The sequence below is a fragment of the Bubalus kerabau genome, chromosome 3 (assembly GCF_029407905.1).
Source record: "Bubalus kerabau isolate K-KA32 ecotype Philippines breed swamp buffalo chromosome 3, PCC_UOA_SB_1v2, whole genome shotgun sequence".
In the NCBI taxonomy this organism is placed as follows: Eukaryota; Metazoa; Chordata; class Mammalia; order Artiodactyla; family Bovidae; genus Bubalus; species Bubalus kerabau.
The window spans coordinates 124,009,643-124,081,731 of record NC_073626.1 but is presented as its reverse complement, the minus strand read 5'-3'; positions in this window follow the sequence as shown (position 1 = coordinate 124,081,731).

Here is a 72,089-nt window from a genome sequence, read left to right as displayed (position 1 = left end):
GAAGTCTCCAAGATGATTCTGAAGTGGTGCCCACCTGCCTCCTTTTTCTTTTTCTTCTCTCCTTCTTTCTTCCTACCACATTTTCTTAAACCTCCATGCATATCTCAGTTCCTCGGGTTCTCTTTCTAACCAGGTCCACCTAAAATAGTTGAAGTTCAAGACCACTCATCAATAGAAGCTCCTATTCTCTTCCAACTTATTGGTCTACTCAGAAGCATCTGCATATAAATGAAAACACCAGGGAAAATGCCTTATCCTATTCCTCAGTTAATTTCTAATGGCGATTTTAGCTGGTACAGAGTACTCCATGCCATATGAGATAAGGGGCCTTTCACCTACTGGTTTGCCTGATCTTTTTTCTAAATTGTTTCTTAAACAGTGTTCTGTTGTTTTTTTAAATGTCTCCTTAGATTTGTTCTTGATGCAAGAAATTCCAACAGAGGGTCATAACCAATGAGGCCATCTGAACAGTCCTACAGTTAAAAGAAAATATAAAACCTTACTGTTTTACTCAGCATTTTTCTAGATTGTTAGCAGAATCTCTTTCCTAGAGTATAATTAAAACCATAGTTTTAAAAAACCTATTTAGTTTAGGGGGCTTCCCAGGTGGTGCAGAGATAAAGAATCTACATTCATGCATGCATTTAGTTTAGGATTGATGCATATACACTACTATATTTAAATAGATAACCAATAAGGACCTACTGATAGCACAGGGAACTCTGCTCAGTATTCTGTAATAACCTAAAAGGGAGAAGAATTTGAAAAACAATAGATACATTTGTATGTTTAATTGAATCATTTGGCTGAGCACCTGAAACTAATACAACATTGTTAATCAACTCTGCAGTATAAAACTATAAAATACAAATGAAATATTTCATATTTTAACTATAGAACAAATTTTAAAAATAAATAATGAAAAACCTATTTAACAGATAAGAAATGCACTTCTAGAGCTTTTCCTTAGTTTCATATCTTGAGATCATGCCTATGTGCTGAAAGCAATGCATGCCCAGTGAAATCATGAGGCAAGCATGCTGAAGTCCTTTTCCCCTCGCCTCTATAACAGCGCTGAGCATTTATAGGATTTTCCCTGTCAGATATTTTACATCTTGATTAGTATTTTCAGGATGAGTGAAGAAGTCATAACATTACCTAGGCCAGAAAAGTCTTTTAAAAGTTGCTTTATACCCAAGAATATAGCAACACAGGCACCTCTATTTTTTAGAACAATGCTTCATTCAACAGCATCATCATTGGTCATTCTTAATTGAGACCTTAGTATTATACCTTGTATGACTCTCATTCACCATGTTTTACCTAACATGTTTCCTCAAACAGTAGCTGTGGGTTTGTGACTGCAGAGCTGTTGGAGAGGAGAGTTCAGCAGTGCTTTCTCTTCCCTCCTCGACTTTCTTGCTGTTCCCTGGGAGAGGGGTTCACACTTCATTTTACTTATTCATCCTCCCCTACGCTGATTTCACAGGACTAAAAGGCAAAGGGTCTGTGCACAGCAGACGTCTGCTCCCATCATCTGAACCCATCCTTCTCTCTTTTTCTTCTTTCTTACTTTCCTCCCCCTTTGCCTGAGCATCAGCACCAGCACTGAATTGCCCAGCAGAAAACATAAGCACGCTCAGAGATCAGCAAAGCCAGGACACCAAAAAAATGAGGAAAATACCATTAAAAGTAGAATTTTATTTTTTAAAAGTTTGGAAGGGAATTATGGGGGAAATCAGGTGTTTTGTTTTGTTTTGTTTTGTTTCCTCTTATTTTGAGAGCTACTACAATTTTTTTCTTTATTACTTCTGTGGGCACCATACCCTTTTAAAGTTTTGGTCCCTGAATGATTTGCCCTGGCAGGAATGGTTCAGGAAAAGGAGAGAGAAAAGGGACAAGCATTACCTGGAAAAGAATCCTGAGAGGACACACATTTGACCATGGCCTTGAGCCATAGGATGGGGTTAGAGCCAGAGGAAGCAAATTTTGGTTGGTCTATTTTCCAATCACTTTGCTTTCCTCTGCTCTAAATACAGTGGGAGCAAAATGGGAGGAGTCCCACCCCTTGGCCTTGATCTTCTGACAGCATTACTGCTATTGCCCATGTCATTGCTTTAGAACACTGAGAAACATATGGTCCCTCTGAATTCACATTCAGAAGAATTCCTCAGCTGATGACAAAACCATCATGAAGAGCAGATACTCTGAAGTTAGTGCACTGGTTGCTTCAAATCATTAATAATAATGACAATGCTAATAATGTCGGTGTAGGAAAAAAAGGGAGGCAAAGAATGGCCATGTGTATGCAGTGCAGCCTGTAAGGTGATTACAAAGATGCCCAAAGGCATCAACCTACAGGATATGTCCCAAATTGTCTCAACCCCCATAATATTACATTCACTCCCTTTTATACACCACATATAAGGCAGAAGTCCTTTAGATCTAATATATGTCTTCCTTCACCTGAAAACCCTTGAGAGCAGATCCTGTAGAGAATAAGGAAACAGCGGCAAAAAAAGGCAAATAAGTTGCCCAAGTGGCTTACTTAGCTATCTATTGCATAGCAGCTTAAAACTAATGCTTTAAAACAAGTTGGTGCCTTAAAACTTTAACTTATTGTCTCTACAGTCTCTATGGGTCAGGAATCCTACTGGGAACAGTAGAAAAAAAATTTTTTTTTTTTCCCTGCTCTATGTCTGGAACCTCACATGGAAGACTTGAAAGCTGGGGACTAGATTCATCTATGGGCCAGCTCACTCAAATCTCTGGAAGTTGATTTTGGTAATTTATTGGGGCTGTTGTTTGGGACACTTAATGTGTGGCCTCTTTATGTGGCCTGGGCTTCCTTACAACACGGAACCTAGATTCCAAGAGCAAATGTCCAGAGAAAAGTGAAAGTGTTAGTCCCTCAGTCATGTCCAACTCTGCAACCCCATGGTCTGTCCATGGGATTCTCCAGGCAAGAATATTGGAGTGGCTTGCCATTCCCTTCTCCAGGGGACCTTCCCAACCCTGGGGTTGAACCCGGGTCACCTGCATTGCAGGCAGATTCTTTACCATCTGAACCACCTAGAGGCTATGCCCTTTATGTCCTTACCTCAGAGGCCATGTAAAACAACACCTACCATATTCTATTCATTAAAACAACTCTAAATGTTCATCCAGGTTCACGGGAAGAAAACATAGACTACTACTTCTCAAAGATCAATGTCAGTGTCACATTAGAGAAGAGCACTTGGAACGGAGTATATATTGAACATCTTACAAAAACAATCTCCCACAGTGACCAACTGTCAAAAGGCTGATTGGACACCTCTCCCAGATCGGCTGCACAAAAACCCCTGCGTTTTTACAACAATACCAGCTTCCCCACTGGAGGGAGACACATTTGTTCTATGGATGTCTGTGTACCCAGAGGCATAATCTCTCAGCTGGAGTTGGATGGAGAAGATGGTATTGCCTGAGCCTTGTCTTCCTTTGACTTGCTGGTTATCTGAGCTCCCAGCCATTGCTTTCAGAGAAATATGCATGACAGAACTCTGAGCGATGAGGCTCAGAAGAATGAGCACCAGCATAATCACCTAAATAAGTTTGCCTTCCTTACCTTAGTGTTTTGCAGAGGGGACATCCTTAATCTTGTTTCCAGCTGTTTCTGCATTTCTATGCTGCCTATCACCTTTTAGACCCAGATGCGATATGAATTATTCATTTGATTGGGGGCAGGTGCACCCATTTCCTCCCAGGACCCCAGGGGCAAGCATAGGAAATTAATTCACAACGTCTGTAGCTGAAGTCACTTGCAATTTCCACACCAAGGCAAAAATAAACTGAAGATATGGGACTTGAGAAAGCTCAAAGGTGTTGAGAATAGTCATTAGCAATTCTTCATTGCTCTAGAGAGACAAAAAATGGATACTGATTTCTGCATGATAGGTTCATGTTAGCTATCAAGAAAGGACTTCTCCATCCCAGAGGTGACAAGAGAGAGTGACTGAAAAGTGTCACAGAAGCTCATCCCTGGAAACCATGAGACAATGGTACAGAACTGTCTGGACACAGGGGGATGGACTGGTTGACTTCTAAGGTTCTCCCTACCCTGACTCTTCTGTTATTCACTGAGTACCACTCCAGGTAATGAATTGGAGCTCAGATCCTGAAGAACAGAGTAGGGGTCTCTTTCCCCTGGGCATTTTATGAGACTGATAGGCACACATTATTGACTGCAACCCTGACTGTAGCCAGCTCTCACTGCTCTGGGTTTCCCAAGAGCTATTTGGTTATGATGTGCTATCATCAGAAATGTCATTCATACTGCCATATTTATCATTTTAGAGCTGGCTTCCTCTTATTATAAACTTTAAAATATTCTCTAGCAGTCCTGACCCTTTAAACATGTCCTTATCCATGGGAAATTTGTGGGTAGGGAAGATTATTCTTGAGTATTAGAGATAAATAACTGTAGACAATTAGATCTTGGTGAGGAGAGAAAGTACCTTTCAGATGGTCTCCACTGAGTTCTGAAAGTCCCTCTGAGTTTCCATAGGTCCCTCAGGTGCAGGAAAGGGCAGAAAGTGGATGGGCCTCAGCATGAATTAAAGTGATTTCTGTTTCTCAGTTTTACACTCTGAATGAGGAGATCCTCATTAAAAAGAGCTCAACAAACACAAACCTAACTCCCTTGACAGAAGGCAAAGTGAAGGCTGAAAGAGAGCCATTTCTTACCCATAAAATATTAAATGGGTTTTACGTTAAGGGAATTATCTAGGAACTTCAAAACCCTAACTCTATCACATTTCCTTCTAGAAAAGTCACCTTCACATTGAATGTTTCGACTGTAACTCATGCAATTTTTCCGTGAGTCAAAAGCCATTGTTTGTTGGGGAGCTATGGAAACAGAAGGTTTACAAGGTGCTAAATTGCCTTTCCAGAATTACCTTGGTAAGAAGACTCTTTTTTACATTTTTTCTCTTTGCATCCATTTTTGTTATTTCCATAATTGCTTTACGTAGACTCTTGGGGCAGTTAGGGACCTGGCTGAATTGATTCTTTTCACACTTCAATTTGAAAGGAGTCATGCCATAAAATACATCTACCTGGATTCTCTTCTTCACTTCCATTTTATTTGGTAACTATTTGGCCTTAGCAACCCCTACTGATTAATAAGTGTGAGAGCTACAAGAAAGCCATGTAACTATAATTCTAAATCGATATGGTTATTTATGGCATGAAATTTAACAAATGCATCTGCTACTAGGAATATTTGACTTGTAAAATTTCTAGGAAAAAAATGTCCTCTTAATACTTAGGGTTGGTTTTTTTTTTTTAAGATTCTTTTGTGGTCATCTTTTGGATGATAACTGATATGATGATTAATTATTGCTGTCATTCTGATTAACAGACTGTTGTGGTGATGGTGCACTCAACATCATTTAACTTTTCAGGTAAAAATAATAAAGAGCCTTCACCAGTAAATTTCTATTATATGCCAAGCATCATATTTACATATTTTATGATTTAATCCTCATGATCAAACCCTTTATTTAATAGATGAAGAAACTGAGACCACGTGTCCAATGGCTCACAGCTGGTAATGAAAGGCTTGGATTTGGACCTGTCTTTGGTCCATGTTCTTTGTGACTCTACGGGACTAAGTGCCCCTCTAGATGCCATTGGAGGTAACTGTGGTTAGAAATCTGCACCCTTTTCTTTTAAAAGTAGATTCAGAGGATTCTTTAAGCTTTTCTTGGTAATTCTGAACTATTGTTGAGGATTCCAAGTTGTATAAAGATTCAAAAGTGAATACTTAAGGACTATTAGAATTTGTGAGAAAGTTATCTCTGCATCAGTTAACACTGTGTTGTGCTTAGTCGTTTAGTCATGTCTGACTCTTTGCAACCCCATGGACTGTAGCCCACCAGGCTGCTCTGTCCATGGGGATTCTCCAGGCAAGAATACTGGAGTGCGTTGCCATGCCCTCCTCCAGGGAATCTTCCCAACCCAGGTATCAAACCCAGGTCTCCCACACTGCAGGTGGATTTTTTATCGTCTGAGCCACCAGGGAAGCCCTAAGTTAGATATTTTCAGTGTGTATGACTCTTTATTTTAAGTGACTTTTCTGCCCTCTCTCTCACTAGGAACTCTCACTTCTAGTTTGGGGAGATAAAATCACCACATATGTTATGATTAGGTGCAAAGTGATCAATGCAAAGAAATAGAGGAAAACAACAGAATGGGAAAGACTAGAGATCTCTTCAATAAAATTAGAGATACCAAGGGAATATTTCATGCAAAGATGGGCTCGATAAAGGACAGAAATGGTATGGACCTAACAGAAGCAGAAGATATTAAGAAGAGATGGCAAGAATACACAGAAGAACTGTACAAAAAAGATCTTCACGACCCAGATAATTACAATGGTGTGATCACTGACCTAGAGCCAGACATCCTGGAATGTGAAGTCAAGTGGGCCTTAGAGAGCATCACTATGAACAAAGCTAGTGAAAGTGATGGAATTCCAGTTGAGCTATTTCAAATCCTGAAAGATGATGCTGTGAAAGTGCTGCATTCAATATGCCAGCAAATTTGGAAGACTCAGCAGTGGCCACAGGACTGGAAAAGGTCAGTTTTGATTTCAATGCCAAAGAAAGGCAATGCCAAAGAATGCTCAAACTACCACACCATTGCACTCATCTCACATGCTAGTAAAGTAATGCTCAAAATTCTCCAAGCCAGGCTTCAGCAATACATGAACCGTGAACTTCCAGATGTTCAAGCTGGTTTTAGAAAAGGCAGAGGAACCAGAGATCAAATTGCCAATATCCACTGGATCATGGAAAAAGCAAGAGAGTTCCAGAAAGACATCTATTTCTGCTTTATTGACTATGCCAAAGCCTTTGACTGTGTGGTCACAATAAACTGTGGGAAATTCTGAAAGAGATGGGAATACCAGACCACCTGACCTGCCTCTTGAGAAATCTGTATGCAGGTCAGGAAGCAACAGTTAGAACTGGACATGGAACAACAGACTGGTTCCAAATAGGAAAAGGAGTACCTCAAGGCTGTATATTGACACCCTGCTTATTTAACTTATATGCAGAGTACATCATGAGAAATGCTGGACTGGAAGAAACACAAGCTGGAATCAAGATTGCTGGGAGAAATGTCAATAACCTCAGATATGCAGATGACACCACCCTTATGGCAGAAAGTGAAGAGGAACAAAACAGCCTCTTGATGACAGTGAAAGAGGAGAGTGAAAAAGTTGGCTTAAAGCTCAACATTCAGAAAAAGAAGATCATGGCATCCGGTCCCATCACTTCATGGGAAATAGATGGGGAAACAGTGGAAACAATGTCAGACTTTATTTTTCTGGGCTCCAAAATCACTGCGGATGGTGACTGCAGCCAGGAAATTAAAAGATGCTTACTCCTTGGAAGAAAAGTTATGACCAACCTAGATAGCATATTCAAAAGCAGAGACATTACTTTGCCAACAAAGGTTCATCTAGTCAAGGCTATGGTTTTTCCTGTGGTCATGTATGGATGTGAGAGTTGGGCTGTGAAGAAGGCTGAGTGCTGAAGAATTGATGCTTTTGAACTGTGGTGTTGGAGAAGACTCTTGAGAGTCCCTTGGACTGCAAGGAGATCCAACCAGTCCATTCTGAAGGAGATCAGCCCTGGGATTTATTTGGAAGGAATGATGCTAAAGCTGAAACTCCAGTAATTTGGCCACCTCATGCGAAGAGTTGTCTCATTGGAAAAGACTCTGATGTTGGGAGGGATTGGGGGCAGGATGAAAAGGGTACGACAGAGGATAAGATGTCTGGATGGCATCACTGACTTGATGGACGTGAGTCTCAGTGAACTCCGGAAGTTGGTGATGGACAGGGAGGCCTGGCGTGCTGCAATTCATGGGGTCACAAAGAGTTGGACACGACTGAGTGACTGAACTGAACTGAACTGAAGAGCAAATAGCTTCCAAGTGAGGACAACTGAGCACTAACATATGAGCACTAGGACACCTATATTAGCCACTCAGCCCTCAGTACTTTAGTTTTCTTTTGGATCCTCAACTGCATTTCAGATCACTGGTTGCAAGGAAAGTGACTTTAAATTAAGAGTATTTCACCATAACTGCTATGATTGCTGCTATTACAACTACAAGAACCCTTCTTATATGTTGTTAAATTTTGAGATGCTGCCTAACAGCCTTTAAAGTAATGTTGGCTTGAAAAAATCAAAAGGCCTTTGTTACTTGGTACATTCATTTATACAGTGCTCCATTGCAAGAATACCTAAAATAGCAATAGGATTCCATGGTTTGTGTTAAATTATATTAATTTTTATTGGTATTATGCAATGATTAAGTCATTGATCTATCAGATATTAATTGAAGACCTACTCAGTGCCAGGTACTATTTCCCTTATGGCTCAGAGGGTAAAAAATCTGCCTGCAATGCAGGAGACCCATGTTAGATCCCTGGGATGGGAAAATCCCCTGAAGAAGGGAATGGCTATACACTTCAATATTCTTGCCTGGAGAATCCCATGGACAGAGGAGCCTGGAGGGCTACATGCAGTCCAAGGAGTCCCAAAGAGTCAGACAGGACTGAACGACTAACACTTGCACTTCCATTTCAGTGCCGGGTACTGTTTTAGAGACTGAAAATATTGTAATGAATAAAAGAAAGTACCAGTCTTCACAGAACTTATCTTCTCTATGAGTTTTCTCTTTGAATGGCCATCTTAAAATGTGATCGTATCCATCATCACATGCGACCTTTGGAAAAACTCTCAGGACTCAGCAGGGCAGGTATAAATCATCCCATTTCACAGATGAAGAGAATTCCCTGAATGTTTCCCTTTCTGGACCCAGGAAGGACTGGACTTGGTGAACTTTGTAAGGAGAAAGGAAGTAAATGGGGCTGAGTGTGTGAGAGAGCGAGCACAGCATGTGAACACCTGGGGGACTTTATAGTTGTGAAGCCCGTGGTCCCTGAGCTGGGTTGGATATGGTTTTTAACCTGCTTTGGAGTGTCCCTGTTCTTGTTCCCCTGTCGTGTTCTCTCTGGCTTCTCATCACTGCAGGAACATGTAGTGAATAGCAAGGAAGGTTCTGCTGGGCCCGGTGGGGCCCTTCCTCCCCCGGCTATAACCTGTGGCATGTGGGGTAGACCCATGGGCACATCCTAGTGGGAGCATCTGTCCCCATGCACAAGGGCATCCCATGAGAGCAGAGCAGCGACACATCCGCCTACAAGAAAGGACGTGTTCATCACAAACAGGACATTACAACCCTGCAGAGACTCGCCGGAAAAGCATTTACTGCAGGACGCAACTTACACAGGTTCCTCACCCAGCAGCAGTTCTTAGGTGCTAAGATGCCTATTAATTCCCCAGCAGGGGAGGTGCGCAGTCAGGAGCGTGGAGGAGCATCAGACTGCTGCAGTTCCTTACCCTTCGGCTCTCACAACCTCTATTCTTGAGGAATCCAGGAGGGACTCTCCCTAGCAGAGATAGACTGCAGAGTCATTGCCTTCAGATAATTTCTAGGGGCAGAAACGTGCAGAGAAGCTAAAGAAATCCCGGGGAAATTCCCCCATGCGTCCTCCATCCCCACAGAAGCCAGCAATGTTTCACCTGCGTAGGCCCACAAAGCTTTGATTCCCGCCGCCCACCCTCACCCAGGGCATATCATTTTCTCCAGGGAATGTTCCAAAATATCCATCCACTGAAATAAATCATACTTTATTTTTATGGCTCCTCATTATCTCAAATAGGAGTGACTCTGCTATAAAACTTTCCTGTTAGAAAAATTAAAACTGAAATTGGGGATATTACAGATGAAGTCAGATCTTTGATTTTATCCACAGATCACATGGAGTGAAGATGAGACAAATTCATAGAGCACATTAAACATCTGAAAGGACAGTCATCCCCATTATTTAATTAGATTGTTGTTTTTCAGTTGTGAAGTCGTGTCTAACTCTTTGTGACCCCATGGACTGCAGCACACAAGGCTTTTCTGTCCTTCACTATCTCCCAGAGTCTGCTCAAACTCACATCCATTGAATCAGTGAGGATATCCAACCATCTCATACTCTGTCACCCTCTTCTCCTCTTGCCCTCAATCTGTCCCAGCATCAGGGTCTTTTCCAATGAGTCAGCTAGTCTTTAATGATAGAGGATATTCCTTTATAATCATTTCTTTATAATGATTATAAATGACTGGGCACCTCACCATTCAAACATTTATCTGAAACACTCAATCATGTGTTAATACAAAAGCACTACACTCAGTCTTTCCTTTAGCAATCCAGAGCAAGGAGTCATGACATTATGGCCACCTGTAGATTAAGAGCCTGAGGGCCAAAGATGGTTGATGATACCCACAGGGACACAGGCTGACTGGTCTCAAGATGTCCTGTGTCCTGGCCTGCAGTCTAGTGGATACTCCACTTACCTGCTCCCCTTCACCACCAGCTGCTGCCTAGATCTCTGCTGCCTAGGAATTCCCTTAGGCACAAAGCCAACAAAAACAAAACATAAATTAATTTAACCTAAAGTCCTTTCTTTTACCCATAAGAAATGTCATAAAGGTGGCCAGCTCAGGAATTTTGGGTGTAATGAGAGCAGCAACCTGTGGAAGGCTTGGTCCTTGCTGACTGGAAGCATGGTGACAAACTTCTACCAAACGGAAGGGCCCTTAGACACCATTTACATCAACCCTGTGACGCAGACTCTGAGAAAGGGTGTTCAGGAAAGAAGCCTAACCAGTTCAAGGGTGAACAGAAAAGGGAAGGATGAATAGAGGAATTTTACATTTGAAACACTTTTGAATTTGCTCTTTAGATCGAGAAATCAAGGCTAGCTAATGCTATTCCTATTTTAATAAAAGCCAAGTCTTCAAAAGTGGGGTCTCTGGGGACAGCTCCAGGAAGTGGCAGGACTAGAGACAGAGGGACTGAAAGTCTGTATTACTGCAAACCACCTCAAAAACATATTTTTCCTCTATCATGCCGACCTCATTGGTTCTAATTCCTTGAAAAGTGGGAGGGGAAGGAACACCCCCAAACCATCTGCTTCATTCTTTTGTGGGAAAATATACGCACTTAAAGGGGAAACGTTATTTGCCCAGTCTGATGCTTTCGGTGCTCCCCCACAACTATTTGACCTGAATATATTAAATATTGTAATGTTTTGTTACATGTCCCAGGGCAAAAAAGAAATCAGGCTATCACTTATTAGCTTTCTGTTCCTGGATCCTTCCACAGTTGATTCGACCGTGCAGAAGATAGTGGGGAAATCCAAAGGTAAAGGTTAAACTCTGTTTTATTATGTTTACAGGATTTAAAGGGTAAGTCAGGAAGTGCTTACATAACAGCAAGTGAAAGTGGTGGATTAGTAACCAGAGCGGGACTTGAAAGCGGCCTTAATCCTCCGAATCTCCAGGGGTGAAAGGTCAACCTCTAACACCAGGTTGTGTAAAGAAAGGAGAAGGCACAAGCTTCTGTTTCATCGTGGCCCTGCTAATCCACTGAGGAAATGAGCAGCTGGGGGTCTGGCGGAGAGGTACCGCCTCCTCCCAGGGAAGCCACCTGTGAATTCCGCTGAGAGGGTGTAATTAAAGTCAGCAGGGCCTGTGCAGGGGGCAGGCCGGACAGACAGACGTGTGGCCCGGCCGCAGCAGTGGAAGGTGGGGGGTGGGGGGGGCTTCCTCAAGCTCGGAGGAGTCTACTGTGCTGGGCCCCCTGCCAAAAGCTGTGATGGGATCCAGCTTTTCCCTGACAGCCTCTCATCAACCTGAAAAGTGGGCTGATAGACCAATGACAATTGCACACACATACAGACACACACACACACATATGAGCGTGCATGCACGCCCTCTGCCTATTGGTAACTCCGTGAGGGTTTACTGGACGTACTAAAAGAGCCAGCTGCTGAACATGGGCCTCAAAGAAATATTAATAAATCAATTCTTCCTCACCTTCTCTCTTGCTCACTTGCTCTCCTCTGTTGCTCATCCAAAATAGGGAGAAAAAACTTTTCTTACTCATGAATATAAGATTTAAATAGATACTCTAAAATTATAGTCAGGCTTCTCCCCTAGGATTTTAAACACTTTGGGAAATAATTGCCTGTAATAGACTGAAGTATGTTTATCTAGCTCTCCATCCTTCTGACTGTCTACCTATATATCCATCTAACTGCCTCCTGCTTATCAATTGAGTGTGTGCTTAACATATCTTAAGCCACAAAAATAACCCAGAAGGCAAGTATGACATCATATGGACATAAGCACTTATTATGAGAAGCTTAAGATTAGGGACAGCAAAATCCCCAGGTGCAGATTCCTTTTCTCCTCTGTCTGTTTTGGTAGCCATTTCAGCTCAAGAAAAGTCAAGTCAACTTTCTAATCCCCGGCCCCTCACTTTGCCCAGAAAAACATCTTTCCCTAAATTTCCCCTTAAGCCACAGCAAGTTACATGGAATGTTTAAAGTCCACAACTTAGTCTATGTCTTTCTTCCATGCATGGACAAATCGGAACTTTGGATACAATCAATTTACGGAAGAAAGTTCCAATGCATTTCAGCACAAAGCTAAAAAAGCTTTCAGAGTAGCCGTTCCATATTTATTCTGAGCTGGCCTTTATTAAATCACTGGTGAAAAATACGGAGATTCGTCTCAGCCGTAGTTTCATCATCTTAAAACAGCAGAGGCATTTATCTTATGAAATTGCAGGAGTCGGGTGCTCTGCAGACTGATGGCTCAGAGGTGTTCTTGGCATTAGTATCTGATTGTCTCGCCTAAGGTGTTTATGACGCGTACAGCTGCTAATAGGTTAGGCTGTTCATTTTTTATAGAACTTGTGGTTTAAGCATTATGCTTAGAATATCTAAAATATTTCTTCCCTTCTTTTAAAAAATGGTATCAAACTGTTTAATGTGAAATGTGAAAAGTGCTTAGTTGCATATATTTCATTCTCTGCCACCTTGTTTTTTTTTTTTTTTCTTCAGAACCCTCAACATTTTGCTTGGTGTTTCAGAGCCTGGCTCATTCCCACCAACTATTCTCTTTATTAAACCAAAATTAATAAGCTAAGCACATTTGGAAAATGAAGGGGAAGTTTGAGTATTTGCTGCCCTTGGGATATGGGTTTAGAAAATAGACGGAACATGGGATTTAGGTACAGTTCACGAGGATGGAGGGTCTTCCCTGATGGCTCAGTGGTAAAGAATCTGCCTGCCAAGGCAGGAGACGCAGGTTCAGTCTCTGGGTCTGAAAGATCCCATGGAGTAGGAAATGGCAACCTGTTCCAGTATTCTTGCCTGGAAAATCTCATGGACAGAGGAGCCTGGCGGGCTACAGTCCATAGTGTTGCAAAGAGTCAGACACGACTGAGTAACTGAGCATGTGAAGATAGAGCCCCAGACTGGAAAAAAAAAAAAAATTATGATTTGTTACACTGATTTGGTTTTTCAAAAGGCCAAATCATGCCTCTTGACACAACCCTTTGGATAGTCAAATTTAAGGCTAAAATTAATCCCCAACAAAACTCTCAATGCTTGTCACTGCTATACAGCATTACTTTTGTGGGGGAAAGTAGGAAGAGTGGAGGCCTTTAAAAACTTGAAGTAAAATCAACTGGAAATTCCAGTCACAAGGGAACTTGTTTGGGAGGAAACTCAGTTGAGGAAAGGAACTGGTTATGATAAATAGGTACAGAGTCAAAAGACTCGAAGGTTTATTTAAGTGAAAAAAAAGGAAGTCCTAGTTATGGCCCCAAACTAACTCTTAGAGAGAGTAAGGTGCTCCAAAAAGAAGCAGCGTCCAGTGCATTCATGGACAGAAGTCATGGAAGGTTTCAGGACACTGGCTGGTAAACCCAAATAGGATGCCAGCGATCATGGCCTGTTGAAGAGGACCAGCCAGGACTTACATGCACATGGAGGATCAGAGGAGGGGTTGCTGCTGCTGCTGCTGCTGCTGCTAAGTTGCTTCAGTTGTGTCTGACTCTGTGCGACCCCATAGACGGCGGCCTTCTTCCTGACTGTCTGCTTTTCAAATGTCCTTCCTCATCTCCAGATTTGGAGTCTAATATTAAAAACAAGTGAAACCTGAAGGAAGAGAATTTGCCCATTTTCATTTTGCCAAAAGAGAATCAAGTAGATTTGAAGTAAAATTGGTTTTGTCCTATTTAGTTCCCAATTTAAAGCAAACTCTGGGAAAGCGCAAGCAGGAAAACAATGTCTTAGACCTAAAAACTTTCTGCTTACGTTTTAAGGCTTCCACAAATGCAAGGAACATGTCAGACAGATTGATATCTAGGTGCAAGAAAAAAAGACCAACTGTAGTCCCTCACCTCACAGATGAGCCAGACATTGCCATTCAGGAAGATGTTTACATGCACAGGTTCCAGGCACTAGGACAGCCCATTTTCTAGGGGCAAAGGCCACATGTAATTTTTCTCTCTTACATAGGAGGAAAAGGGAGAAATTAGGGGTCAACCCTGTTGTCCTGAGTGATGCCAGGATGGGGGGCTCAAGCCGAGGGCCAGCTCTGCCCCTTGCTGGCTGTGTGAACCTGGCTGAGCACTGCACCTTGCTGAGCTCTGTCTGGGAAATGAGGGTGATGGTGGCCTCTCTTGAAGGATTGCTGGGGGAATTGAAAGGGATACTGTGTAGAAGCACTTAACACTGTCTCAAGCACAAAGTAAATCCTCCAGAAGGACACCATTTATTAGCAACTAGTCTGGCAGGCCAGCCATGGTGTGCCGGTTACTTTCTCTGTAAGGATCAGCTCTAATGACCCAGCAGAAGTCTTTAAGCAGCAGAATCCTGCATTTAAGGAAGGATCATGCCACCTGCCCACAGAGGTCAACCGCAAACACAGGTTTAAGCTCCCCACAGATGTCAAGTTCATGTTCCTGAAGCTGCCTGTCCCTTTCTGAACAGTTGTGCTTGCCTGGAGTTGGGCATGGGTATCTTTGTGGCATAATCTGTACAGGGTGGAGGTGGGTGGAGCTAATTTCTGGCCTTTGGGGATCAGAGTGGGAGCACAGGAGAGTTGACAACTCCTTAGAAATTTAGCAAGCCTAGGTGCTAGCATGATGTGTATCTTTCAGAAAAAGTGTCTTGAAAAAGACAACACAGACACAATTCCCATTTCCATAAAGCAGTTTTCTTCTTTCAGAACAGCAAATTGTATAAAACCATACAATATTCATGGGGCTTCCCTGGTGGCTCAAACGGTAAAGAATCTGCCTGCAATGCAGGAGACCCGGGTTCAATCCCTAAGTCAGAAAGATCCCTTGGAGGAGGAAATGGCAACTCACTCCAGTATTCTTGCTTGGAGAATTTCATGGACAGAGGAGCCTGTTGGGCTACATACAGTCCATGGTGTTGCAGAGTCATACATGATCAGCTAACACTTTCAGTTCATTTTTCAAACAACATACATAGGAAATAAAGGTGCATCCTGTATCCTTTTTAATAAAGACACAATGCACAGAGGTTCTACTTTACTCAGGATACTGAGGGTTGTTGGGTAAGTATAAACAATATCCAGTTTCTCCAGGAAAAAATAAAGAAAGAAAGATTCTCTCTTAATTAAACTAAGTCCTAACACAGGGAATAAGTGCTTTCTTATAATATGTGTGACCACAACACCAATCCTCCCTGTATTAACCCAGTTTCTTTCTCTTTACAAAGAGATTCAGAATAAAACTAAAGTATCTTTGAAGCAAACAGCTCTAACTCCAAAGCCTCACTTTCAAACTGACAACAGTGACCGTCTGAAGAAAGCCTGAATGACTTGAATTCCTCTTACAGGAATTATTATACATGGTGAGAGATGATTCTGGTATCTGCATCTTTGCATTGCTGGTCAGTGCTAAACACCTTTGACTGCATCATACATTCTTCTGGTTGAGCACGTAACAACAAGAAGAGTGAACAAGAAGGCACTGTTTGAAACACTTTGCATGGATGGGCTCACTTCACTCTTGCACAACCTGTGGGGCAGATACCACCACTCTGTTCATCTGGAAAAGGGCTCTGGCATCCTTTGGGGTCGTCCTTTGGAGGAGCAACTGGCTGGGGCTCCTGTCCAGAGTCCTGGGTCACTAACAGTGGGTGATCCTGGCAAGTTATCTGAGCCCATTAACTTTAATTTCTTCATCAGATATAAAAAAGACAGAGAGCATATGACTTCTACTGTCCTTTTGAACTATGAATAGTCACTGCTTTCATAGAACCCCAAAGCCAAGAGCCTATAAAGAGCCAGTGTTTATTTCTCCAGTGCAGTCATGTCTTGAATGTCAGGCCTGGGTATCTTATCTCTTGAAGATGTGTTGCTCCAATGAGTTGGGGGTCCTCAAAAACTAGTTGCATCAGAGAGAAAGCAAAAAAGCAAGGAAAAAAAAAAAAAAGCCTGGACGGACAGGGTTGCTTGCCAAATCCAATTTCACCACATGTGGCTCCAGTTACCTCAAGGAGTGTCAAGAAAATTTTAAAGTAAAATTAATTCATTCTCATTTTAAAGTATGAGGGGGAAATGTCATTTTTCTTTCTAAAATGGGATGAAAAAAATAAATATCTGATCCTCGTTTATCAAAGTGGTATCTGCATGGTTGTTAAAGTCTTTTATTTTTACTCTTTCGACATGTTGTTCACTTAAACTGTTAAAAAAAAATAAGGCTGTTATGTTTATAATGGCCTAGAAAGAAAATTATATCCAAGAAGCTTTATAGCTCTTAAAGTATGTCATCCTCTCCTATACCACACCCTAACAGTGAGGACAATAATTTACTCATAAAAATTGATAGCTGGCATTTGTATGCAAGTTATTCAGCTATTGCATGAGAATTAAAATAAAATTATCTTCTCACCAAAAGAGTTAGTAATCACCCGAGGCTAAGGCTGAGGTTGAGTTCAGAGGAATCTGGGTTCTGAGGATCTTTATTTTCTATGAAATTAGTAACTTCCTTGCACATTAAATAAATTACACACAACCTTAAATACCTATTTTGAACACATAGACCCGCCCCAGAGGTCTAAAAATAGATCTTTCTTCTCAAAAATCAGTTCATTTTGACCACTTTGGCTTTTGTCATTGTCAGAAATGTTTTTCCAAAGACCTGATTGCCTCTTTTCCAGCCGGCACACTGCCCAGAGACGGTGTTCTTGTAGCTGCAGCCCCTGGGGCTGGACAACTCATACATCAGTCAGAGAGGAAGAGATGAGAGGGAGGAGGAGGAGAGGGTGGCATGGGGGAGCAGGGGGCGGAGAGAGGGAGGGAGAGAGAGAGAAAAAAAAAGGAACCTACAAATAGTCTCTGTTGTCCCGTTTGTCTCTCAGACTCTAAGCCTGTTTCAGAAGAGAATGGGTTTTGATAGAATGTCTTGCCTCTCTGAGTCTGTAACACATCTTTGACTTTGCCAGCACACACTAGGGATCTATCCTATTCTACTACCCACCAGTCTAGTCATCTGTCCTCCTTTCCCCAACCCAACTACCTTCTGATTCTGTGTGTGTGTGTATCAATCTATACCACATGCATGTGCACATATGTGATGAATAATACTGCAGTTAAAAGTTATAGAGATTCATGCATACACCAAAATACTCTGTAAGCACAACTTGTTCAAATATCTTCTGAATTCTCAAAATCAGGAAGAGGAAGTTGCATATTGCACTAGAGGTCATAAATATAAACTCCAGAAGTTATTGCTTATTTCTGGAAAATACTTTAATCAGTGCAGATCTATTGTACAACTTAAATTTACACTTGCATGGTTTTCCCATGATAAAAATTGTTTACGATCATAGACGTTTTTTTTTAATTCAGGAAAAGACAATAAAGAGAGGAGAAAAAAATATTCCTCAACAGAGAATTTAAAGAAAGTCACTACTAACAGTTTGGTGTGTTTGCTCCTAGTCTTCACACATAGCTTTAATAGTTACAATCTTAGGTTCTACACAATTTTCTGTCATTGTATTTTTCACTAAAAATAAAATGAAACAACTGTTACACGGTCTTTGAAAACCTTGTCTTGAATGCCTGTAAATAATGACATTGAATGGAATATCATAATTTACATATCCCGTTTCTCATTGTTGTGTGTATCACAGAGCAGTGAGTCTCATCCATCTGCTTAGTGTTTGTGAGACCCTGAGGCCAGTTATTTAACTTCCTTGCACTTGAGTCTTCTCATCTATGAAATGGCCACGATAGAGGCACCGTCCACATGGTGATGTTGAAAAGAGAATGAGTGAAGTGTGTGCTCTAGTGACTGTGATGATCCTTTCTGTTCATGGGGACTCAGCTGTCTCTCCATCCACCACATCTTCTGTTCCATGAAGTGGTTCCTTTCCTGACTGTAATACAGTATGGCCATCTCTTTCTTTCCCTGTGCAGACAACTGCCCTCCCTGCAAGGGTCCAATGCTTAGAGTTTTCAAACTCTATTGTTTGTTCTCTTGACTTATTCTTGGTTGTACCTTTTCTCCCTTCAACTATTTTGAGCTCTTGGAAAGCAGTGGAAAGTCAATAATTTTCCTTATACACCAAAACATACTACCACTCCAGCTCAATAATGCACAGGTTGAAAAAAAAATAATACACAGGTACCAGGTACAAATTCATACCTATTGATGAATATCAATTTCCCAGAGTTTTGGCATAGATTGATGTCAGAGGATTGCCTGAAAGAGGAGGTGGAACATTCCTTTCATCATTTTTTAGGTCTCAAGGGTTCAGATGGTCCTTGGATGGGTTAGTCAATGGGAACCGGGCTGAGACAATGACTATTCCAAGACCAGTTAGGGAAGATAAGAGGAGGTCCGAGTCAGAGCTCCAGGGTAAGATGGTGCCAACATCAAGGCTCTTCTCAGAGGCCCACAGAGAGACAGGTGATGACAAAGCCAGCTCCCACTTCAGGCCGCACAGCTGGCACCAGGCGGCTGAGTCCCAGGCTGGGAGAGGTGGAAACGGCCCCAGGCAGACTGCATGTCTCTGAAGTGGGCCTTCTGCCAAAAAAGAACTCCATCAACTCCTGACTGTGCAGGACCCTCCTCCAGCTGCAGGCATTTCCAGCCTCAGTTTGGAGGAAATTCATGCTCATTGTTGATTATTTTATTTATATGTCTTTTATCCCTTAATGTTCATTAAAGCCTTGAATTTTAAGTATTTGCGTGGATGTTTATTTCATTTCAATTTATTTATCAGTTTTCTTTTTCTGATTTAACAATTTGAAGTCTGACTTCATCTCATTGCCTTCTACCTGCTTTCACTGAGGGTAGTTGTGTGCAGGTTTGTTCAGGGTTTTTTTGCTTTTTTAAAATTTTACTACTTTGGACTCCTTCAGTTGGTTCTTTGTCATTGCTGAGTTGCTAAGTCATCTCCGACTCTTTGCAACCCCATGGACTGTAGCTTTCCAGTCTTCTCTGTCCATGGGGTTCTCCAGACAAGAATATTGGAGTGGGTTGCCATTTCTTTCTCCATTTTTGTCATTAATAATACTTTAAAAATACATTATTTTTATAGTACCTTTATATGCTGCACTTTAAATAGCACCTTGCTCCTTGCACCTACTAGCTGATTGAATTCTCACAGCAACTATATGATGTAGAAACCTTTGCTATTCCTATTTCCCAGGTGGGTAGATTGGGTTAAGTAATTTGATAACGTCATGCAACCAGCAAATGGCAAAATACTGATCCGAACTCCAGATCTTTCTTTGGAATTCACCCTTAAATCACTCCCTATGGTGCTAACCTGTAAGAGTAATGGCCAACACCACTTTCAGGCTTACTGTGTGCCTGGCCTGTGTGAGGTGCTTTGCATGTGTTGCCTAATTTAAGCCTGGAGTAGAGAATGTTGTCCCAGTTTCCTGATGAGAACACTAATGCTGGAAATATTTAAATCCTGCCTCTGCTTTGCAGCAGCAGACCTGGGATCTGAATCCATGCGTGTGGACTCCAGAGGGTGCTTCCATAATCATCTTGCAGATCATCTTCATTTTTTTCATGACTTTTTAAAATAACACAGGCATTAAAACTATGGGTTTATTTGACTCATCTTGAAGGAGAATTGTAAAATTCTAAAGGAAAAACAATAAAAGCTAAATTCTCTATAATGTCAATAGTACAATAGGATCTTGGCACACAATCCTGGTAAAAGGATCAAAGCAAGGACCGGAGCCTGTCTGCACCTCCACAAGTTTGGGGCTGGCAGTGCACCCCAATAGAAAGCTTAGGTTTCCAGACTCTTGGCTCATGCAGACTTGGAACTTTACCCACAAGCTTTGAGCTTTGATTGAACTTTAATGGTTCTTTTCTGTTTGGATGCCGGCACCCAGAGACCTCCAGATCATAGGCATAAAGTCTTGTAAGTCAAATGATGAAGAAATAAGAATTAACAAACATCAGGTGCTCCCCAGGAGAGCTTCCAGGAGCCCATCAGCTCCCTAGTTCAAGTACCTTGTCATGACGGGAAGGGTTAATGAATAAACTGACTGGACCTGGAGGATGTATGGCTTTAAGGCTCTTATGGCTAAGTCATGTCATAACTCTAAGTATCTTTGGGAAGTGATACAGCAATAGCTTCCTTTCCCTGTTCCCCCAATCATTAGGAAGGAGAAATAAATTTGTAAAGGGAAATAAAAAGCAAAAGGAAAGTGAAGAAGTAACAGACAAAGATCATATGATATCACTTATGTTTAGAATCTTTTAAAAAAAGATACAAATGAACTTATTAATAAGATACAAACAGATTCACTGACTTAGAGAATGAGTTTATGGTTAGCAGGGGGGAAAGGTCAGGGAGAGGGATAGATTGGGAGTTTGGGATTGACACTTACACACTGCTATATTGAAAATAAAATGCTTTTCTATGGGAGTGAAAAAAAAAAAAACAAAGGAAAGCTAGCTTTTCTTGATCACTGAGTGAGGATGTACATTATTTCATTGAATATCTGCTGCAGAGTAAAAAGGGAAATGTTATTATTCCAATTTCACAGTTGAAGGTATTGAGACTTGGAGAAGTGAAGCAGGATCATCAGCCAACAAGAGGTAGCACCTACATAAAATCTTACTTCCATCCAAGTCAGGCTAAATCGCTATGCAGACTTCCTGGGAAGACAGGTGACATGTGGCCCCATTCCTCAGACCAAGAGCAGGCCAGTACAACACAGCAAGCATAAGAGATTCTAGTCTTGCACTGGTGGCCAAAGAAAGGGCACCCAGGAGCCTGGCAGATGCAACAGATTGAAGCTGTGAGTGGGTCTAGTTAAAACAATGCAGTGATTTTCCATGTGTGCTGGGACCTGAGTTAGAGGCTAGGGAGATGGAAGGTAGAACAGAAGTGAGGAAGGAAGCCTAAGAAATTGAGACCCTGGGCTGTACCGCCAGGAGCTGGAGAAGAGGCAAGGGAATGACTATCATGAACTTGGTTGCACGTAGTGTTACAGAACCTGGACAGCCACTCTGAGATTGCGTGTACTGCTCGTGTCACATTTTGTCTTAAGTAAAACAAGCCTGACTTTGAAAAACAGAGATAATTTTAAAAAGAAAGAAAGAAACAAACAAAAATAATCTTTAACCTTGTAGCCCCAAATAGCACCAGTTGACATAGGGGAAAAATGAAATTGCTACATGTGCATGCTTAGGATATTCAAAGTGTGAGAGAGGCAGGAAATTAAAGGTCATCTGCCTCCTTCTGACTCTCAGCTCTCAACCATCACACAATTAACAATGTTTGTTCTTACCTAAATGTATGCATTTATCAGTATCCAAACATCAGAGATCTCTCTATATTTTTACATATTTTGCATAATATATTTATATAGTACATGTATGTAATTCTTTTTCACAAGAAACTGTAATACAGCACTCATCTCCACTTGATGTTTACACTCTAATTACACTTTTTTTGTAGATCTTTCCACATAAGCATGCACCTGGAATCTCACATACTTTCATTGGTTACTAATGTGTTCATCATTTGAATGTGACAGTTTTAACCAGTTCCTTATTGATGGTCACTTTGCTTCCACTATTCCCCCCAGATTACAAACAATCCCATAGTGAATAACCTTGTATCTCTTCTTTGGTGAATGTTTCAGTTCAGTTCAGCTGGGTTCAGTCGCTCAGTCCTGTCCGACTCTTTGTGACCCCATTAATTACAGCACTCCAGGCCTCCCTGTCCATCACCAACTCCGGGAGCTCACTGAGACTCACATCCATCGAGTTGGTGATGCCATCCAGCCATCTCATCCTCTGTCGTCCCTTCTCCTCCTGCCCCCAATCCCTCCCAGCATCAGAGTCTTTTCCAATGAGTCAGCTCTTCGCATGAGGTGGCCAAAGTACTGGAGTTTCAGCTTTAGTATCATTCCCTCCAAAGAAATCCCAGGGCTGATCTCCTTCAGAATGGACTGGTTGGATCTCCTTGCAGTCCAAGGGACTTACATATGGTCAAAAGATAAATTCCTGTAAGTGATCTCCATCAAAGGGAGCAAGTTCTGGCAGGTTGCAACCAAACTGTCTTCTAGAAAGGTTATCCCAACATAAATGCCCATCAATGGTGTATATAAAGCCAACTTCCTCATGCATCATCAAATCCTTTAATAATTAGCCATCTAAGTTACCAAAATTACTGTTGCTTTTATTAAATTATAACAGAAATTATTCCTTCTTTACTGGCAGCTTATTCATAAGCCTCACACATTTTTTTGATTGAATTGTTACTTACTGATTTTTATGTTCTTTGTTAATTAAAAAATATGAGACTTTTGTGATATGTGTAACAAATATTTTTCCTTAGGTTTTTTTCCTGTCTTTTTGCTTTCTGTATATAATTTTGCTTGCAGATATTTTAAATTTTTAAATCATCAGCATTGCCAGTCTATGCTTTTATGGTTTCTAAATAATGTATCTGCTCTGTAAATGCTTATTGCACTTCTTGTCTTCCAAAACTTAATGTAACTTTGTGTTTTCATATAATTAAGTCTTTTGTCTAATTGTAACATCTTTTCTAAAATGGGTAATCCAGCTTATCTTTTTCCATGCAATTGTCCTAAAACTACTAAAAATATAATCTCTCTTTTTCCTGATTTTAAGTGTTGCTTTATCTTCTATATAAGAGCCCACATATATTTGTGTCTATTTCTGTTCTCTCCATTTTACTCCATTAACTTTTCTTCCTGAAATTATTTTCTTCAGGTCTCCAAAGTACATTATTTGCTGTGACTGCATATTTTAATATTTAGTAAACCTAGCAATGGCACCCCACTCCAGTACTCTTGCCTGGAAAATCCCATGGATGGAGGAGTCTGGTAGGCTGCAGTCGATGAGGTTGCTGAGAGTTGGACACGACTGAGTAACTTCACTTTCATGCATTGGAGAAGGAAATGGCAACCCACTCCAGTGTTCTTGCCTGGAGAATCCCAGGGACGGGGGAGCCTGGTGGGCTGCCATCTATGGGGTCGCACAGAGTCAGACACGACTGAAGTGACTTAGCAGTAGCAGCAGCAGTCTTCTCTCATTTTTCTGTTTTTCCAGAAGTTTTGATATTTATTTTTCCAGCTAAATGTCACATAATATATTTTAATTAAGATTGCAGTTTAGAGACTAATTTTAAAAAAATGATAGCTTTTTATCAAAGAATTCGTTGTATCTTTTTTCAGAGTATAACTGTTTTTAAGACTCTTAAACTCTTCTGTTTAGGAATTGCATATATGTTAAATTAACTTTAGTTATAGATATTATATCTTTAGTTGCCATTATTAGTGGGATTTTTATTCTGCTATGTTTTCTGATTTTTGCTTCTCCACAGAAAAATGTGTTGATTTTCGTGCACTCATTTATTAACTAACACCCTATAGGATTGTTTCTTCCACATTGAATTTTTTTCTAAGCTTTAAAGTATATATATTTTCTTTTTTTTCACTTATGCATTTTTTTAAATTTTATTTTTTATTGAAGGATAATTGCTTTACAGAATTTTGTTGTTTTCTGTCAAACCTCAACATGAATCAGCCATAGGTGTACATATATCCCCTCCCTTATAAACCTCCCTCCCTTCTCCCACCCCATCCCTTCCCTCTAAGTTGATACAGAGCCCCTGTTTGAGTTTCCATACAGCAAATTCCCGTTGCATATCTATTTTACATATGGCAATATAAGTTTCCATGTTACTCTTTCCATACATCTCATCCTCTCCTCCCCTCTCCCCATGTCCGTAAGTCTGTTGTCTATGTCTATTTCTCTATTGCTGCCCTGTAAATAAATTCTTCAGTACCATTTTTCTAGATTCAATATATGTGCATTAGAATATGATATTTATCTTTCTCTTTCTGACTCACTTTACTCTGTATAATAGGTTCTGTGTTCATCCACCTCATCAGAATTGACTCAAATGTGTTCCTTTTTATGGCTGAGTAATATTCCATTGTGTATATATGTCACAATTTCTTAATCTATTCATGTTGATGGACATCTAGGTTGCTTCCATGTTCTACCTATTGTAAATAGTGCTGCAATGAACAATGAGATACATGTGTCTTTTTCAGTTTTGGTTTCCTCGGGGTATATGCCTAGAAGTGGGTTTGCTGGGTCATATGGTGGTTTTATTCCTAGTTTTTTAACTCCATACCGTTTTCCAGAGTGACTGTATCAATTTACATTCCCACCAACAGTATAAGGGCATTCCCTTTTCTGTACGCCCTCTCTAGCATTTATTGTTTGTAGACTTTTTGATGATGGCCATTCTGATCAGTGTGAGATGGTATTTCATTGTGGTTTTGATTGGTATTCCTCTAATAATGAGAGATGTTGAGCATCTTTTCATGTGTTTGTTAGCCATCTGTATGTCTTCTTTGGAGAATGTCTTTTTAGGTCTTTCTCCCACTTTTTGATTTGGTTGCTTGTTTTCCTGGTATTGAGCTGCTTGTATATTTTGGAAATTAATCCTTTGTCAGTTGCTTCACTTATTATTTTCTCCCATTCTAAGGGTTGTCTTTACACCTTGCTTATAGTTTCCTTTGCTGTGCAAAAGCTTTTAAGTTTAATCAGGTCCCACTTGTTTACTTTTGTTTTTATTTCTGTTACTCTAGGAAGTGGGTCATAGAGGATCTTGCTTTGATTTATGTCATGAAGTGTTCTGCCTATGTTTTCCTCTAAGAGTTTTATAGTTTCTGGTCTTACATTTAGGTCTTTAATCCATTTTTAGTTTATCTTTCTGTATGGTGTTAGGAAGTGTTCTAATTTCATTCTTTTACATGTAGCTGTCCAGTTTTCCCAGCACCATTTATTGAAGAGGCTGTCTTTGCCCCATTATATGTCTTTGCCTCCTTTGTCAAAAATAAAGCACCCATAGGTGCATGGGTTTATTCCTGGGCTTTCTATTTTGTTCCATAGGTCTATATTTCTGTTTTTGTGCCAGTACCATACTGTCTTGATGACTGTAACTTTGTAGTATAATCTGAAGTCAGGAAGTTTGATTCCTCCAGCTCCATTCTTCTCTCTCAAGACTGCTTTGGCTATTCAGGGTCTTTTGTGTTTCCATATGAAGTGTGAAATATTTTGTTCTAGTTCTGTGAAAAATGCCATTGGTAATTTGATAGGGATCACATTGAATCTGTAGATTACATTTGGTAGTATAGTCACTTTCACAATGTTAATTCTTCCTACCCAGTAACATGGAATATTTTTATCTGTTTATGTAATATTTGATTTCTTTCATTAGTGTCTTATAATTTTCTGTGTATAGTTTTTTTGTATCCTAAGGTAAGTTTATTCCTAGGTATTTAATTCTTTTTGTTGCAATGGTGAATGGGATTGATTCCTGAATTTCTCTTTCTGATTTTTCATTGTTAGTATATAGAAATGCAAGTGATTTCTGTGTATTGATTTTGTATCCTGCAACTTTGCTAAATTCACTGATTAGTTCTAGTAATTTTCTGATACTATCTTTAGTGTTTTCTATATGCAGTATCATGTCATCTGCAAACAGTGAGAGCTTTACTTCTTCTTTTCTGATCTGGATTCCTTTTATTTCTTTTTCTTCTCTGATTGCTATAGCTAGGACTTCCACAACTATGTTGAATAATAGTGGTGAAAGTGGAAGTGGATATTCCCCTGATCTTAAGGGGAATGCTTTCAGTGTTTCACCATTGAGAACAACATTTGTTGTAGGCTTATTGGAGAAGGAAATGGCAACCCACTCCAGTATTCATACCTGGAAAATTCCATGGATGGAGAAGCCTGGTGTAGGCTTATCATATAGGGCCTTTACTATGTTGAGATAGGTTCTTTCTATGCCCATTTTTTAAAGCGTTTTAATCATAAATGGGTGCTGAATTTTGTCAAAGGCTTTTTCTGCATCTACTGAGATGATCATATGGTTTTCATCTTTCAGTTTGTTAATATGGTATATCACATGGATTGATTTGCATATATTGAAGAATCCTTGCATCCCTGGAATAAAACCATCTTGATCATTGTGTAACATGAGCTCTTTGATGTGTTGCTGAATTCTGTTTATTATGTTATTTCTGAACATAGATTTTTGCATCTATGTTCATCAGTGATATTGGCCTGCAGTTTTATTTTTTTGTGTTGTCTTTGTCTGGTTTTGGTATCAGGGTGATAGTGGCCTTGTAGAATGAGTTTGGGAGTGTTCTTTCCTCTGCAATTTTTAAAAAGAGTTTTAGAAGGATAGGCATTAGCTCTTGTCTGAATGTTTGATAGAACTCTCCTGTGAAGCCATCTGGTCCCAGGCTTTTGTTTTTTGGGATATTTTTGATCACAGCTTCAATTTCAGTGCTTGTGATTGGGTTGTTCATAATTTCTATTCTTCCTGATTCAGTCTTGGAAGATTGAACTTTTCTAAGAATCTGTCCATTTCTTCCAGGTGATCTATTTTATTGCCATATAGTTGTTCATAATAGTCTCTTATAATCCTTTGTATTTTTGCATTGTCTGTTGTAACCTCTACTTTTTCATTTCTAATTTTCTCGATTTGATTCTTTTTTTCCTGATGAGTCTGGCTAAAGGTTTGACAATTTTATCTTCTCAAAGAACCAGCCTTTAATTTTATTAATCTTTATTATTTTTTCTGTCATTTCTTTTTCATTTATTTGCTTGGATCTTTATGATTTCTTTCCTTCTACTAATTTGGGTGTGTGTGTGGGGGGGTGTTGTTCTTCTTTTTCCAGTTGTTTTAGGTGTAAAGTTAGGTTGTCTATTTAATATTTTTCTTTTTTCTTGAGGTCGGATTGTATTGCTATAAACTTCCCTCTTAGAACTGTTTTTGCTGCATCCCATAGCTTTCTAGTTGTCATGTTTTCATTGTCATTTGTTTCTAGAAATTTTTTGGTTTTCCTTTTGATTTCTTTAGTAACCTGTTGGTTATTTAGAAACATGTTGTTTAATCTCCATGTGTTTGTCCTTCTTACAGTTGTTTTTTTTTTTTTTTCTTGTAATTTATATCTAGTCTTATAGTGTTGTGGTTAAAGAAGATGCTCGACACAATTTCAATTTTCTTAAATTTACTGAGGTTTGATTTGTGACCCAAGATGTGGTCTACCCTGGAGAATGTTCCATGTGCACTTGAGAAGACAGTATATTCTTTTGCATTTGGATGGAATGTCCTGAAGATTTCAGTGAGATCCATCTCATCTAATGTATCATTGAAGACTTGTGTTTCCTTATTAATTTTCTGTTTTGATGATCTGTCCATTGGTGTGAGTGAGGTGTTAAAGTCTCCTACTTTTACTGTGTTACCGTCAGTTTCTCCTTTTATGTCTGTTAGTGTTTGTCTTATGTATTGAGGGGCTCCTGTGTTGGGTGCATAGATATTTACAATTGTTAGGTCTTCCTTTTGGATTGATCCCTTGATCATTATGTATTGTCCTTCCTTATCTCTTATATCTTTAAGGTCTATTTTGTCTGATATGAGGATTGCTACTCCAGCTTTCTTTTGCTTCCCATTTGCATGAAATATACTTTTCCGTCCTCTCACTTTCAGTCTAAATGTGTCTTTAGGTTTGAAGTGGGTTTTAAAGTATCATATATTTTCTGAGTCTATAATTATATTGTCTAAAAATAACAAAGTCACCACTTTCTTTTAAGCATTTATGTCTCTTATTTTTTCTCTTGTCCTGTTAGAACAGCTAATAGTTTTAGCAAATTATTAAATAGTAATTATGATGATATTGTCTTTGTTTCATTCCTAGTTTTAAAGGAAACATTTCTACTAGCCTTCTCTAAATATGATACTGACTTTTGGTTTGAACACACAGACAGAGATATTTATTTCTGTTTTACTATGACTTTTTTGGTTACTATTCTCATAGTTAGGAATAAGTATTACTTCTTTATTTTATCATATTAAGAACCTGGTCTATCTAGTCCTGTTTTTATTGTTTTTTTTCTTTTTAATTTCAGGAATAAATATTTACTTAGAGAAGTTCCTTTTTAATACATGTTGATACTATCAATTTTTGACATAATAATGTGGTGTATTCCATTGGTAGATATTTGCATTTTGAACTCCCAGGTTGAATGCTTATTGTTGAAGCATATTATTCTTAATTTTTGTAGTCCTGAATACTCTCTTATGCTGACATTTTATCAATTCCCACTTTATGTGCATTCAAATTGATAAGTGAGATTCAGCAACAGCTGTGTTTGTGCATGAGTATTTGTATGGGTATGTCTGTGTAAGTTGTCTTGTCAGTATTTGGTTTAATTTTATTAGTTGTTTACTTAGTGCCACCTTCACAAGCCTTTGACTCCCTTCAGGGGAAAACTGTGCCTGAATCATCCCTGACGCCTTAGCACCTAACAGTGCTTAGCATTGAAACGCCACTCAGCACTTGCTCATAGGGTTTACTTGGTGGTAGCGCTGCCAAATCAAATATCATATTAGCGTAAGTCTGTTCTAAATATGGTATGGAGCATACAGATACTAAACAATTATTTGTTGCTTATCTGAAATTCAAGTTTAGCTGGACATCTTATAATTTTGTTTGCTAAACCTGGCAACTCTAGTTTTTGGAACAAAGAAAGAAAGAATACTGTCAGTTCTTACTCCAAAATGTTATTGAGAGAGACCACAGTTCCACTTATCTCAGAAGTGCTCCAACGAGTCAAATGATGAAGGTTTCCTAGATGACCCCATGGACTGTAGTCTGCCAGGTTCCTCTGACCATGGGATTCTCCAGGCAAGAGTATTGGAGTAGGCAGCTATTCCCTTCTCCACAGTATCTTCCCTACCCAAGGATCCAAGCTGGGTATCCTGCATTGAAGGCATATTCTTTACAGTCTGAGTCACCAGGGAAGCCCTTTTTTCTTCTACTTTTATTTGCTAAATCTGGAAACTCTAGTTTTTGGAATAAAGAAGGAAATAGTATGGTGAACACCTGCACCAAAATGATATTGACTGAGACCACAATCCCACTGATCTCTCAGAGGCATCCAAAGAGCCAGTGATGAAAGTTTGCTAGTCCTAGGAGCCTCTAAGGCTGAAGCTGGAAGGACTGTTTGTGGGAACTGAAACCAACACCTCTGGATATGCACTATTGGTCTGTCTCGTGGTTGGAGTGCTTGCCTGGCTCTGGAATGTTGCTATCATAAAAAAAGGGGGAAAAAAGAGTAGACCACGCTGACTTTATGGCAATGACTAATGCAATAAAATAGAAAAACAAGTAAATGGGCATGTTTAGTGAATGAAAGTAGTGATTTCTTCTTTTTATTTCTTTCCCTTTGGCACTTGGCTGAGACACCCAGAATAAAGCTCCTAAGCCTTGTCACGCTCAATGGAAACAATAAGCAGACCAACAAAGATTTAAGTGTGGCCATGTAGACATCAAGTCATCCTTAATTAGGCCCAGAGAAAACCATTTGCTGGGCAAGCCCAGCAGAGGCCAAAGCTGGTGGCTGCCCTGCCCTCACTAGCTCCACCCTGGGGAGATGTAGGGTTGCAGCCCCGTTTGGCTCCTTTCCCACAAGCTGATGCACCAGTCATCAGAAAGGAGAGGGTTCGTTTGGCTGGTATGTGGGTGGAGGCCTGCCACTGAAGGGGATTTCCCAAGCAAGAAACAATTGGGGGACCTCGGGGATGGTAGAGAAGTAACAATGCTAAAATTTCCTGTTGGCTGGGCGTTTAAGTGTGATAAGCCCTCTATCTCATTTGCTTTGTCTTTTAATCAAAATAATCCAAATTTCTTAGCCTTTCATTATGTGTCTCTTCCTATTTCTCAGGCTCATTCCTCAGTATTATCCCCCTACCCTTGCCAAGTATAATCTGCTCTTTCTCACTTCCCAGGAGGTTCCTCTGTCCATGGGATTCTCCAGGCAAGAATACTGGAGTAGATAGCCATTCCCTTCTCCATGGTATCTTCCCTACCCAAGGATCCAACCCGGGTATCCTGCATTGCAGGCAGGCAGATTTCTCACTTCCCAGGAGGCACCACGTTCTCACCTGGACCCTTGAGCATACTTTTGGCTCTGCTTGTAGATCTCTTCAAGTCATTATTGCCTCAAAGAGACATTTCCAACCCCTCCAGATGTAGTGACATGGATGTGCCTTAGTGCTCCAGCAGGGACTGGTCGTGCCTGCAAGGCAGGCCTCAGCACACATTTTGCATTGAAATTGCTATATGTCTGTTTCTTCAACTTCTCTATGACCTTGTTGAAGGTGAGAACCATGCCCTAGATTGCTGCATACCCCTGGACCAAATCCCTTGTGCAGCAGGGCATCAATAATTAATAAGTTTTAAAGGTTCAATAAATAATGGTGCAGGCTTTCCCCAAAAGAAGAAGAAAGGATGTTCCAGGCCTGGGGCACAATCCTAAACTTATTGAGCCAGTCTGATATGTGCTTAGTCACCCAGTCATGTCCGATTCTTTGTGACCCCATGAACAGTAGACCACCAGGCTCCTTTGTCCATGTCCTTTGTCCATATCCAAAAATACTGAAGTGGGTTGCCATTTCCTTCAACACCAGTATGACATGGTAGGTACTTTATTCCATATCATTTAATCCATTGTGACTACCTAGAGGGAGCTCATCCCTGTGCTGGCTTCCATGTGCACCCCCTGACTTTGAAAACATTGCAGTCTATAATCCAGTAAGGTGTACATCAACATGAGAACAGTCATGTGTGGATGTGAGAGTTGGACTGTGAAGAAGGCTGAGCGCCAAAGAACTGATGCTTTTGAACTGTGGTGTTGGAGAAGCCTCTTAAGAGTCCCTTGGACTGCAAGGAGATCCAACCAGTCCATTCTGAAGGAGATCAGCCCTGGGATTTCTTTGGAAGGAATGATGCTAAAGCTGAGACTCCAGTACTTTGGCCACCTCATGTAAAGAGTTGACTCATTGGAAAAGACTCTGATGCTGGGAGGGATTGGGGGCAGGAGGAGAAGGGGACAGAGGATGAGATGGCTGGATGGCATCACTGACTCGATGGATGTGAGTCTGAGTGAACTCCGGGAGTTGGTGATGGACAGGGAGGCCTGGTGTGCTGCAATTCATGGTGTCTCAAAGAGTCGGACACGACTGAGCGACTGAACTGAACTGAACTGAACCTATTTTTAAAAACTTATAGTATTATGAATTGACAAGACTACATTCAGTGAAATAGCCAGAAGTTTTAAAAGTAAAAATAGTTTATTGAAAAGAAAGTCAACTGGGGTTTGAAATCAGGCTCTACTAATTATAAATTGTGTAACTTCAGGCCAAGTGAGAAAAATTCACTGAACCTCCTGATGTATAAAATAATGCATTCATGCTCAGTCACTTCAGTAGTGTCTGACTCTTTGTGACCCTATGGACTGTTGACTGCCAGCCTCCTCTGTCCAACCCATTCTCCAGACAGGACTACTTGAATGGGTTGTCATTTCCTCCTCCAAGGATTTCCTCCTCCCCTTTCTGACCCAGGGATTGAACCTGTGTCTCTTATGTCTACTTCACTGGCAGGCATGTTCTTTACCACTAGCACCATATAAAATAGGGACAATAGTAAAAGACAAGGATTAAATGAGATTATGCCTATAAAGCACTTGATACAGTACCTACTGCATAGTAATATCTCCACAAATGGCAGCAAATATTATTCTACACTGAGCTCAATCTTAGGATATTTGTGACCAGGCAGATATTTCAATGTCACATAAATGAAGATGTTAGAATATTTAGGTTTTCCTTTTCCTAATAGTTTTTTTATTTTTTTAATGGAGGAACACAGTATGTGCTCAATGAACCATACTCCTTATGATAGTAGAGGATTGTTTTCAGTACTAACTCCTTTCCTCCTGCAAATTGGTAAGACCAGCTTAGTCTGAGTTTTTGAGAGGGCAAAACCAAGGCATTGTATGTCTGAATATGTTACTGACAGCCAAGTTCAAGTTACCACAGGTCCTGTTTATGCCTCATACTTGCTCATCCACTGTCTTTTTCCTGCTGGTCGGAAAGTGGGGGTAAGAGGATGAGGGCAGGGAGGACTAGTTTTCAAAAGAAGATATAAACCTCTGGGCTTTCTAGCACTGCTTGCACCCAAGATGTAGATTTTCCTCACTACTGTACATTTCCTTCTCATATTGTGAAAGAAAGGGTGCTATTCTTCATCTCTTTTCAGGGTAAGCATGAAAGAAGCAGCATCCTCTGGGGTCCTAGAGGAGAATTCAGCCCCTCAGAATTACTGGGTGTGGCCATTAACTCCCCACTCTTGAGAGGGGACATCCTGAGTGCTTGCCACTCTTCTTGATATTTCCTTCTCCACTTGTCTGTCTTCTCCAATGGGCTGTGAGCCCAATGAGAACAGGGACTATATCTTGTTCATCTTTATTTCCAGCACCTAACATAGTGCCTAACACATAGGAAATACTCAATAAGTATTTAATCTCTCTCTCTCTCTTTAGTCGCTAAGTCATGTCCAACTCTTGAGGCAGGCTCCAGTCCATGGGATTCTCCAATCAAGAATACTGGAGTGGGTAACCATTTCCTTCTCCAGAGAATCTTCCTGACCCAGGAATCGAACCCCGGTCTCCTGCATTGCAGGCAGATTCTTTACCAACTGAGCTAGGAGGGAAGCCCAAATAGCCTAATGAAAAAATGAACAGATAAATCAATCAGTGAGTAAATATTACAACATTGCAAGTGTGTTTTCATTCTGTTTCTGGGCGATCATCTGCATCTAGGAGCAGTCAACCCAGACTTGTTCCCACTCCTGTCTGTTAAGACACTTTGGAAGATACCTTTTATATCAGAACCATTTTCTGTATAGTATGCGTGGGATTCCTGAAATAGTCCCATGTTCATGCCAGGCCAGCTGTGACATAAGTCAGGCAGCTGCAGAAAAGCCAGAGGAGCTAAACTGTTCAGCAACCCTAACACTGTGATTCCTAGAGATGGACACCTAGGTCCAGGGGGGCAACAGGCATGCACACACACTGCTTCCACTCACTCTGGGCTCCCTTTTAGTAGGTTTGCTTTTATTTGTCCAATTCCATGGACATCTCCACATAGGTCTGTACATACCAGATGCAGTTTTCAGATTCTCCAGTTCAGAAATGTTCCTCTGCAAACCTATAATGTTTCTCAACTTTTTGTTTTAGAATCATCCTCCTTTACAACTTAGGTTTTTCTCTCCTGTCTATCATAAATAAATAGTGCCCTCCCACAATCTCCTGGCAGCCCAGGGGATTGCACTATTATCATAAATATCCCGCTCTGGATATCTCCCTCTCGTGCTTACTTCTGTCCCATCCAAATCAGGATTAAACCAATCTCTTCCAATGTATCATGGAAATTAGACTCTTCAAAAAGAAAATCCAGCAAGATATTTGACTGTAACAAACTCCTACCCTCTGCCCTGCTGTGAGAGAGGGATGATAGGCATATCATCAAGAAAGCTGGGGAGATATTTTTAGGAAAATAACAAAAGAAATTGTTGAATAGATGTTGCCTAGAATCTGTCTAGGTGTCTAGAATCACACTAGCACAATCTTGCCAGTGTGCTAAGGAGACATATCTTAATCACATTGCAACTCTCAGTAAATATTTGACCAGTGAATGCTGAGTGATTCAAGGGCAGATGTAAAAATGTAAAGATATCCAAACATTTTACCAATTAGCTACATATAAAAAGAAATACAAATCTGCTCAAAGACTCTGGTCTTTTATTTATTGATGACAATGGTGAGAGATATCGGGTCCAATGCTTGGTATGTAAGGTGTGTCAGATATACATCATTATGGATTGAAGGTACTTAGAGGCTGCATTTAAAACTCATTTCCTTTATTTGTGAAATTTGTGGAGAGTCCTGTTAATTACTCATTTTTGGTGAAATTTAAAACTACATCCTGAAAGGTGACAGAGCCAAGCTGCTTGTGTGACACTGAGGTTCTTTGGCATACCAGTGTGATAATGGAAAGTGTTGTCCTACTATATCTAAAGGAAGAATATGTGCACTATTTAAAGTGAAAAAACAATGGCTAACAAAATTCAACTTCTGGAAGAAACTGCTTTGTAAAGTTATACTTTGAACATGGTCATCACTCTCAACTCAAATACATAGCTAAGATGGACTTAAAAAGATAACTAAAAAGATTAAAAAGATAATCATACTAAAAAATACAATGGGTATCTCCATGGAAAAATAGAACAGAAATAACAAACAGATAAGACCTGCAGGATTCCAGTTCTATATGATATGTGGGAATGGATTCATGTCCTAGGCTAACAGGCTAAAAATACCACCTCCTTCTCACACACACACACACACACACACACACACACACACACACATGGAGCAGGATAGCAGACTTAAGCTCACTGGTTAGAACCAGAAATTGAAGCAGGTCATTCCTGCCTGTAACTAAAAGCTAAAGAAGTTGTTGTCCACCTTGTCCTAGGGATGAAGAGAAGGTTTACGATTAAGACTTAAGAGAAGTATCCTGCTGACTCCTTATTCCCATGAGAATGGGAAATCCAAACCACAATATAAACCACAGTGCTGGTCTGGGTCATCCCAGGAGGAGTGAGGGACATAACTACAGAGCCATAAGACACTACATGATGAGTCAAGAGAGACAGAAAGCAGAAAAGAAAAATTCTTATTCAAGATGGACCCGCAAACCAAAGTCCCAGAATACACGAAGAAAAATGATTTTTTAAAAAAGTCAGCTTAAAAAAATCAAATTAGATTTTTTAAAATCCCAAATGAAATGAAAACAAGAGAGAACTCTAAAAATGACTTTAAAGTATGATTATGAAAATGTAGTAGGTGGTAGCAGACCACTGATTTTCCTGCAGCAACTTGAAAGTCTAGATAAATTTAAAAAAAAAAAGCATGTTTGTAAAGACTGGAGAGTTGTAGAAACAAAGAACTAAATGAACTAAAATTTCAGATAAAAGACAGTCCTTCTAAGTGAATAGTCATTTTATGATTGTTGGACCTGGCTAAGAGTCAGGCCTAACCAAGGGATTTGTTAGAGGAAAGAGAAATGAGTAAAGCTTTTGAAAGTTGAATAGACAACATAGTTTGGAAGTTTTGGCCACAGCAATCAGAACAGAAAAAGAAATAAAAGGAATCCAAATTGGAAAAGAAGAAGTAAAACTCTCACTGTTTGTAGATGACATGATCCTCTACAAAGAAAACCCTAAAGACTCCACCAAAAAATTGCTAGAGCTAATCAATGAATATAGTAAAGTAGCAGGATATAAAATCAACACACATAAATCCCTTGCATTCCTATACACTAATAATGAGAAAATAGAAAGAGAAATTAAGGAAACAATTCCATTCACCATTGCAATGAAAAGAATAAAATACTTAGGAATATATCTACCTAAAGAAACTAAAGACCTATATATAGAAAACTATAAAACACTGGTGAAAGAAATCAAAGAGGACACAAATAGATGGAGAAATATACCATGTTCATGGATCAGAAGAATCAATATAGCGAAAATGAGTATACTACCCAAAGCAATCTATAGATTCAATGCAATCCCTACTAAGCTACCAACGGTATTTTTCACAGAGTTGGAACAAATAATTTCACAATTTGTATGGAAATACAAAAAACCTCAAATAGCCAAAGCAATCTTGAGAAAGAAGAACAGAACTGGAGGAATCAACCTGCCTGACTTCAGGCTCTAATACAAAACCACAGTCATCAAGACACAACTGGCATGAAGACAGAAATATAAATCAATGGAACAAAATAGAAAGCCCAGAGATAAATCCATGCACCTATGGACACCTTATCTTTGACAAAGGAGGCAAGAATATACAATGGAGAAAAGACAATCCTTTAACAAGTGGTGCTGGGAAAACTGGTCAACCACCTGTAAAAAAATCAAACTAGATCACTTTCTAACACCTTACTCAAAAATAAACTCAAAATGGATTAAAGATCTAAACATAAGACCAGAAACTATAAAACTCCTAGAGGAGAACATAGGCAAAACACTCTCTGACATACACCACAGCAGGATCCTCTATGATTCACCTCCCAGAATATTGGAAACAAAAGCAAAAATAAACAAATGGGACCTAATTAAAATTAAAAGCTTCTGCACGACAAAGGAAACTATAAGCAAGGTGAAAAGACAGCCTTCAGAATGGGAGAAAATAATAGCAAATGAAGCAACTGACAAACAACTAATCTCAAAAACATGCAAGCAACTCCTGCAGCTCAATTCCAGAAAAATAAATGACCCAATCAAAAAATGGGCCAAAGAACTAAATAGACATTTCTCCAAAGAAGACATACAGATGTCTAACAAACACATGAAAAGATGCTCAACATCACTCATTATCAGAGAAATGCAAATCAAAACCACAATGAGATACCATTTCACACCAGTCAGAATGGCTGCGATCCAAAAGCCTACAAGCAATAAATGCTGGAGAGGGTGTGGAGAAAAGGGAAGCCTCTTCCACTGTTGGTGGGAATGCAAACTAGTACAGCCACTATGGAGAACAGTGTGGAGATTCCTTTAAAAACCGGAAATAGAACTGCTATACGACCCAGCAATCCCACTGCTGGGCATACACACCGAGGAAACCAGAATTGAAAGAGACACGTGTACCCCAATGTTCATCACAGCACTGTTTATAATAGCCAGGACATGGAAGCAACCTAGATGTCCATCAGCAGACGAATGGATAAGAAAGCTGTGGTACATATACACAATGGAGTATTACTCAGCCATTAAAAAGAATACATCTGAATCAGTTCTAATGAGGTGGATGAAACTGGAGCCTATTATACAGAGTGAAGTAAGCCAGAAAGAAAAACCCCAATACAGTATACTAACTCACATATATGGAATTTAGAAAGATGGTAACAATAACCCTGTATGCGAGACAGCAAAAGAGACACAGATGTATAGAACAGTCTTTTGGACTCCGTGGGAGAGGGAGAGGGTGGGATGATTTGGGAGAAGGGCATTGAAACATATATAACATCATATGTGAAACGAATCGCCAGTCCAGGTTCGATGCATGATACAGGATGCTTGGGGCTGGTGCACTGCGATGACCCAGAGGGATGGTACAGGGAGGGAGGTGGGAGGGGGGTTCAGGATGGTGAACATGTATACACCCGTGGTGGATTCATGTTGATGTATGGCAAAACCAATACAATAGTGTAAAGTAATTAGCTTCCAATTAAAATAAATAAATTTATATTAAAAAATAACAATAATAAAAAGAAAGTTGAATAGAGATGCCTGGGGCTTCCCATGTGGCACTAGTGGTAAAAAACCCGCTTGCCAATGCAGAAGACATAAGAGAAGTGAGTTCGATCCCTGAATGGGGAAGAGCCCCTGGAGGAGAACATGGCAACCCACTCCAGTATTCTTGCCTGGAGAATCCACAGACAGAGGAGCTTGGTGGTCTACAGTTCATGGGGTTGCAAAGAGTCGGACATGACTGAAGCAGCTTGGCAAGCATGCACACATGGAGTTGTCTTAAAATTTGGAACTTTAGGAGACATTAATGCACAATTGTTTTTTTTGCATATTAATCTTCAAAATTTAAGGCTATATGAATGCTACACAAGAAATATCAGCTAGCCTTATAATATTTAAGGGAAATTATCCTGCTTGAAGAGTATGGCCTACCTCAACCATATGCCTGCCCTCCTCCACAAGACATTTGTCAAATTGGGAATCTTGAACAAAAGCTCAGGAGGAACATGCCCAAGAAGTGAAAGGAAACAGAGATAAACGAGATGAATCTTACTAAAACTTCAACTTAGTCTCAACCTGGCTCAAGCTCTGATTAGATTGAGGTGGTCAGCTGCTTACAAGTCCGCCTAGAGGTTCATAGGAGAAGAAAGAGAGAATAAAAATAGGTACTACTGTAGTGAAAACTTTGCAAAACTGATAAGAGATACCAATCTACAGATTCAGAAGCTCTAAGCAATGTAAACACAAAGAAAACCATACTTAAATGCATCAGAGTCAAGTGACTAAAAAACAGAGACAAAGAAAATTGAAGCATGCAGAAGGGGCAGAGAACATGTTACTTTCAAAAAATCAACAAAAAATCAACTGAAGGCTAACAATAAAATACTAATAAAATAATATCTTAAAATGCTGAGAGCAAATGCTCTAATCTAGAATTTTTCCTTCCCTGAAAAATACTTTTCAGAAATTTAGGTAAAAACAACAACCAATAACAAACCTTGGAAATAATAAGTGTAGTCAACTTAATAAGCAAAACTTCAAGAATAAAGTTTGGATTGGACACAAAGAACAAACCGTGAAATGCAAGATAGTTTTGAGGACGTAACCCAGATTTAGCACAGGAAGATAAAGATACTAAATATTGTAAAGTGAAGCTAAAGATGTGCTTAGTGGGAATTTTATAGTCTTAAATGTATTCATTGAAAAATGATGTGTTTAGTTCAAGAAATTAGAAAGGCAGTAAAACATTAAGTAGAAGGAAGAAATAAGTAGTGATATGAACAGAAACTAATGGATTAGAAAACACACTAATAAATCAAACACATCAACAAAATCAAAATCTAGTTCTTTTAAATAAGACAAATTTTAGCAAGCCCAGTCAAGCAAGTAGTAGAAAACACAAATAAATAACACTAGGAATTACAAATAAGACAAAATTATGGATATAATAGAGATTTTCTCTTTCTGTGTCTATGAAAGTGAAAAAGTGAAAGTGTTAGTCATTCAGTTGTGTCCACCTCTTTGCAACCCCATACACTATACCCCATCAGGCTCCTCTGTCCATGGAATTCTCCAGGCAAGAATACTGGAGGGGGTTGCCATTCCCTTCTCCAGGAGATATTTCTGATCCAGGGGGTCAAACCTGGGTCTCCAGCAATGCAGGCAGATCTTTATCCTATGAGCCATCATATATACATATATATTAATATATAGTGTGTAACATGTATTATTAATAGATGTAAAGAAATATGCATTATGGATATTTTTTAAATAAATTTTAAAACATAGAATGGTAAAGTGTCTGAAAAACATAAAGCACAAAAATTGACTAAGAAGAATAACTATTTTGGTACACCCATACAATGGAATACTCAGTTCAGTTCAGTCAGTCAGTCAGTCAGTCGTGTCCGACTCTTTGCTACCCCATGAATCACAGCACGCCATGCTTCCCTGTCCATCACCAACTCCCAGAGTTTACCCAAACTCACGTCCACCGAGTTGGTGATGCCATCCAGCCATGTGATCCTCTGTTGTCCACTTTTCCTCCTGCCCCCAATCCCTCCCAGCATCAGGGTCTTTTCCAATGAGTCAACTCTTCGCATGAGGTGGCCAAAGTATTGGAGTTTCAGCTTCAACATCAGTCCTTCCAATGAATACCCAGGATTGATCTCCTTTAGGATGCACTGGTTGGATCTCCTTGCAGTCCAAGGGACTCTCAAGAGTCTTCTCTAACCGCAGTTTTGAACCACAGTTCAAAAGCATCAATTCTTTGGTGCTCGCTTTTTTTATAGTCCAACTCTTACATCCATACATGACCACTGGAAAAACCATAGCCTTGACTAGAAGGACCTTTGTTGGCAAAGTAATATCTCTGCTTTTTAATATGCTATCTAGGTTGGTCATAACTTTCCTTCCAAGGAGTAAGTGTCTTTTAATTTCATGGCTGCAATCATCATTTGCAGTGATTTTGGAGCCCAAAAAATTAAAGTCTGACATTGTTTCCACTGTTTCCCTATCTATTGCCCATGAAACGATGGGACCAGATGCCATGATCTTAGTCATCTGAATGTTGAGCTTTAAGCTAACTTTTTCACTCTTCTCTTTCACTTTCATCAAGAGGCTTTTTAGTTCCTCTTCATTTTCTGCTGGAAGGGTGGTGCCATCTGCATATCTGAGGTTATTGATATTTCTCCTGGCAATCTTGATTTCAGTTTGTTCTTCTTCCAGCCCAGCGTTTCTCATGATGTACTCTGTATATAAGTTAAATAAACAGGGTGACAATATACAGCCTTGACATACTCCTTTTCTTATTTAGAACCAGTCTATTGTTCCATGTCCAGTTCTAACTGTTGCTTCCTGACCTGCATACAGGTTTCTCAAGAGGCAGATCAGGTGGTCTGGTATTCCCATCTCTTTCAGAATATTCCAGTTTATTGTGATCCACACGGTCAAAGGCTTTGGCATAGTCAATATAGCAGAAATAGATGTTTTTCTGGAACTCTCTTGTTTTTTTTTATGATCCAGTAGGTATTGGCAATTTGCCTTTTCTAAATCTGCCTTTTCTAAAACCAGCTTGAACATCTGGAAGTTCACGGTTCACATATTGCTGAAGCCTGGCTTGGAGAACTTTGAGCATTACTTTACTAGCGTGTGAGATGAGTGCAATTGTGCAGTAGTTTGAGCATTCTTTGGCATTGCCTTTCTTTGGGATTGGAATGAAAACTGACCTTTTCTAGTCCTGTGGCCACTGCTGAGTTCTCCAAATTTGCTGGCATATTGAGTGCAACACTTTCACAGCATCATCTTTCAGGATTTGGAATAGCTCCACTGGAATTCCATCACCTTCACTAGTTTTGTTCATAGTGATGCTTTCTAAGGCCCACTTGACTTCACATTCCAGGATGTCTGGCTCTAGGTGAGTGATCACACCATCGTGACTATCTGGGTCATGAAGATCTTTTTTGTACAGTTCTTCTGTGTATTCTTTCCACCTCTTCTTAATATCTTCTGCTTCTGTTAGGTCCATAAAATTTCTATCCTTTATCGAGCCCATCTTTGCATGAAATATTCCCTTGGTATCTCTAATTTTCTTGAAGTGATCTCTAGTCTTTCCCATTCTGTTGTTTTCCTCTATTTCTTTGCATTGATCGCTGAGGAATGGTTTCTTATTTCTCCTTGCTATTCTTTGGAACTCTGCATTCAGATGCTTATATTTTTCCTTTTCTCCTTTGCTTTTTGCTTCCCTTATTTTCACAGCTATCTGTAAGGCCTCCTCAGACAGCCATTTTGCTTTTTTGCATTTTTTTTCCCCATGGGGATGGTCTTGATCCCTGTCTCCTGTACAATGTCATGAATCTCAGTCCATAGTTCGTCAGGCACTCTGTCTATCATATCTAGTCCCTTAAATCTATTTCTCACTTCCACTGTATAATCATAAGGGATTTGATTTAGGTCATACCTGAATGGTCTAGTGGTTTTCCCTACTTTCTTCAATTTAGGTCTGAATTTGGCTATAAGGAGTTCATGATCTGAACCACAGTCAGCTCCCAGTCTTGTTTTTGCTGACTGTATAGAGCTTCTCCATCTTCGGCTGCAAAGAATATAATCAATCTGACTTCAGTGTTGCCCATCTGGTGATGTCCATGTATAAAGTCTTCTCTTGTGTTGTTGGAAGAGGGTGTTTGCTATGACCAGTGTGTTCTCTTGGCAAAACTCTATTAGCCTTTGCCCTGCTTTATTCCATACTCCAAGGCCAAATTTTCCTGTTACTCCAGGTGTTTCTTGACTTCCTAACTTTTGCATTCCAGTCCCCTATAATGCAAAGGACATCTTTTTTGGGTGTTAGCTCTAAAAGGTCTTGTAGGTCTTCATAGAACCATTCAACTTCAGCTTCTTCAGCATTACTGGTTGGGGCATAGGCTTGGATTACCGTGATACTGAATGGAATACTATTCAGCACTAAAAAGAAACACACTGTTAAGGCATGAAAAAATACAGAGGAATGTTAAACACATATTGCTAAGTGAAAGAAGCCAATCTGAGGTGGAGATATCTTGTATGCTGCTGCTGCTGCTAAGTTGCTTCAGTCGTGTCCAACCCTGTGAGACCCCATAGACAGCAGCCCACCAGGCTTCCCTGTCCCTGGAATTCTCCAGGAAATAACAATGAAATGGGTTGCCATTTCCTTCTCCAATGCATGAAAGTGAAAAGTGAAAGTGAAGTCACTCAGTTATGTCAGACTCTTTGCGACCCCATGGACTGCAGCCTACCAGGCTCCTCCAACCATGGGATGTTCCAGGCATGAGTACTGGAGTGGGTTTCCATTTCCTTCTCCATATTCTGTATGACCAAAATATATACATGACACCCTGGAAAAGGCAAAACTATGGAGACACTTAAAAGATCACAAATTGCAAAGGGTTGTGGAAGGAGGGATGAATAGTCAGAGCATGGATTATTTTTAGGGCAGTGAAAATACTCTCTTTGGTATTACAATGATGGATACATGTCATTATACACTTGTTCTAACCTTTAGAACATACTGCTGCTGCTGCTGCTAAGTTGCTTTAGTTGTGTCTGACTTTGTGCAACCCTGTAGACAGCAGCCCACCAGGCTCCCCCATCCCTGGGATTCTCCAGGCAAGAATACTGGAGTGGGTTGCCATTTCCTTCTCCAATGCACGAAAGTGAAAAGTGAAAGTGAAGTCACTCAGTCGTGTCTGACTCATAGCGACCCCAATGGACTGCAGCCTTCCAGGCTCCTCTATCCATGATATTTTCCAGGCAAGAGTACTGGAAGGGGTGCCATTGCCTTCTCCATAGAACATACTACATGGTATAAACTAAGGACTTTGGATGATTATGATGCGTCAGTGTAGGTTCATCAATTGTAACAAATGTGTCACACTGGGAGGGGTGGTTATCAATAATGAGAGAGGCTATGCATGTGTAGTGACAGAAGGAAATATAGAAAGTCTGTAAATCCCACTCAATTTTGCTGTGAACTGAAAAATGCTCTAAAAATAAAGCTGTTTAAAAATTGACTAAGGAAGGACTAGAAAACCTAAATGATTCATAATCATTAAAATAATTGAATCTATAAATATCTATATCTTATAGATTTACAGCTTATACCTTTAAGGTACCAACAGATGATTTTAAATGAGATCTCATCAACCTTTAAAGATCAGATAAGCTATATATTGCATAAGTTGTTTCAGAAAAAAATAAAAAGCAGGAAAATGTCCCCATATTTTATGAGCCCAAATGTGACATCAACACTGGAAAAACATGAACAAGAAAACACTATTGATCAATCCCACATGTGAACATTCATGCAAAAAAAAAAAAAAAATCCTAAGGAAAACTAGCATATCAAACCTATCAATTTAAGAATGAACGTGTTTCAAGAGTAAGTAAGGATTATCTCAAAAATGCTAAGATAGTTAGAAATTCCTATATATTCATATGTATGAGTATTGTCCTTTAACAAAATAAGAATAAAAACCTATAAGAATTTCTAAATGAAACAAAACAGTTGCAAACTTCAACAGTCACTGATGATTTTATAAATAATAAAATAAAACTGTTAGAGATTTAGGAACTTCTTTACCTTGATAGACTTAATCATAAACCTATGGAGAGAGAGAGAGGGGAAGGGAAAAGGAAACAGAAAAGGGGAAAGAAGAGGGAAGGAAAGGAGAGAAAAGGAAAAAAGAGAAGAAAGCCCTTACAAAACAGTAGCATTTCATTAAAGTCAGGAACAATACAAAGGTTCCTACCATCCATATATAGAATTGTCAATGGGGGAAAAGATCAAAATTAATTGCTAGAGATTTTTAAACAGATTTATTAAACTGTAAGTGAAATATAATAAATTGCACATATTTAAAGAGTTCAGTTTGCTAAGCTTAAAGCTATCACCACAATAAAAGTAAAGTATATACCCATTACTCTTAAAAATTATTGCATGTCCCTTTGTAACCTTCTTTAATACTCCCAGACCCAACACTCAGCCCCATGTAACCACTGATGTGCTTTCTGTCACTACATAGATTATTGCAGTTTCTAGAACTTTATATAAATGGAATCATGTAACATAAAGTCTTTTTTGTCTGGATTATTTTATTCATCTTAAGGATTTTGAGATTCATCCATGATTTTGTATGCATGTCTCAAAAGTTTATTTCTATTTCTTGTTGAGCTGTATTCCACCATATGGATATATCACCATTTGTTTATTCATTAATCTTTGGATAGGATAGACATTTGTGTTTTTTCTAGTTTAAGGCTGTTACAACAAAGGCTGCTATGATCTATATATTAAATATAATACAAATCAAAATCCCATCAAGTTTATTCTTCAAAAAAGAGAGACAAGCTGATTCTAAAATTTACATGGAAATGCAAATGACCTAGAATAACAACATTTAAAAAGAGAAAAGTTGGAGAACTTAATAACTGATTTCAAGATTTATTATAGGTCTACAGTGAAACCTCAAGGCAGTGGCAGAGGTTTACACAAAAAGACAGAGATGAGATTAATGGAACAGAACTGAAAATTCAGAAATAAGTCTCTCATTTATAGTATTGATTTTCAACAACATTGCCAAGGAGATCTTTTCAGCAAATGGTTCTAGAACAATAGGATAAACAGATGCAAAAAATAAAACAAAACAAAACAAAAATCAAAACATAAACTCTTACCTGATGCCAAAAATTAACTCAAAATGGATAAGTTTTAAATGAGAGAGCTAAAATTGTAAAATAAAACTTAGAGAAGAAAACAGGAAAAAATTTTAAAGCCTTATTTGGATTTGGCAAAAATAATGTTAAGCACAACATTAAAAATATGAACTACAGAAGAAAAAAATCAATATATATGACTTTAAAAACTCCCTTCTTCAAGAGGTAATCAAAACAGCATGGTACTGGCACAAAAACAGACATATAGATCAATGGAATAGAAAAGAGAGCTGAGAAATAGACCCATACACCTATGGTCAATTAATCTTTGACAAAGGAGGCAAGACTCTATAATGGCAAAAAGACATTCTCTTCAGAAAATGGTGTTATGAAAGCTGGACAGCCACATGTAAATCAATGAAATTAGAATACTCCCTCATACTATACACAAAACTAAATGTAAAATGGCTTAAAAATTTAAAAACAAGACACAATACCGTAAAATTCCAAGGAGAAAATGTAGGCAAAATATTCTCTGATATAAATCACAGCAGTGTTTTCTGAGGTCACTTCCAATGCAATAGAAATAAAAGCAAAAATTTTAATGGGACCTAATCAAACTTAGAAGCTTTTGCACAGCAAAGGAAACCATAAGCAAAATTAAAGGACAACTTATGGAATGGAAGAAAATATTTGCAAATAATGTGACCAAGAAAGGCTTAATTTCAAAAGTATACAAACAGCTCATACAACTCAATAACAAAAACCCAATCAAAACTAGGCAGAAGACCTAATCAGAGATTTCTCTAAAGAAGACGTATCGATGGACAACAGGCACATAAATAGAAGCTCAACATCACTAAGTACTGGTGGTGGTGGTTTAGTCACTAGGTCGTGTCTGACTCTCACAACCCCATGGACGCTATGTAACCTGCCAGACTTCTCTGTTCATGGGGTTCTCCAGGCAAGAATACTGGAGTGGGTTGCCATTTCCTTCTCAGGGGATCTTCCTTCTCCAGGGATTGAACCCAGGTCTCCTGCACTGCAGGCAGTTTCTTTACCAACTGAACTAGAAGGGAAGCTACCAGGAATCACTAAGTATTAGAGAAATGCAAATCAAAACTACAGTAGATACCACCTCACTGGTCAGAAAGGCCATCATAAAAAAGTCTACAAATAAAAAATGTTGGAGAGAGTGTGGAGAAAAGGAAACCATCCTATACTCTTGGTGGGAATGTAAATTGGTGTAGCCACTATGGAAAACGTGAGGTTTCCTTAGAAAGCTAAAAATAGATCTACCATATGATCCTGAAGTTCCACTCCTGGCATACTCTGTAAAAGACAAAAATGCTAATTCAGAAAGATCCATGCGTTCCAGCGTTCATACCATCACTACTTCCGATAGCCAAGACATGGGAAGAAACCTAAGTGTCCATCAACAGATGAATGGCTAAAGAAGATGTGCTATGCATACATATATTGGAATATTCAGTCAGTTCAGTTCAGTTCAGTCACTCAGTCGTGTCCGACTCTTTGCAACCCCATGAATCGCAGCACGCCAGGCCTCCCTGTCCATCACCATCTCCTGGAGTTCACTCAAACTCACGTCCATCGAGTCGGTGAAGCCATCCAGCCATCTCATCCTCTGTCATCCTTTTTTCCTCCTGCCCCCAATCCCTCCCAGCATCAGTCTTTTCCAATGAGTCAACTCTTCGCATGAGGTGGCCAAAGTACTGGAGTTTCAGCTTTAGCATCAGTCCTTCCAAAGAACACCCAGGACTGATCTCCTTTAGGATGGACTGGTTGGATCTCCTTGCAGTCCAAGGGACTCTCAAGAGTCTTCTCCAACACCACAGTTCAAAAGCATCAATTCTTTGGCACTCAGCTTTCTTCACAATCCAACTCTCACATCCATATATGACCACTGTAAAAACCATAGCCTTGACTAGACGGACCTTTGTTAGCAAAGTAATGTCTCTGCTTTTCCAAATGCTATCTAGGTTGATCATAACTTTTCTTCCAAGGAGTAAGCGTCTTTCAATTTTATGGCTGCAATCACCATCTGCAGTGATTTTGGAGCCCCAAAAAATAAAGTCTGACACTGTTTCCACTGTTTCTTCATCTATTTCCGATAAAGTGATGGAACCAGATGCCATGATCTTCGTTTTCTGAATGTTGAGCTCTAAGCTAACTTTTTCACTCTCCTGTTTCACTTTCATCAAGAGGCTTTTTAGTTCCTCTTCACTTTCTGCCATAAGGGTGGTATCATCTGCATATCTGAGGTTATTGATATTTCTCCCAGAAATCTTGATTCCAGCTTGTGCATCTTCCAGCCCAGAGTTTCTCATGATGTACTCTACATATAGGTTAAATAAGCAGGGTGACAATATACAGCCTTGACATACTCCTTTTCCTATTTGGAACCAGTCTGTTATTCCATGTCCAGTTCTAACTGTTGCTTCCTGACCTGCATATAGGTTTCTCAAGAGGCAGGTCAGGTGTTCTGGTATTCCCATCTCTGTCAGAATTTTCCACAGTTTATTGTGATCCACACAGTCAAAGGCTTTGGCATAGTCAATAAAGCAGAAATAGATGTTTTTCTGGAACTCTCTTGCTTTTTCCATGATCCAGTGGATGTTGGCAATTTGATCTCTGGTTCCTCTGCCTTTTCTAAAACCAGCTTGAACATCTGGAAGTTCACGGTTCACGTATTGCTGAAGCCTGGCTTGGAGAATTTTGAGCATTACTTTACTAGCGTGTGAGATGAGTGCAATTGTGCGGTAGTTTGAGCATTCTTTGGCATTGCCTTTCTTTGGGATTGGAATGAAAACTGACCTTTTCCAGTCCTGTGGCCACTGCTGAGTCTTCCAAATTTGCTGGCATATTGAGTGCAGCACTTTCACAGCATCATCTTTCAGGATTTGAGATAGCTCAACCGGAATTCCATCACCTCCACTAGCTTTGTTGGTAGTGATGCTTTCTAAGGCCCACTTGACTTCACATTCCAGGATGTCTGGCTCTAGGTGAGTGATCATACCATCATGATTATCTTGGTCATGAAGATCTTTTTTGTATAGTTCTTCTGTGTATTCTTGTCACCTCTTCCTAACATCTTCTGCTTCTGTTAGTTCCATACCATTTCTGTCTTTTATCGAGCCCATCTTTGCATAAAATGATCCCTTGGTATCTCTAATCTCTTGAAGAGGTCTCTAGTCTTTCCCATTCTGTTGTTTTCCTCTATTTGTTTGCATTGATAGCTGAGGAAGGCTTTCTTATCTCTTCTTGCTATTCTTTGGAACTCTGCATTCAGATGCTTATATCTTTCCTTTTCTCCTTTCCTTTTTGCTTCTCCTCTTTTAACAGCTATTTGTAAGGCCTCCCCAGACAGCCATTTTGCTTTTTTGCATTTCTTTTCCATGGGGATGGTCTTGATCCCTGGCTCCTGTACAATGTCATGAACCTCAGTCCATAGTTCATCAGGCACTCTATCAGATCTAGTCCCTTACTCAATCATAAAAAAGAATGAAAATCCCATTTGCAGCAACATGGGTGGACCTAGAGATTATCATACTAAGTAAGTCAGACAGAGAAAGACAAATATATCACGTATATGTGGAATCTAAAAGATAATACAAATGGACCCATTTACAAAATAGAAACAGACTCACACATATAGAAAACAAACTTATGGTTACAAAAGGGAAAGGGAAGAGGGATAAATTGGGAGTATGGAACTGAGAGATGCACACTACTGTATACAAAATAGATAATCAATGATTTATTATATAGCACTGGGAACTATATTCAATGTCTTGTTACAAACTATAATAAAAAAATTGAAAAAAGAATATGTACATATATAAATAAGAATATATATGTATAAAATAAGAATATCTATCTATCTATATATATATATATATAAAACCAAATCACTTGGCTGCACAACTGAACTAAAACAATATCATAAATCAACTATACGTCAACAGAAAATGATTAAAAAATATAAAAAACAAGGCAATAAACAAAAAAGAGACAAAAGACATTGTTAAGAAAATGAAAAGACAAGCTTCAGACTAGGATAAAATAGTTGGTAAACTATTTGTTAGTCTATCTAACAAAAGACTTTAAATATATAAAGAACTTTTACATATTAATTATAAGAAGACAGACAGCCCAATTCCAAAAACTGGGCAAAAGATATGAACTGAAATTTCACCAAATAAAATATTCAGATGACAAGTAATGAAAAAATATGTAACTTCATAAGGTTAATTAGGGAAATGAAAGTTAAAATTGTAGTAACATGCTTCTACATACTAAGTAGAATGTTTAAAATTAACAAGGCTGAACATATCAAGTGTTGGCAAGGATGCCAAGCAACTAGAACATTCTCACACTGCTAGTGGGAATGCAGGGGAAAGTTTGCCATCATTTTGAAAAGAGATTGACATTTTCCTAGGAAGTTAAACATTTATTTACCATACATCAGTCATCCCACTCTTTACTTATGAGAAATGGAAACTTTTGTCTACTCAAATATTTATACATGAAAATTATGACACCTTTATTTATAATAATCAAACCCTATAAAAATTTGAGAGTAATAAAGTCATTTTTATATTTATAATGTAAATAGCTTTAGAAAATCTCAGAAAAGTTTGGAAGCAATAAGAAAATTCCTAAAGATTGCTAATGGAATTTAAGCGGATTATGCTAAGTGAAACAAGGCAAGGAAAGGCTGTGATCATATGATCACACCTGTGATCACACTATATGATCTCACTTACATGTGAAATCTACAATACAAACAAAAAGCAAGTTCATATATACAGAGAACAGATTGGTGGTTGCCAGAGATGGGGTGTGGGAAATGGGTAAAATGGACAAAGGTGGTCAAAAGGTACAAACCTCCAGTTATAAAAAAATAAGTCCTGGGAATATACATACAGCATGATGACTGTAGTTAGTAATACTGTATTGCATATTTGAAAGCTGCTAAAATAGTAGATCTTGAAAGTTCTTATCACAAGGAAAAAAGGATGAAGGATGTGGTTAAGGATGCTAACTAGATTTATTGTGATGATCATCTCATGATATATACAAATATCAAGCCATTATGTTGTATATGTGAAACTGATATAACATTGTATGTCAATTATAACAATAAAAATCAATTAAAGTGATTTTTAGATTGACATACAAAAATCAATATCATTTCTATACACTGAAAATAACAATTAGAAAATATCATGGAAAAAAAGATAATATTGTAAATGTTAACAAAACAATAAATTTTTAGGAATAAATCTAAAAGAAGACATTTTTCAATAAACTGATAGAGAAAAATTACAAAATATTTTTAGGGAAAATAGAAGATAATCCAAGTAAAGGTACAGATCTCGTTAAAAATTTTGAAGCATTTAAAAAAGATAACAATCCTACCCAAATTAGTCTAAAATTCAACATAATTCCATTTAAACACCAATAAGAATTTTCATAGAGTTAAAAAAAAATACTAAAATCCACATAAAGGAATCAAAGTTCAAAGTAAGTAGTCAAGTAAAATTTGAAGAACAAGAGGAAAGACTCACCTTTCCAGATATTAAAGCTCATTATAAAACTGTAGTAATTGAAACAGTATGGTGTTGGCTGAAAGGTAAATAAATAAAGCAATAGAAAAGAGTATAAATTTTAGAAAGAGAACTGTGCATAGATTTAAAATTCTATAAATTGACAGAAAGGTACAGCAAATCACAGGGTAAAGAAAGACTATATCATGTATGGCTGGGGAGAATCAGAGGAAAAATTAATTGCAATTCCTATTTCTTTACATTCTGGAAAAGTATATTTGCAATGCATATAATTAGCTGACGCTTAGTATACAGATAATTGGTATATCAAATATATAGACAATGCTGCAAATTAATAATTAAATAGTGCCTACCAGAAAAATAAACCAAAAATATGAATAGTCATTTTCACATACAAGAAAATTTGATCAATATATGTCAAATAAATGTTCAATTTCATTAATAATTATGGAAAGAATCTTTTGAACAATTTCACACTAGATGAGCAGAATTTTTTAAAGTTTCACAATACCAGCATCTGGCAACTTGGGAATTCTCATATGTTACTATTGTGAAGGTGAATTGGTGTAAACCTTATGAGGTACAATTTGGCAGCAAGTAATGTTGAAGACACTCCTAGTCTATGACCCAGGACATGAATCATAGACTGGGAAATTGCATGAGTTATAGATCTTTTAGTGGGAATCAGATTGTCATGTTGCTAACTTTGCATTTTGATTTCTTTCCAACAGTTTTTCTCAGAAAAGAAAAAAATACAGAGAAGAAGAAAGACAGAAGGAAGGAGGCAGTGGGGTGAGAAGAAAGAGGAAGGAAACAAAATTTTAAAAAGGAAAAGAATAAAAAGAAAACAGGATTTTTCATATAAAAGTACTATAACCTATTGTTTTTTAAACTGCTAGTCTCAGCAGTTAGTGTCAAGAAATAATTTAGTATAGACTAGCATCTGAAAAAAAATACTCTTTGGGATGGTGTTCCTTCATGTATTTTTACCTTTTATCACACTTAACAAGAGTATCATTTTGTGAAGTTTTGGTGTCAGATATGTGCATGTGTATGCACTGATTTGCAATGTGAAATATATTTATTACTATGCATTGCAGAGAAAATATATTTGGAATACATAGCCATAAGGAGACACTGTGAGCCATTTTCTCATAGAAAGAATGGTTCCTATGGTGAACGTGCCTTTCTTTACAGTGCTCTGACCCAGGCAGAAGGAGTGCCTAGGCCAGCGGGTGCCATCCACACTGTGCTCTTACCCATTGTGCTAAGTAAACAGTGATGAACAATAGGACTGATGAAAGAACGCCGTGTGCTCAGCAGCGTACAGCCCAGCAGCATTTGGAAAGGGGGCAGGTAGCTGTCCAACTGGCATCAGTGTGGAATGGGCACTATTGGAGAGTGATGGCAACTGAACCCACCTGCACTAAGGAAGTAAGCATGGTGGATCACTTTCTCCTTGATATTATCCAACCACAGTATGCTGTTGCAAAGAAGAGAAGTGATGAATCCTAACAACAACGACAATGTTTTCCAATTGTGTGGCATTTCCAAAGATAAGAATAAAACAACAGAAGACATTTCCCCCATACTTGCTCCTAGTTTGTGATATATCTAGACCTGGAAATAAGGCATATCATTCTGTTCTTGACATCCAAAGAGTCAGGAGGCTCTCATGATAAGCAATAGGATTGAGACACTGAACCATTGTCTGATCTAAGTGTGCAGACATTTTAATTCTGAGAATAAAGATCAAAAAGAGATTAAATTGCTCATTTGTAAAATCTAGAAGAATTTAACCATTCACTCCTTGAGTTCTGAAGTCATGGTAATTCCCACCACTGTCACAGGAAAAATAGCGACCCACTGTATCAGCATGAGAGCTCCCCTGGTGGCTCAGATGGTAAAGAATCTGCCTGCAATGTGGGAGACCCGGGATTGATCCCTGGATCTGGAAGATCCCCTGGAGAAGGAAATGGCAACCCACTCCAGCATTTCTGCCTGGAGAATTCCACAAACAGAGGAGCCTGGCAGGCTACAGTCCATGGAGTCGCAAAGAGTCAGACACAACTGAGCAACTAACACTTATCAACATGGGCTATGCAAACAGAATCTTACCTAAAAGATGATAAAGAAATGTACTATTTTTTAAAGAGTCTGAATGAATTCTTGAGTGATAAATCTACCCCTGGTTAATATGGGGAACTAGAGTATTTGAGACGCACCCCTGAATATGTAATACACTCTTGACCTTGGTGACTTTCACTGGGGGGGGGGGGGGGGGAAACCTGGCTTGGTGAACCATGAAAGCAACCTTATGTGATATTTCTAAGATCCTAATGTCTTACAAGAGAACTTTCAGACCAAGGACACCAAACCACCAAATAGTCAAAACCCATTGCTTTTTTCAAGGTGGAAGAGTGGCTATCTCATCTTTATTCAGCCCTGGCTCCCATAGTACCAAGAACCCTCTTCACTGCTCTACTTCCCATTTCCCAGCAAATTTCCAAAGGTCTATCAAGGCCAGATGTGGAAAGAGGTGCGACACAGATGCAAACATAAATTCTTCCCTCCGTGACAGTGATTGCTCAGCCATACATGCCCCCACCTATGTAAAATGCACGGTTCACTCATAAAAATTAAGGACACATGGTGTTGACATTGCTCAGGTTCCAGAAACAGAGCTGAGACAGCAGGTGATGTGTGTGTGTGTGTGTGTGTGTGTGTGACACTCGAGTGGTAGGGCTCAAGGAAGGGAGTAGTCACAAGTGTGACTTTATGGAAATTACCTTTATAGAAATTTATTTCATTTCTGGCCAAATAGAGGACAGTAAGAGGAGTAAGGGGAAGTCAAGGAAGGCAGTAATACTGGTCTGGAGTCAGGGAAATGTGAGATCATGCACCAATTCTATCAGCGCTTCATAACTTGAGGTCAATCATTTGACCTCTTCAGACTTCACATTTCTCCAGTATTAAAGGGTAGAATGGAAAGGTTCTGACTACCATAGGACTCCATGATTCAGCCTATGCCTAGCATCAGGAAAAATCAAAAAACAACTTCAAATTGCTGCAGTGCAAAATCCAGTGTGTGTGCCCAATTTGGTAAAATTATTCTCAGCTAGGAGATGCACCATCCACAAAAATTTATGCAGCATTTCTCACAGGTGGTGTCAATGCTCCAGCCTCATGGTATTATTCCTGTTACCTTGTTTATTCCTTTAGTCCTTGATCCTTAGTCCCTACACTCAGTGTGATTAGCATCCCCTCAACTGGTCCCCTTGCATCTCCCGTGACTTCCAAAAAGCAACTCTAACTATCCCAAGACCATGTCTCTTGGAACCCAGAATGTTCCTGATGCCACTTTCTGCCCGTTTATGCCTAATTTGTCTGGTGTTGAGTCAGAAGCAAAGCCTTGGGAAAAAAACAACAAATAAAGACTTGCAGAACAGCCTAAGCTTTCATGTTCATCTCAGTAGCAAAAAGGACTAATTTCTGCTTTTTTATAGGTTAAACTCAGTTAGTTGTCACATACCTTTCCCAGATTTTAACAATATGACAAGAGAAAAACTAATTCTTTCAGTAGTTGATATCAAGAAAATTATGCTCTTAGTTCTAAAAAATGATATGGTCATGATCAGTGCTGTCTCTGATTAACATACTTTTTTTCTTTCTCTGATTAGTGCAAGTGTCCTCACCAGCCAGTCAACAATAAAAGCATTACACAATGAAGGTTTGATGACGATGATGATGTCATTTATTGAGCAATTACCAGGAACCCTTACAAGCACTTCACATGTACTAACCTCATTGTCCTCTTTCCAGCCCCATGAAATAGCTACTATTATTAACCTCATTTCACAGATGAGTCAAGTTTAGGGCTCAGAGAGGTTAAGCAACCTGTTTCAGATCAAACAGCTCATCAATAGTAAGGCTATGTTTCTAATACAAAGGCTCCAGGAAGTTTCTGTTTTTGGTATATTTGTTTCCAGCTGGCATGTACCGATTCCTCAAATATTTATTGAGTTCTTACTGTATGCTAGATAGGCTCTCACATCATAAAGCATTTTGTCTGGTGAGAGAAATAGAAACTAAGCAACTAATTATATAGATAAGTATTGGAATTATGACTATGATGAGTGCTATAAAGAAGAAGCTCTGAGTGCTTCTTGGAGAAACTATAATGGAGAAAATGGATCTCCACCAGGGGGTCAGGAAGGGCCCTGAGAAAGCGACTTAAGCTGAGAGTCAAAAATAAGAAGGGGGAAGTAAACATGTACCATGGCAAAGAAGGAGCATGTCCAGAGCAAAGGTCCTGAGTCAGTAACCAGATTAACATTTTGGAAACCAAAAATATGAGATGATGGAGTCAAGTGAGAGTGAGAGGGGAGAGCAGGGTGGAATCCCAGATGAGTTGTATAGATCTTTATGTACCAAAATAAATCTTTGGCCCTTTAAGAACTCTTGGTGGTACTATTGGATATTCTCCATCTGCCCCTACAAATGCTCTGTAACTTCCTCACCCAGTGGAGATTGACTTTAATTGTCTATACTAACAAGCTCCCATATGTTGTGGTTTCAGTTGTGTCAGCCCACAGGAAGCACATGCAGATCAGGTGGAGGCGAGGAGGGAGGTCAGGGCATCTATTCCCCAGCCTGACCACTGTATTTCTCTACATAAGATCATAGATGTTATTTCTCCATCTATTTTATTGCCTCTCTATGGAACCTTTTAAGACATTTTATTTTACTAATCACTCCCAAGTGAAATGCGTTTATGCACACGGTGTATCTGTTCAGTTCAGTTCAGTTCAGTCACTCAGTCGTATCCGACTCTTTGTGACCCCATGAATTGCAGCATGCCAGGCCTCCCTGTCCATCACCAACTCCCGGAGTTCACCCAAACATGTCCATTGAGTCAGTGATGCCATCCAGTCATCTCATCCTCTGTCGTCCCCTTCTCCTCCTGCCCCCAATCCCTCCCAGCATCAGAGTCTTTTCCAATGAGTCAACTCTTCGCATGAGGTGGCCAAAGTACTGGAGTTCCAGCTTTAGCATCATTCCTTCCAAAGAACACACTGGTCTTATTTCCATTAGGATGGACTGATTGGATCTCCTTGCAGTCCAAGGGACTCTCAAGAGTCTTCTCCAACACCACAGTTCAAAAGCATCAATTCTTCAGTGCTCAGCCTTCTTCACAGTCCAACTCTCACATCCATACATGACCACTGGAAAAACCATAGCCTTGACTAGATGAACCTTTGTTGGCAAAGTAATATCTCTGCTTTTGAATATTCTACCTAGGTTGGTCATAACATTCCTTCCAAGGAGTAAGTGTCTTTTAATTTCATGGCTGCATTCACCATCTGCAGTGATTTTGGAGCCCCAAAAAATAAAGTCTGACACTGTTTCCACTGTTTCCCCATCTCTTTCTGATGAAGTGATGGGACCAGATGCCATGATCTTCGTTTTCTGAATGTTGAGCTTTAAGACAACTTTTTCACTCTCCTCTTTCACTTTCATCAAGAGGCTCTTTAGTTCCTCTTCACTTTCTGCCATAAGGGTGGTGTCATCTGCATATCTGAGGTTATTGATATTTCTCCCAGAAATCTTGATTCCAGCTTGTTCTTCTTCCAGCCCAGCATTTCTCATGTTGTACTCTGCATATAAGTTAAATAAGCAGGGTGACAATATACAGCCTTGACATACTCCTTTTCCTATTTGGAACCAGTCTGTTATTCCATGTCCAGTTCTAACTGTTGCTTCCTGACCTGCATATAGGTTTCTCAAGAGGCAGGTCAGGTGGTCTGGTATTCCCATCTCTTTCAGAATTTTCCACAGTTTATTGTGATCCACACAGTCAAAGGTTTTGCCATAGTCAATATAGCAGAAATAGATGTTTTTCTGGAACTCTCTTGTTTTTTTGTGCTATACACATAAAATAAGAATTTTTTTCACATGCCCCCCCCTCCTCGGGAGTGATATCACTCCTACTGAGAAATCCTGAGGGATACCTGTTCCCTCACACTGACCTTTTAGCCCAGAGGGTCACTGGTGGTGGCTCCCACTGTTGCGAGACTGGGGGTGCACCACCCTCCCTTGTTGGTTTCCCTTACCCCTGTCCACAGCAGTTTTGTAACTCACTCCTTTGTTGAACTCCCCAGTTTACCATTTGAGCCATCTTTTCTTCCTACCAAAATGCTGACTGGTGCAAAGCCATTAAAAATCTCTAAGAGAGAGAATGGCATTGCCAGATTTGCACTTAAAATACATTTGTATCATGTGAAGTGTGCACTGAAGTAGGGTAAGAGTAGGGGACCAATTCCAAGGCCATTAACATGGTGACAATGGTAGGCAATGGCATTCTAGTTACTCAAGTAGATTTTTCAAATTTATCCAAATGATCACTACATTAAACTCAAATCTCTGTATCAATTTCAATAGTAATGACCTCTAGAAGGAAAAACATGATGAGAGAATTTACCAATTCATATTATCACATAAGCCTTTGTGATAAGCAAATTTACTTATGTGATAAGCACATAATAAAACTTATAAGAGGCTGAGGAAGAAAGCAGGTGAAGTTTTCTCCCCTTTTAAGAATCATACCCATTTTTGGTATGGGAAGGGCTTAAGCTCAACTCTGTCTACACACAGAGTCATGGGCCAGATGGATTCTCAAGCTCTTTAAAGATCAAAGCCAGTTGTATATCCCCTCATAGTCCAAATTTAGGCACTCTAAATTTATATCTTATATAATATCAATACATAGCCCTGCAGGATTTTTCATTATTTCTCCACTTTAGAGATGGGTAAATGAAGGTTAAAAAAATAGGTAGTAACATTTGTAAAGTGAAACATATATAGATGGTGCTTTTTCTGGCTTAAAAGTCAAACTCATTGTATCTACTAAACAGTATTAAACTCAGCATGATCCTATCCATGGGAAAGATAGTTATCATTAACAAATAAGTTGCATTTCTCATTCCAGTTCTATCTGATTGAAAGTGACAGTCTGGAATGCTGTGTTGAGAATTGTGAGACTAGACCAGGCAACCTGGGAAAGATGCTATAACTTATTAGTGTTGTCTGTCACAGATAAGAGTGGGAAATGGGAGCATATATACTACTTATCCTCCATCTCTCATAGACTTCTACTACCCATGGAGATATAAAAATCAATAGCTCTTACAGCATGCTTCCCCCCAGCCAGGTTGCCACTTGCACTGACTGTTCTCAGGGTTTTAAGTCTATCTGTAAATGTGATGTTATATTTTCAAACAGGTTTATTTCTATTATTCCACAACTTGAGCCAATGAGCCCATAAGAATAATGTTTGGAGCAATTCTCTTTCACTACCTGTCATGCATTCAGCATGTTGACATCTCCAAGTCTCAAGGAGCTATTTTCACATCATATCACAGGGCCTAGGAGATATGGCCTGAATTTTTAGTGTTTTCCCTACCACCCTCCCCTGCATATGTTCTAAGGTCTTTCATGGAATAAAGATTAGAAAGACAAACACTCAAAGCATAGTCACTCAGGAAAGCATCCTAGGATTCTGTTGTTCAGTCACTAAATCATGTCCGACTCTTTGTGACTCCCTGGACTGCAGCAGGCCGGGCTTCCCTGTCCTTCACTATCTCCCAGAGGTTGCTCAAATTAATGTCCATTGAGTCAGTGATACCATCTAACCATCTCATCCTCTACTGCCCCCTTTTCCTTTTGTCTTCAATCTTTCCCAGAATCAGAGTCTTTTCCAATGAGTTGTCTCTTCACATCAGGTGGCCAAAGTACTGGAGCTTCAGTCAGCATTAGTCCTTCCAATGAGTATTCAGGGTTGATTTCCTTTAGGATTAACTGGTTTGATCTCCTTTCTGCCCAAGGGACTCTCAAGAGTCTTCTCCAGCACCACAGTTCAAAAGCATCAATTCTTCAGCACTCAACTTTCTGTTTAGTCCAACTTTCACATCCATACATGACTACTGGAAAAACCATAGCTTTGGCTGTATGGGCCTTTGTCAGTAAAGTGATGTCTTTGCTTTATAATATGCTATCTAGGCTTTTCATTGCTTTCCTTCCAAAGAGCCAGTATCTTTGAATTCATGGCTGTAGTCACCATCTGCAGTGATTTTGGAGCACCCAAAATCTGTCACTGCTTCCACCTTTTCCCCTTCTTTTGTCATGAAATGATGGCACCAGACCCCATGATCTTAGTTTTTTGAATGTTGAGTTTTAAGCCAGCTTTTTCACTCTCCTTTTTCACCTTCATCAAGAGGCTCTAGAGAGTGGTCATGTTTCTTTTTTTTCTGGCAGAGGGACATAAAATCACCTATAAAATAGGACAGAAGCACCATAAGTAAGGGTGACAATTGAGAATAAATATCACCAACATTTAATTCAAGCTAAATATGAACAAGTCTGTTGCATCATGGACTATTCTCTGATATACCATTTAGTCACTGATCAAGTCTATATGGTGGATCCATACAAAGTGTATACAACTGGGGTAACAAGTTATCCACTAAACAGAAAGGAAACAGGAGAAAACATAAAAGCAGTGACAAAACCACACCGACTTCCTGACCAATTGTGTTACTGCTATCAGAATAAGTGGGACGTGTTCACCAGTGGAAGGAACTGTGGCAGGCTGTACTGGTCCCAGAGACTGCACAGAGGAAGTAAGGGCTGCCCTGAGCTCTGAGGAGGGGCAGACACTGAACTTATTCTGCTAAGACAATGGTAGCACTAGTGGTAAGACCCCGCTTGCCAAAGCAGGTGCTACAAGAGGTGAACATTTGATCCCTGGGTCAGGAAGATCCCCTGAAGGAGGGCCTGGCAATCCACTCAGTATACTTGCCTGGAGAATCCCATGCACAAAGGAGCCTGGTGAGCTACAGTCCACAGTGGGGCAAAGAGTCGGATACGACTGAAGTGACTTAGTATGCACGCATGCACACAAGACAAATTTACTGCAAAACACCTTCTAAATTTCAAAATGTATCATGGATGAACCAAACACTTAGTGGTCAACCCATGCCCCAAACATCAGTGCTTAGTTTCACAATAAAATGAGTACAGTCCAGAACCTACTTCTGAGGCAGTTTTAAATGATGAAATGAGTTAATACAGTGCTTAATACATGGTAAGCACTCAATGTGTGTGTTAGTCACTCAGTCGTGTCCGACTCTGCAACCCCATGGAAACCCACCAGGCTCCTCTGTTCATGGAGATTATCCAGGCAAGAATACTGGAGTGGGTTGTTGTTCTCTTCTCCAAAGGATCTTCCTGACCCAGGGATCAAACCCCATTCTCCCACATTGCAGGCAGGTTGTTTGCTGTTTGAACCACCAGGGAAGCCCCCAAGCAGTCGATAATATTAGCTTATTATTACTATTATTGTTTCTTGTATAACATGATATTCACAATGACGACTATTTAACTCCTAATGATATTAAAAGTATTGGTACATCTCAGATTACTAAATGTCTTCTGTCTTCAACTGCATTTTCTTTCTTCCTCACCCCTGCTCTCTGCTGGTAGGTATTATTATCACCATTCTACAGATAAGAAAAGTGAAACTCAAGTAGTTGAAGTGGACTCCAGTCTGGGTCTCTCTGCTGCCTAGCCTGTTCTATGAATTGATGATGGAAAATCAGGACATGATTAATTTTATGCATCCCCAGCTGTGATTACTAGGTGGCAAGAATTTCTCCACACCACTCAGATTTTACCTGGGATAGCCCAAGCAGGATTTAGCTTTAAACTCTCCATCTTGGTCTTCCACATTCTTCCTGCTTTCTCTTCATCTCTCTCACCTGGTGGTCAGGAGCAGTGGAGCCAAATCTGAGCTCATATCCTGACTCTGCCTTTTAGCAACTGTGTGAGTTTGGGCAAATGACTGAATGTCTCATTGCCTCGGTTTCCTTATCTCCAAAAGGAATAACAATGATGGTGATGATGATGAAAGCTCCCATCAGTGGTTGTTGGGAGGTGGCTTAGTTGTTCAGGTGTAACCACTCTCCTGGGCTACTTCCTCTAAGGTGGAGATGGGGTAGAGGTGGAGCACGTGGCTCTTCTCTTCTCCAGCTGTGCACCTTTCCCCTGTATTCTTTTCCTGACTGCCACTTCCCATTTCTTCACCATCTGCCAACCCCAGCCATCCCTGGGGCCTGCAGGAGCCCTGCATCCCTCCCACCCAGCTGCTGGCAGCATCTTTTTGAAACCCCACAGTGTTTTCAACCTCATATACTTTTGGCCTCTGTGGTGCCCTGTCCTGGTCCCACCATGGCTCTCTACCCTCAGTGAGGTGGAAAATCTGAAACAACCACCACAGCAAGCAAACAACAGTTCCTCCAGCCTCCTGGATGCACTCCTTCTCTGCTTTAGTTTCTTCCCATGATCCTGGAGACTTCTGGTTTCTGGCATGTCCCCTGGTCCTTCTGATCTCATTGTTTTCCTCTCTTCTGGGTTCAACGGTTTTCTCCTCCTCAGAGATGGGTTGAGCCTCATCCCATGCCTTCTCAACCCTCTCTCATTTCTAACTTTGTCTTTTCAAGGTACAAGCACCAGGGACACAGAGCTTGTGGGTGGTGGAGGCACCTGACTGGAGCAGGTTGAGGTCACAATTTCTTACATCCCTATTTCATGAGGAGGGGTGAAGGAGGAAGAAGGATTGGGCAAGTGCAGGGTCATGACCATCACAATAATGGAATCATCACAAATTATTTGGTGTCTATATTAATTAATTTTAATCTTTAATTTAAATTCTTTAATTTTGATTTTTTGAGCTTTATAGAGGTTTTTAGTAAATGTCCCATTTGCCTCACCCTAGTCTCCCATGTACTACTAACTTTGGAAACATACAAAGTGATTAAAATCATTTTGCTTCAGTTTTCCCACCTGTAAACAGGTATCATACAATCTCTTCCAATGAGCTCTGAGAGTCAGGTCTAAATGGAGAAATATATCTGGGGACTTAGCACAGCTCCCAGAGCATTGCCAGTGTTCCAGAAATGCTATAGTTATTATTATATGCAGAAGTGGAACCAGCATAGCTAAGTTCAGCCTCATATTCAGATTATCTTCAAATATCTTCAGAAGACTCTTTTGCAGTCTTTGCTCTTTCTTCCTCCTCCAACCTCCCCTCAAGTGTACCTTATCCCAAGAGTGACTCCAGCCACCTAGAAACATGTCATAGAACTAAAACCTCTTCAAATGAAAGTATTGATGTTTTTAACATTAACCAAAATTGCATATGGCAGGGCCTGCAAGGGTAAACTGAAGAAAAGACTCTTCAACTTTAAACATCACACATTTTAATCCACATCTTTGGAAAAAATTACCACTAAAATCACTGTGTTGAAAATCCATGGAAAGACCTTATGGTTACACCCACCTGATGGTTTGGAGGTGGCTGTGGAGGTTGAGGGTTGCAGAAAGGGGTGGGAAGTGAATCCCAGAGCATCCATCATCTTGTAAACAATAAAGGCAGTTTCAACTATCAGCTTTCAATGTGTCCTCCAAAGCTGGAGAGAGGCCATCATGGAAGACTCTTTCACTTGTCAGTCAACTGAAGCTTTTCAACTGAGTTCACATTGGAATCATCCAACCCCCCAGCTTGACAACTATTATTTCCCACTATTTCCCCACTGGAAGGGAAGCTTAATTCACATGTTTCTAATTCATTTACACCCAACTCATCACAATGGTATTGGAGAAGGAAATGGCAACCCACTCCAGCGTTCTTGCCTGGAGAATCCCAGGGATGGGGGAGCCTAGTGGGCTGCTGTCTATGGGGTTGCACAGAGTCGGACATGACTGAAGTGACATAGCAGCAGCATCACAATGGTATATTGAGAGAGCTATTGGAGAGTCAGAAAAATTCCATTCCTTCTTTCATTTTCTTGTTCTGCTTCCTCAATCCCCATTTCCCTCACTGTGTGGACGTGGACTCTTCCTTTGGCCAGTCGTAAATTACCTGCACTCCAAATGTTGCAGTTGAATTCCCTGCTCCCAGCTCAGGATATGTCTATGGGCTTGTAATTTGGCAAACATGGGTTCTTTCATCCCTGTAAACTGGAAATCCAAACATATCTTTTATAGAAACCCCATACCTATCGACCCCCACTCCTGCTACCCCCTGCCCTGCTGCAGCCATCAGGCTGATATGAAATAAAACAGATGTGCTCAGAAAGGCACTGGTCCTCCCCCACCCTACCCAGCTCCCTGGAACCCACTGCCAACTCAGTTACTTCTACAATGCAGGCCAGCAAATGCCAGAGCTCAGGGCTTTTCCATTGTGGGTCCTGCCGGAAGTCCACTGGATGTCATCTGCAAGGTCAAATGACAGCTGCCAAGAGGTTAAAAAATATTCACCCCCAAAGCTCTTAGAGTAGTTGGGATAAGTGGGTCAAAGGTAGAGAGACATAAGAACACATTAAAATGGACATCTTAAAGCCTGCGATTTGTGGCAGTCAGAGCTCATCTACTCAGCAAATATCTTATTTAAAACTAGTTGAGTGTGTATGTCTGTGTTTGGATTTTTTTTTTTTTAATCCTGTTCTCAAAGACCTGTTAACGTATCAGACACATACCCTTCCAGGAATAAGTTATCAGTTTCATAGCTTGACCATTAAACTGAGAAAAACAAGTCATTTGTAAACCCCATACAATTCATAAGTTCCCAGTTATAATGTAATCCCTGATATCCACTCCAAAGCCCAAGGGACAGCTCAACACAACCAGTTTTTGGTGATCTGGTGATGAAAGATATATTATTGAAATCCAGGAAACCTTGGGAAAAAAATGTAGAGCAAATCTAAATTGAAATGAAATGCAGATTGCTTGGCTGCCAGCAGAATTTTCTTCCTTCCTTCCTTCCTTCCCTTCTTTTTTTTCTCCTAAACTATTCCACATAAATGTCTCAAGGCTTAGGACATGCAATTAAAAGATTTATATGTAGACTGGAAGCAAAACAATTGCATGGTTTTCAGGGTCTGGGGCATATTCGAGATGGATTGGAGAGACGTGTGGAGGACACAGGCTGACATATGACCCATTTCCTCTGCCCCACCAGCCGGGCTGTGCTGGGTGCCACTCTCAGAACTCATTTTCCCAAGCTCTCTAAGCCTGTCCTGCCTTCCCATATGACTAGAATTACTCGAATGTCCACCACGTACAGTCGTTGGTGAAAGCTACCTTGTCCTGAGTGGCATTTTTCATTAAGCAACACCATTTGAGGCGTATTTGGGAAAAGAAACCCTATGGGAAAGTCAGATAGCTTAAAAAGACAAAAGAAGCTCTGTCTGGCACAATGATACAGTTATTGTAGGATTTCACACTTTCAGCTCAACTCCCAAGTCCTCTATAAGCCAGACTTATGATTACAGTCCGACTGTCCCTCCTCTGACTCAAACAGGAAGGTCTCCAGATTCAGGAAGGATTTCACTTACAGCCACAGAACTTTTCCTGTGAAAGGAACACCGACTCATGTCTACAAGTTATCAGAGAAGACAATATTCATTAGAATTACCAAACCATCAACAAGACCAGCAGTTTCTCTAATAACTGCTTCTCTTTCCCATCTGCCCAAATTAGAATTTCAAATATATTTGCTCTTTCTCCCCGGACTTTCTTTCCCTCAACACCACCTCCACTATCAACAGCTCCCCAGAATTTAGTAATGAAACCCTGGTGTGGAGTAGATTCCTTCTGAAAGGAGATGTTATTAACAGAGAAATGTACCCTGACGAGTTCAGTGTCTGCAGAAAGCAAAGTCGGATGTGATTCAGTGGCCATATTTTCAGAACACTCTGTCAATGACAGTTGGAAACATATGTTTTTTATAAATTTCTCATTCCAAAACAAAGACTGACAGTAAACCCAGGGCTTTGATATTTATATAAATTGTTAAGTGGTTCACTGGGGAAAGTACATTTCAATTAGCGTGTCAGTGCTCATCATGGAGGCTTCAAGAAAAGCATTCTGATTAAGCTGGCTATTTAGCAATACATCAAAAGTTAGGGCTTACTTAAGCGCTGTTCTCTTCAAGGCCAATGGTGTCACCTGATGCTAGGCAACATTTCTGAGTTTTTATTTAAAATCAAATTAGACATTCAAAATCCTACTTTAACCTACATCAATTCAAAACATCACTCCTTTTTAGTTCAGTAAGCATGAACCAAGTAAATGTCAGGCACCAGGCTAAGTGAGGTAAAGAACAGCCTTGAATAAGGCCTAAGTAAGTCCTGGCTTCTCGCTGTCAATTATTGACTACCAAATTAAAAAAAAAAAAATCTATGTCTAGTTATGAATTCTTTTGTGGGAGAAGAGATGAGCTATGATCAAAAGCAAATGAAAATAAACTTTGCCTTTACAAAACTGCAATTCTACATCTTCAAATAAGAGATTTTCTTTCTTGAAACATCTTCTCATTTGTCTTTTGAGCCTGAGATTATGCCCATAAGCTGTAGATAAATCAACAACTCATCATTCAAAATCTTACTGTTAGTTGTGTTTTCCCCCCTTCTTTTATGTACTTTACTGCCGCCCTTAGGACAGCATTATAAGTTATGAGGTTTTTCAGTTGGACTGTTTTCTTTGACATGTCACTATTTGCATTTCATTAGCTAAGCAGACATTCTTAAGATTGATGGTACAATTTTGTGCAACTCAATCCAGGGGAACATTCCCATCTCTCCCAGTCTGAAGAGTCCGGGAAAGACAAGGACACCAAATTTGTTCTCCTTATCTACCCAATTTAGTAGCTATTTGTCACAGTCAATTAGTCAAGGGTGAAGTAATTACCCATGCCTTGAGTTAGGGAACAAAGTCTGGTTGGCAGCAAAAAAAGGGAACAGTCAGTTCATATGGGAAATGTGAGGTGAGTAGGTGCTATGGTTAGAGGACACAGGGCAAGACTACACCCAAAATATCTCTGACTCATGTCTGAAATTCTGCCATTTATGATTCATCCTTTTGTGTTAAACATTGCTTTCTTTCTGGAGTTGTTTTAAAATATCCACAGTCCAAGAAAAGGTAGCAAAATAAGTCTCTGCTTCAACCAATCTATATTTATTGAGCCTTTTCTACAAATCAAGTGAGACATTTCAAAAAGTAACAAGATGTAGTCATAGCCTGCAAGGAGTGCTACACAAGAAGTTCTATTTCTGAGAAGATCCTTTTAATGACTGATCTTGATACCCTACCCCTTTTGGATTGTTCTCACTTATTCATTTCTTACTCAAGCTTATTTAAAGTAAAGTTTACTTTAAATACCTCTACTCCCATGCATTTCATTTATTTCTCACCTCCAGGTTCCTGCCCTCCCCAAGCCTGTGAATAAGGTCACAAAAGACCTTCCCATCACCAAAGCCAAAGATCATTTTGTTCTGTTCATTTCTTTTATAACTTCTCTAGCTATACTGGGCTTAGTCGCTCAGTTGTGTCCAACTCTTTGCGATCCCATGGACTGCAGCCCACCAGGCTCCACTGTCCATGGGGTTTCTCCAGGCAAGAATACTGGAGTGGGTTGCCATGCCGTCCTCCCGGGGAATCTTCCCAACCCAGGAATCAAATTCAGGTCTCCCACAGGTGGGTTCTTTACTAACTGAGTAACCAGGGAAGCCCAACCTCTCTAGAGAGGTTGACTTTTCAAAATAACTTTCTTGTAACTCTGCAATCTTGATTGTTCATACTAACTCCTCTTTTTCTACCTTACTTTTAAATATTGGTGAGCTTCAGGGTTCTGTCCTTTGACCTCTTGACTTTATTTTAAACAGTGGTTCTCAACCAAGGCCTGTTGTGTCCTCAGGAACATTTTACAACTTCTGGAGATATTTTTAGTAGTTATAACTGTGTTGGGGAGATGTTATGGCATCTAGTGCATAGAGGCCAGGGATGGTAGAGGCCAGTGAAGGGAAATATCCTCCAATGCGCAGGCAAGTCTCCACTTCCCCAATCAGGAACAGAAACAGTAATAACAACAAAAACCAATCCCATCCAAAATTGTAGTAATTAGGTTGAGACTTTATACTATCTGTGGGTGTTTTATACTTTCTGTGTTCTATGCTATCCATGGGTGATAACAATCGCACATATGGCTTCCACTTCTACTGCTATGAAGATGTTACTCAAATCTTTGTTTTTGAATGAGATGGAGAGAACAAAGAAGTCCAAAGCCACAGAGCCAATGGATTGTAGTTATGCGTACTCGAGTGTCTCCCAGCACATGGAAGTGTAAAAGGCCAAAACCTAGTTCATTTCTTCACTTACAAAACGTCATTCGCTTGATGACAGCATCTAGTCTCCTAGATTTGAACCCTGGGGATTAGCCTCAACTCTTTCCTTCCCCACAACCAAGGCCTTCTGACTTTACCTTCCAGACAACTCTCAAATCTGTCCTATACTCACCATCTCTATAGCCACTGCCTTAGTTCAGGTCCTCTTCATTATCACATGCACTAAAAACAGACTTAGAACTGAACTTTTATCTGAAAATTCACACCCCTGAACCTGCCCTTTAAACACCTGCCTGAAAGGCTTTCCTATTCTGCTTTCTCTGAGTCCTCCATCCTTTTATCACCACATCCAATTAATTGTAATAGTGTTTATTGAGGATTGTTATTTGTGCTCTACATGAATTCTGTATTTATCTCACCTACAATGCTGGGCTGGAAGAAGCACAACTGGAATCAAGATTGCTGGGAGAAATATCAATAACCTCACATATGCAGATGATACCACTCTTATGGCAGAAAGTGAAGAACTAAAGAGCCTCTTGATGAAGAGAATGAAAAAGTTGGCTTAAAGCTCAACATTCAGAAAACGAAGATCATGGTATCCGGTCCCATCACTTCATGGCAAATATATGGGGAAACAGTGGCTGACTTTATTTTGGGGGGCTCCAAAATCACTGCAGATGGTGATTGCAGCCATGAAATTAAAAGATGTTTACTTCTTGGAAGGAAAGTTATGACCAACCTAGATAGCATATTCAAAAGCAGAGACATTACTTTGCCAACAAAGGTCTGTCTAGACAAGGCTATGGTTTTTCCAGTGGTTATGTATGGATGTGAGAATTGGACTATAAAGAAAACTGAGTGCCAAAGAATTGATGCTTTTGAACTGTGGTGTTGGAGAAGACTCTTGAGAGTCCCTTGGACTGCAAGGAGATCCAACCAGTCCATCCTAAAGGAGATCAGTCCTGGGTGTTCATTGGAAGGACTGATGCTGAAACTGAAACTCCAATACTTTGGCCACCTGATGTGAAGAGCTGACTCATTGGAAAAAACCCTGATGCTGGGAAAGATTGAGGGCAGGAGGAGAAGGGGATGACAGAGGATGAGATGGTTGGATGGCATCACTGACTCAATGGACATGGGTTTGGGTGAACTCTGGGAGTTGGTGATGGACAGGGAGGCCTGGCTTGCTGTGGTTCATGGGGTTGCAAAGAGTCAGACACAACTGACTGACTGAACTGAACTGAACTGAACAAGATGGGGATGTTATCCTATCCATTTTACAGGTGCAAAGATGAAACCATGGAAAATTAATTAACTTGATCATGGTCACATAGCTGTAAGTGGCAAAATTTAAGCCTAAGAGTGTTAGGTTCCAAACCAATACTCATAATGATCATATGCTACTGTCTCCTTTGTTTTCATCCTGGGCAGATCCTCTTATAACAGGGAATTAATTGAACCTATAATGTATAATGGAGGTCTAATTTAACATAGACTAATTTATTATCAGGTATAAGTAGTCTTTGTCCAATACCTGCATAGTACTTTATTTGTTTAATTCAGTTCAAATCAATTCCACAAATATTTGATGCATGGTAAATAAGTATATGTCAATATATTTATACATTCATATGTATTGCACATTAAATATATTGCCTATGTTTGAGACCAAGGGCCCATAGTCAAGATACTCAGAGAAGTAAAGGCTGGAGTCTAGACCTGGGGTTTTTTAGTGTCAGTCTAGAATTTTTACCCTAATGGAGTGGCTCCCAGATAAAATTCACCAACTTTTCAGTTTTTCTGAAGAAAACTCTAGGCTCTACAAAGACAACTCCTGTCCCTCAAGCCTCTTCTTTACAACATGCAAATAATATTTGTCTATACTTTTCTTCCATATCTCTTGAATCCATCCCAAGCAGGCTTCCATCCTGCCTCTACCAATTCTACATTAGTTAAGGCCATCTTATTAATCCAATAGTTTCCATTTTTACTTAAGTTTTTGTTGTTGTTGTTCAGTCTCTCAAGTGTGTCTGACTCTTTGCAACTCCCTGGACTGCAGCATACCAGGCCTCCCTGTCCTTCACTATCTCCTGGAGTTTGCTCAGACTCATGTGCCTTGAGTCAATGATGCCATCCAATCATCTCTTCCTCTGTTGTGCCCTCTTCCTCCTGCCCTCAATCTTTCCCAGCATCAGGGTCTTTTCCAATGAATCAGCTTTTTGCATCACTTGGCCAAAGTATTGGAGCTAAGCTTCAGCATCAGTCTTTCCAGTGAATATTCAGGGTTGATTTCCTTTAGGATTGACTGGTTTGATCTCCTTGCTGTTCAAGGGACTCTAAAGAATTTTCTCCAACACCATGGTTCAAAAGCATCAATTCTTCAGCACTCAGCCTTCTTTATGATCTAACTCTCACATCTATACATCACTACTGGAAAAACCATGGCTTTGACTAAACAGTCCTTTGTTGAGTTTCTGCTTTTTAACTTAGCAATAGCATTTGCCCTCAATGTCACATGTCCTAAATGGTAGGGATACAAGACAGAGGAAAGTTGCATTATTCCCACTAGACTTTATGGAAATTAGAAACAAACTTTTACTGTGTTAAATCACTGGGATTTCAGGTTACAGTAGGCAAGAAAATAACCCTCCAAAAATGCTCACACTCTGTGAATATATTTCCTTATATGACAAAAAGAATTTTGCAGATATTGTTAAAGATATGGACTTTGTTAAATGGGAAAGATTTATTTTGAGTTATCTGGAGGAACCCAGTCTAATCACCTGAATCACTAAAACCAAAGAACTTTTCCCAGGTAGGTCAGTGAGATGCAAAGTGAGAAGGGCTCAACATGCCATTGGCACTTTGAAGGTAAACAAAGGGGACCATGACCCAAAGAATGCCAGGAATTGGGTCTTCATTTACAGTCAGCTAGAAAGAGAGAGCCTGAGTCTACAACCACAAGGAACATGTTCTACCAACAACATGAATTTAAAAAATGGTTTCTTCATTAGAGCTTTCCAAAAGAAAAAGAGCCCTGCTGGCTCCTAAATTTCAATCTATTGAAAACCTGGATCAGACTTCTGACCTGAAGAATAATAAATCTGTGTTTTAGCCCATTAAATTTATGATAATTTACTATGACAGAATAGGAAACTGATATGCAAGGTAATTTTGTTACTGTGACATATCCCAGCCTGTTCCGACTAACACAGACATGCAAATCACTGCATTGAAGGACATAATAAACACTCAGTAAACCTTATCTATAACAGTTATTTTTGTCATACAGCATAACTCTTTCATGTGAACAGACTCTCATAGGAAAAGCACATTGGGTTTCACTGCATAGCAACATTTTCAGATTTTTCAGGATTGAAGTGGCTGTAGGCACTAAAAGTCTCCTACACTAGCCAAACTCTAATTTTGAGTGGAAAGAAAGTATAGTTGCTTTTTCAGCCTCATCAACAGAGCTGACAGCCCATTCTCATGACAACATGGCTCAATCTATATTACACCCTCTCTATGGTCTCCATCTTGCAGCAAGTATCTATAGGACTGATACCCTGGAGATCACAGATTTATGAAAGTGAATAAACAGTAAATAGAGACTGTAGAAAAAGTCTAGGGAGAGAGTTAAATTACTAGTTAAATTACCAGGGAGAGAGTTAGATTACATATGCTAGGCCTTTTTTCTCTGAAGTGTTTGGGGGAAAATATCCATCCACACTAGAAAGAAGTTCTAGACTCATTCAGGAATGGTGATGGCAGAGGCCAAAGATAATCAGTTCAGGCTACCTGGCCTAGTCAACACCTCTCTTATCACCTATGGGCCGGACTGTGGAGGTAGGTGGCATCTCACTGGAGTCATATAACCTTTTCCACAAAAACCTTACTTGAATGAATGGAAGGAAGATCCAACCCTGAGGAAGGACTTTAGATAGTAAGTGTGCTGGTGAGGAAAACATTCTGACTTAAGTCAAGGTATTGGATTCTACTCCTGGCTCTGCCACTAAGTCCTGTGTACATTTGTTTTCATAGTCCATCTTTTAATTCTTTTTTCTTCTTGTTTGAAAAAGAAAGTGATTGAGAGAACTGTTTTTAAAACGTTTATTGAAATATAGTTGATTTACAATGCTGTGTAGTTTTAGGTATATAGCAAAGTAATTCAGTTATACGTATGAGATATATGCATAATTTATGTATATATATAAAATTTTAGATGATTTTCCATTATTATAAGATATTGAGTATAGTTCCTTATGCTATACAGTAGGTCTTTGTTGTTTATCTATTTTGTATACAGTAGTGTGCATATTTTAACCCCAAACTTCTAATTTATCCCTCCCTTCTCTTCCCCCTTTGGTAACCATAAGTTTGTTTTCTATGTCTGTGAGTCTATTTTTTTTTTTTTTTGTAATTTTGTAAAAATTTTTTACATTACAATATAAGCAATATTATATGATATTTGTCTTTCTTTGACTTACTTCACTTAGTAAGATAATCTCTAGTTCCACCCATGTTGCTGCAAACAGCATTATTTCATTCTTTTTATGGATGAGCAATATTCCACTGCATATATATACCACATCTTTTTGATCCATCCATTAGTTGATGGACACTTAGGTTGCTTCCATCCATGTATTGATTATTGTAAATAGTGCTGCTATGAAGATTGGGGAGCATGTATCTTTTCAAATTAGAGTTTTCTCCAGATATATGCCTAGGAGTGGGATTGCTGGATTATATGACAACAATATTTTTGGTTTTTTAAGGAACCTGTATACCATTCTCCATAGTAGCTGCACCAATATACATTGCCACCAACAGCGTAGTAGAGTTCCTTTTTCTCCAACTGAAGAAAATACAAGCAGCAGAACGATATGCCATGTTCTTGGATTGGAGGAATCAATATTGTTAAAATAGCCATACTATCCAAGGCAATCTATAGATTCAATGTAACCCCTATCAAATTACCTATGGGATTTTTCACAGAACTAGGACAACTTTTTTTAATTTCTGTGGAAACAGAAAAGATCCTGAAGAGCAAAAGCAATCTTGAGAAAGAATAGAGCCAGAGGATTCAGGCTCCCTGACTTTAGAGTGTACTACAAAGGCAGCCATCAAAACAGTACAGTGCTGCATAAAAACAGAAATATAGATCAATGGGACAGTATAAAAAGCCCAGAAATAAACTCATTTCACTTATGGTTAGTTAATCTATGACAAAGGAGGTAAGAATAAACAATGGAGAAAAAAGACAATCTCTTCAATAAATGGTGCTGGGAAAACTGGACAATTACATATAAAAGAATAAAATTAAAACATTCTCTAACACCATATACAAAAATAAACTCAAAAGTTA